The 69,669-nt window shown below is 41.9% G+C and overlaps 4 protein-coding genes across 5 annotated transcripts; 3 read left to right on the top strand and 1 right to left on the bottom strand.

Annotated features, from left to right (window-relative positions):
- The first annotated feature begins 3,971 nt into the window (after positions 1 to 3,971).
- On the top strand, positions 3,972 to 9,415 carry CCNG1 (cyclin G1). Its single transcript, XM_030957665.1, has 7 exons — positions 3,972 to 4,052; positions 4,430 to 4,693; positions 5,713 to 5,966; positions 6,541 to 6,619; positions 6,703 to 6,801; positions 7,050 to 7,244; positions 7,868 to 9,415. Exons 2-6 carry the CDS (start codon positions 4,430 to 4,432, stop codon positions 7,239 to 7,241), a joined length of 888 nt encoding a protein of 295 aa, XP_030813525.1. The 5' UTR covers positions 3,972 to 4,052; the 3' UTR covers positions 7,242 to 7,244; positions 7,868 to 9,415.
- Positions 9,416 to 12,198: 2,783 nt separating this feature from the next.
- NUDCD2 (NudC domain containing 2) lies at positions 12,199 to 16,481 on the bottom strand. The gene is made up of 4 exons (XM_030957613.1): positions 16,150 to 16,481; positions 14,746 to 14,794; positions 13,383 to 13,534; positions 12,199 to 12,536 (listed from the first exon to the last, which is right to left on the bottom strand). Exons 1-4 carry the CDS (start codon positions 16,336 to 16,338, stop codon positions 12,453 to 12,455), a joined length of 474 nt encoding a protein of 157 aa, XP_030813473.1. The 5' UTR covers positions 16,339 to 16,481; the 3' UTR covers positions 12,199 to 12,452.
- A 104-nt stretch (positions 16,482 to 16,585) lies between these two features.
- On the top strand, positions 16,586 to 29,164 carry HMMR (hyaluronan mediated motility receptor). Of its 2 annotated transcripts, XM_030957611.1 has the most exons (18): positions 16,586 to 16,687; positions 17,138 to 17,236; positions 17,821 to 17,897; positions 18,707 to 18,787; positions 19,482 to 19,670; positions 19,905 to 19,991; positions 20,266 to 20,366; positions 21,487 to 21,561; positions 21,695 to 21,873; positions 22,665 to 22,813; positions 23,105 to 23,319; positions 23,931 to 24,047; positions 24,841 to 24,999; positions 26,155 to 26,307; positions 26,417 to 26,516; positions 26,765 to 26,941; positions 27,434 to 27,596; positions 28,222 to 29,164. In XM_030957611.1, exons 1-18 carry the CDS (start codon positions 16,633 to 16,635, stop codon positions 28,239 to 28,241), a joined length of 2,196 nt encoding a protein of 731 aa, XP_030813471.1. In that variant the 5' UTR covers positions 16,586 to 16,632; the 3' UTR covers positions 28,242 to 29,164. The 2 variants fall into 2 exon arrangements, with proteins under 2 accessions (XP_030813471.1, XP_030813472.1); XM_030957612.1 differs by lacking the exon at positions 17,138 to 17,236 and having other exon boundaries at positions 16,587 to 16,687.
- A 3,239-nt stretch (positions 29,165 to 32,403) lies between these two features.
- MAT2B (methionine adenosyltransferase 2B) lies at positions 32,404 to 43,587 on the top strand. Its single transcript, XM_030957641.1, has 7 exons — positions 32,404 to 32,557; positions 35,506 to 35,700; positions 36,538 to 36,652; positions 36,942 to 37,094; positions 39,735 to 39,928; positions 40,856 to 40,969; positions 41,985 to 43,587. The coding sequence occupies exons 1-7, from the start codon at positions 32,495 to 32,497 to the stop codon at positions 42,153 to 42,155; spliced, it is 1,005 nt and encodes a 334-aa protein (XP_030813501.1). The 5' UTR covers positions 32,404 to 32,494; the 3' UTR covers positions 42,156 to 43,587.
- Positions 43,588 to 69,669: the final 26,082 nt, after the last annotated feature.

Raw genomic sequence — 69,669 nt, 5'->3', positions numbered from 1 at the left:
TTTTTTTCTTAACAAAAAAAGACAAACCATGTATTTCCATCATGCCAAGTCTCAGCTTAGAGGGCTCACCAACTGTTATTCCAGAGTAGTCAGGAACAATGAGCCCATTATCACTAAGCCTAAAGCAAATGTGCAGCACCCACACAACCATTGGAAACATTTAGTCCATAAGCAAAAAAAATTAAAATATTGAAACATGAAGCAGGACTTTGTACTGTCTTGTAATGACTCAAGTATTTCTAACAGTTCTCTCTGAAGGGAACTGACACTTTCCCCAGGCTGCTCCTCCCAGGGTGATTAACAAAAACACACACACTTTTGCAGGCCTATTAATCATCACAAGTGCCCAGTCTCAGCTTTCCCTGTCTGTTCAACAAATTACCCTTTGTTCCAAATCCAGCTGACATGATTCTTCCCAAAAAAGCACTCCTGAATCTCCTCAAAGTGGGAGAAAATACCTGGCTGAAAATTTTCAGGGGAGAAGATGTAACCATGAAGAGCACAGGACTGCTGCTAGTTTTTAAGTTTACACTGTCGATCCATGATTCCATACCCCATCCACACTCTCTTCTTCTTCCAGGACAGCTAACTACACACCAGTCATATTCATAATGCTTGCTGATGCTTTTAACAAGGGCTGGGGGAAAGGAGTGTGAAGCAGCAAAGGATTTTCCTGAATGGTGTCAACAGAAACACCATGTCAACATGGGGGCATGTCTGGCCAAGCAGGAGAGCACGTCAGCCACAGTCCTTCCTGGACCCTGAATTTACTGAGGCTCCTGGATCCTCGGGCGTATGGGTGTGTGAGAGTATGGGTGTGTGAGAAATGACTGCTCACTTTTAAAATTTCAAAGGTTTATTAAATCTTAACAAAAAAATACAACAAAAGACTAAATACGGAAAAATAACAGCACTGGGAACCCCTGTGACTCTCAGCCATGTGCTTGTCTTCAAAGCAGATGCTCTGCCTTTTATACCTCTAGTCTCTCCTAAAGTCTTGTCAGCCGACTTCTTCCGTGCTGTCCAGTGGTGGAGATCACTTTCTTACACCTTGAATGGAGGTCAGGTGTTACTACAGGAACAAGCCAACCCTCCCCAAATGGCCCAACTACCAAGGCCCCCCAGATAACAATGCAAGGGGGAGGACATATTACAGTAACATAAATATACATTTACAAAACTTCTCTTAGCATACATATAATCTTCACCTCTCAATTGTGAGAGCCAACCATGTCATTACTCATCCATAACAGGCGGAAATCTCAGGTGGGCCCAGTGAACCTATTTACACCCAGCAGGTACTGACTGCGGCAGTGAGGATCAAACAGACATATGTTTCTGAAAGACATCTGAAACAGGTTAAATAGAAAAGAGGTGAAGATACAACTCCTGCAAGTATCCACTCTGCTTCTGTGGCAGGCTCACCACCCAGCTCTGCAGCACTGCCAGCACTCCTCAGCTTGGAACAGCCACTGGGAGCAGTGGGTGCCCTCAGCTACCAGACCAATGCAGAAGAAATGTGTGTGTCCTTGTCTCAGGCATGACAACCATGGAAGAGGCAGAACAGACATCTAGGAGAGAAGATGGAGCATCTTTGCTATCCAGTCTGAATCCTCCATCTCATCTCTGCCCTCTCTTGAAGCACCTTCCATCCACACACAGCAGCCTGCAGAGCAGAGTATGAGCACTCGCTGCAGCCACTCCAGTGTGAAGTCTGGCAACTCACAGCAAGACACTTCTCAAGCTGCTGTCCAAGTGGCTGCAGTAGCCCCATGAAGGTGTTTTGGACTTCTGTTTGCCAAATATCTAATCCCAAAGAACATTTGAAAATCATAATTTATATGTTATATTTAATCAACATGAACTGCTTCTCCATGCCACCACCTCAGTCCAGAATCCTTCTGAAAGAACAATAAACAGGGCAGTGATTTTGCCTGCTGTCAGTGGCTTCAAACCAGATCAATGGCCCACTGCTTTTTACAGCACTCCCTTAGTCTATTTTTAAGAGCAGTTTGAGAAATAAAAGCTATTTAAAACAAGCAGTATGAAAAGAAGTATCATTTGCTTCACATGATTATTATGTGCATAGTAATGACAGGAAGAATACTGCAAATGTTTTCCAACTCTTAAAAAAAAAAAGAAGAACACTTCCTTTGCAATATATAATTTTGAATTTTAATTTAGATAACTCAGACTATTTACTGGCAACATAAATATCCATATTCATGACATCTGATTTGCTATAATCTTTATTTCTGATGTGCTGCATCTGTGAATACTTGAAGTACTTGAGCTTGCATTCATGGGCAATTATATGGGAATGTCATCCAATAGCAACAGATTGATTTACAGTTTAGACTTCGTAGCACCAAAAGACAATTCATTTTCTCTCAGATGGGCTGCGGCATGAGACCTGGGATTGATGCTTCCACTCTCATTTTTTTAACAAATTACTTTTTCTTGTCCAATAGACATGCAAATCAAGGGCATTATGATGAAGGTCAAACCAGTGCCTTTTAGATGCATTCTCTCAGTGTATCTCAGTGGTTTGCAAAGGTCAGAGGAAGGAAAGGAAATGGACAGCAAGTAGAAACTTAGATTTATTGTATTTTGGACAGGTATGGTATTTGGTCATTTCACCTTCACACCCAAGGACTTCTTCATTCTGACTTCCAGTGAGTCTTCCAGAAATCCAAGATCTTGCTATGAAAAACACATTTTTCTTAAAAACTTCTGCATCTCTAACTATATTTCCTTCGAGTCCTGCCTGCTGGAAGTTATTCTGAAGTAGAAAGGTTTTTCCAATAAAACAAATTTTAATTAATTTTCACAGGTGATAGGAAGAATTAAAAAAGCCCACAATAAACCCACAGTAAATACAATAGGAGAAAGTAGTATGAATATCACTTTTGATGCATATATTGTCAGAGGGGCTGGAAAGTGTTAAAGACATGAACTCTTTAATGCCTTGTACTGGAGAGGTCTCAGTCATGCTGGAGGTGGGAGCAGTAAAGCACGGAACCCCTCCAGCCTTCAGCCCTGGGGGACAGCATCTGCCTTGGGCTGGAAACCCAGCCAGGAGCCATCCCAGGGCTTAGAAGCCATTTATCCTTTTGTACTGATGCCTTATCAAGGCTGGCCTACAACAGAGGCTACACAGACTTAAAGAATAAAGTAGGGATTTTTTAGTAGGCCTCAATGGACCCACCTTGGGCAGTGCTAGAGCCCGGCCAGGGCTACACCCAAGATGAACCCAATATAGTCACAAAAAAATGGACAACCAGCCACAAGGTCTCTCACTTTTATAAGTTCTGGTCCATTTGGAGTTAATTGGAGTTAATTGTCCCATTACAGCTTTAGGTTATGAAGTCCCGTCATCCTTGGTTTTTTTCTCGTCAGTCCACGCTGTTTGGCCACGTTGTTGTCCATGCTCTTGGGCCCGAAATCTGGGTGGCCGCCCTTAGTCCCAAGCTAGAGAAGGAATTGTTTTGTCGCCCTACTCTGTGAAGAAAGCTTACCAACACTTAAAATGAAGCTCAGAACTACACACTAAAGCAGCACAGAACCTGAAAAATACAAAAGTTAAAACCTAAGAGTTTTAAGTTAATACTAGGGCTGGGTGCGCGCTCGGGGAGCTCCAAGTGCCCCAACGAGCAGGACTATCAGAGCGGTCGGGCCGGGCTGGGCCGGGCCGGTCCAGTCCGGTCCCTCAACGGCCATGCCAGGCCGATCCCTCAATGGCCGGGACACACCGGGCCAGTCCCTCCCGGCCGACGTGAGGTGGAAGCGCGGGCGCCCGACACCCTCAGGGCGGGAGGGGGCGGGGCCGGTTGGCGAGGGCGGGGCTTGGCGCGGCGGGGCCGCCAGAGGGCGCCACTGCGCGGGCGGGGCGGCGGCGGCTCGCGGGCTCGGGGTGCGCGCCGGTGCCGCGGCGCCGGACGGAGCCCGGCCCGACCGCCCGGCCCCGCTGCGGACACCCGGGCCCCGCTCCGGACACTCCGGCGCGCCCGGCCTCTCCCCTCCCGGGCAGGGAGCGGGGCCGCACAGACAAGGTAAGGGCGCGCGGCCGGCTCCCGTCCCGCCCGCTGCGCGTTTGGTGTCCCTGTGTCGTGTCCGTCCCGTCCCCTCCCGTGCGGTGGGCGTTGTCCCTCTGTCCCTCTGTCCCTCTGTCCTTCCATCCCCCGGCGGAGCGCGCAGGTCGCCCGTCCGCCTGCAGAGCCCCGCGGCAGCGAGGGGCAGGCCCGGGCATGTCCCGGGAGGCGCGGCCGGCGCGGCCCCGCCGTGCCCCTCACACCCCTGGGCTGCGGGTGCCCCGGGGCGCTCCGAGTGTGTGCCCGGGCTGCCGCTTATCGGCCGCAGAGTTTGTGAGGGTTTGGTGAGTTTGCCGCGTTCCAGCTGTTTGACTGGCCGGCGCTGTTTCTCTGGGCAGATGATCGATACCCCGGCGAGCGGCGGCGCTCGGGACCCGGTGCTGGAGCTGCCCGCGATGCTGGAGCAGGAGCTGCGGGCCCAGCCCCGCGCCGCCGGGCTCCGGCTGCTCGAGGCTGCCCACGACAATGGGCTGCGAATGACCGCACGGCTGCGAGACTTCGAGGTGAAGGATCTCCTCAGCTTGACTCAGTTCTTTGGCTTCCACACCGAGACGTTCTCTCTAGCTGTGAATTTCTTAGATAGATTCTTGTCGAAAATGAAGGTAAGGCTTTTTAAAGGATAAGCTCTCAGCCTAATTGCTATTCGAAACTGGAATGTCTTGGGTTTAGATAAAGGTTAAGCTCCTTCCAGAGATTCATAATTGTGCGGAGCTAAAAAATTCTGTTCGCCGGTCAGATTTTGGAGTTGTTAAGAAAGGTTTCCTCTGGAAAAGGAAAAACTAAAGGATGTCCATGGGCTGGGAAACAGGATGTGTTAATGGCTTAGACCAAGACAGACTGCCTGCCCTGCTGCATAGATACAAAAAAGTTAAGTTACTTCTTATTTAACTGCCTTTTCAACCTATCAATTTACCCTGTGTGTATGAAGATGCTGTTGAACACTTAAAATCTGGTCAGACATCAGTTAGCACTGCATTCTCCCGTGCAGAGTTGAGATGCTGACCTGAGTTGTTTTGAATTGTCTTAACAAGACAGGATTACCATTGTACAATCTGGACAAGAACAAAAGCTTGTTTTGCTTGTGTGTTCAAACAAAAATGAGAAAGCTAGATGGAATGGATGGGAAAATTATGATTTCAAAGACTTGTGAATACAGAATAAGCAGTAAAAATCAGGACTGCATTGTCTAGGGAATAAAATAAGACCATTTGTATATACATGTACGTATATATTTGTATATATAGTTAAAATAAAGTTGTAATCCCCCAATATATTACTATCACTCAACATGTAGAACACTGTATGTCCTAAAACCTTCCTATTAGGCTATTTTAGAACTTTATTAACAAGTCAATTCTACCTCAATCAAAATTGCTCTGCAGTCTTTGCTTTTTAGAAGAATGAGATGCAATTTACAGTGCATAACTGTTTCCTTGTTTGCTTAAATTAAGATAATAATGTACAGTAAAAGACTTAGTTTTCAATCTCCAAAGAACAAAACGACCCCTCATCCTCCATAATTTTTGATGAAATAGATTGGTGCCTACAGTTTGATATTTGCCTGTTGTAATAGCTGATCAGAGGCTTTCTTCTTTGAAAATAACAATTCACTTTTCTTTAGGTACAGCCTAAACACTTGGGCTGTGTTGGACTCAGCTGCTTCTACTTGGCTGTGAAGGCGTCAGAAGAAGAGAGGAATGTGCCCTTGGCCACTGACTTAATCCGAATAAGCCAGTATAGGTTCACTGTTTCTGATTTGATGAGAATGGAGAAAATCATACTGGAGAAATTGTGTTGGAAAGTCAAAGCTATAACTGCCTTCCAATTTCTACAGCTCTATCATTCATTCATTCATGAGAATTTAAGCTGTGAAAGGTACAATAACTAATCCTGATTTTGCTGTAACTGCCTAAGACCAAAAAATGTGGAACAATAACCAGGGAAATTGCTTGAGTAATTTCTATACTTTAAAAATTCTACAAACTTTTCTCCCTACTCGTAGTTGTCATAAATGTGAGCATCTGTGGTTTAATATTATTGTAGTTGTAAATATTGTTTGCATAAATGGAGTACTGCTCTCTGAGCTGAAAACCAAACTTGCTCAATAATGATGGTATAATAAATCTCTGCTTATGCTGCAGTGAAGTATTACCTCATTGTAAAGATTGCAAAATCTGGTTTAAAAAGATTCCTTTTGCTAGTAAGCACTGAAATTCCTTGTTAAGCCTGCTTTGGTAATGCAGCTCTTCCCTGTGTCACACAAGATTTATTTTTGGCATTGGGACTGCCAAAACTGAACACCTGTTTGAATGTAACCCCAGAAGTTCTGGGACAAATGAGGCCTTTGTTTAGATAATGAACATCCTTGCTGCTTCTCTGAGTTCCCAGAGTGATGTTGCCTTGATCAAGCTTGCATTCCTCTAGATTCACTCATCTGTTCTTATTACAGGAGAAAATACCTTAATTTTGAGAGACTTGAGACCCAGCTTAAGGCCTGTCACTGCAGAATCATGTTTTCTAAAGCTAAGGTAAACATCTTGAAAGTTCAGAGAAAATTAAACTGCTGGAAACTTAGCAAAGCAGTGTCTAAAAACATCTTTTCTCTCTCCAGCCTTCTGTCTTGGCACTGTCTGTTTTGGCACTAGAGATAGAAGAACAAAAACTGCTGGAGTTGACAGAGCCATTGGAATTTCTACAGTTACATTCCAAGGTATGTGCAGATAAAATTTCAGGGGAGGGTGGAAGGAAAATGCATGGGAAGGTCTACACAGTGGGGAAGGAACAGGTGCATTGGCATATTGGTTTCTTTTGTGGCTTTCTTGTGATGTTTTGTTGGTTTTTTTTTTTCATTTGGCCTGGAATATTTGGCTACCTATCTTGTTGAAGAAGCTGAAAGTTCATGTACCAAGTAAAGATTTAGCTAGTTGTTAACATAGGACATTCTGTCATGTTATGTAGATAAGCAACAGAGAACTGACCTTCTGGAAGGAGCTGGTGTTGAAGTGCCTTATGGAATATTCCTCAAGCAAGTGTTCCAAACCAAATGTGCAGAAATTAAAATGGATTGTGTCTGGACGTACAGCTCGGCAGCTTAAACACAGCTACTACAGAATAACACACCTTCCTACCATTCCAGAGACCACCTCCTAATAGGTAAGTCCATGTAAAATCAACTTCTGATAATGTAGAAGTAAAATTAGCTGGTAACTACCTCCAGGGTCCTTACAGGTTACATCCTGGAATCATGGAACAGAAGTGTAGTTGGCCTGTTCTCATGTTCATGCTTAAACCATGCTGTACCTAAGGAAGTGACAACCTAATTAATAATGTATGAACACTGGAGAAAGAACTGATGTGTGTTGTGGTAGTAGAGACATGTTCTACAGACATTGGGACCACATTCACACTACAATGTGAAGTAAAGCTTGGAAAAGGGGAAAAAAACCCCTTTGCCTTGCTCTTACCCAAAAAGAAAACCAGCCTGTTAGAATGAGTTTCTTGTAATTGTTCACTTAAGTCACTTAAAACAGACAGTTTTATACAGTTTTACTTGTATAACTGCTTAGTGAAGGCTAAAATCTGTAATTCAGTTATTCCTGCTAGTGTTGTTTTACTCGAAAAATGGTAAACTTCCTTACCTAGACTTTACTTCCAGAGGCTACACATTTTTCTATAACAGCTGTCTTGCTATTGCCTAGCTATTTTAAGATCTCATGCTTTGTTTGACTCTTGTAGAAAGCACTTCAGTTGACTGGTTTGTTTGGGTTTTTTTACAGGAGTGCAATAAAATGGGAAGACCATCTTGTGACCTTGTCAACAGGCACACAGATATTTGAGAAACAGTCTGAACCGTGATCTTAATAATGAAGAGCTCAACTCATGGAAAGAACATGTAACATTTCAGACTAAAGATCCTTCCAGCAAATATCAGTTCTTTTTATGGTGAATTCAGTACGTGGTCAGTTTTCATTCTTACTTGGTAGACTGTTCACTAGTCAGTGGAATAACACAATCCCAATACAAGGAATTTTAACACCTTAGAGCTTGTAGAGCAGTTTGTGTAATCTAACCTCAGTTTACAGTAACTGCAGGTGCTGAATTAGGTATTAATTTTTAAAACCTGGTTCACTTTCTGAGGATTATGCAATACTAGGAAAATCTGATGTGCAGTAGTGCAGTGCTGCAGTGTGTTAAGAAAAGAAAAACTAATCCAACTCAGTCTTGATGACAACAGCAAATGCCTGCCAGCTCACCTGGTGTGCTGTTTGGGCAGTACTTTGTGTCCACATGTTCCTGCCAGGATGGGCACTGGCCTCCTACCACAGACACATTAAACAGCAGCCTGTGATACCCACTGAATGTGTCAAGTAGGTAGAGCAGGAGAACAGAGGAACTTTACTGTGTTCCTTTAGGAAAGACAGTCACTAGCACAGCATCAGTAACTGCAGGATTTTGTAAGAGCTGTAGTTTGCTGATGCCACACTCATTGAGTGTAAAAACTTGGTGATACCTAATGAAGGACTAAGGCAAAGAACTGGGTCACATGTAACCCTTTCATGCCCTAAATCTGACATTAGTTTTCTAGAGTTTTGCTGTACTAGCGGTAAACGCTGATACTGAACAGGCACATTGTTACAGGTACAGTAGGAGCAGGGCTAGTTCCTTCCATGGCCTCTGTGTAGGAGTAATCCAGATGAGAAACACTGAAGATTGCTTCAACTCTGATCTCTTTAATGGTAAGCTTTGTAAAACACAACTGTTTATTCTGAAGACCAGGTCAATATTTGAGGCATTCATGCTTCTAGTGCTAGCAAGGAAGTGAATAATAAGAATGTATTATTGTATGTTAGATGAAAAGAGATTCTGGGAGAGTTGCTAATGTCCTCTTGAATTCTGCATCACTGTGGGACAGAGGCTGTTGGCAACAGGCTGTTAAACCTGATTGTTATATGGACTGCTGGAGTGGAGAAGGAAAGATCAGAGTGTGGGATGAGGTGTTGGCCAGCCAACCCTTCCTTGTAATGATACCAGCTGAGGTGGAAACCATTCTTTGCATATCTCAAACTAGTTGAAGCTTTCACAGAAGACTCCATACCAAAGCTCTCTACTGGACAAATCAAATCCTCTCATGAGCTCATGGGAGTGATTGCACTGCAAAACATGTAACTGGCTCTCACACCTGTCAGTGCTGCCTGGGCATCGTGCTGACCTGTGCAAAGTGATTCAAAGGTGTGGTCAGCCTACTGGGAGAGGATGCAGTGTGCAATTCTAATGGTCCTGTCTCAAGATATGTACCTTTAAATTAAACATTGAAATGTGCTTAAGTAGCTTTTTTCCTGTAATGTGTGTTATGAAACATATTAGTAGGAAGCCTATAAATGTGACTTGCACCTGAACAGTACCTGGAGAAAAAATTTTCAGGCAGGAAGTAAGACAATGCAGATTTTTTTCCTCCCAGTTTTATTTTTATAAGAGGTTGAGGCTGCATGGGATGAACCACATGAGAAAATGCTAAATATCTTAAATATCTGTTCTTCATCAGTGAATCACAGAATGGGTCAGTTCAAAGGGACCATGGGTGGGATCAGCTGGTCCCACCTCCTTGCTTGAGCAGGGTCATCCCAGAGCACATGACACTGGGTTTCATCCAGATATTTATTAACTCCAGGCAGACCCCATACCATCTTAGGGAAACCTGTTGCTGTGCAGGAAAGAATTTGTTCCTCATGTCCAGGTGGAACACAGGCATCACAGAATGACTAGGTTGGAAGAGACCTTCAAGATAACATTGAGTCCAACCCATGCCCTGACACCTCAATTAAGGCATGGCGCTGAGTGCCACGTCCAGTCTGTTTTTAAACACATTTGGGGATGGTGACTCCACCACCTCTGCAGGCAGGCCATTTTAATACTTCATCACTCTTTCCATAAATAACTTTTTCCTAATGTCCAACCTAGATTTCCTTTGGTACAGCTTAAGGCTATGTCCTCTCATTCTGTCAGTTGCTGCCTGGAGAAAGAGACCACCTCCCACCTGACTACAGCCACCTTTCAGGAAGTTGTAGGGTGTATTGAGGTCACCTCTGAGTCTCCTTTTCTCCAGGCTGAGCACCCCCAGCTCCCTCAGTGGTTCCTCACAGGGTTTGTATTCCCAGCCCCTCTCCAGCCTCGTTGCCTCCTCTGGATGCATCCTCTCGAGCATCTCAACGTCCTTCCCAAACTGAGGGGCCAGAATTCGACACAGCACTCAAGGTTTGCCCTCACCAGGGCCAGGTACAGGGGCAGAATGACCTCCCTGCTCCTGCTGGCCACACCATTCCTGATCCAGGCCAGGAGCCATTTGCCTTGGCCACCAGGGCACTCTGCTGGCTCATGTTCAGCCAGCTGTCAGCCAGTACCCCCAGGTCCCTTTGTGCCTGGCGCTGCCCAGCCACACTGTCCCCAGCCCAGAGCATTGCAGGGGTTATTGTGGCCAAAATGCAGGACTTGGCACTCAGGTTTATTAAACTTCATCCCATTGGACTCTGCCCATCCATCCAACCGTTCCAGGTCTCCCTGCAGAGCCCTCCTGCCTTCCAACAGATCAACACATGTTCCCAGGTGAGTGTCATCTACAAATTTACTAATGAAGGACTCAATCCCCTCATCCATGCCATCAGTAAAGATATTGAACAGAGCTGGCCCCAGCACAGAGCCCTGAGGGACACCACTGGTGCCTGGCTGCCAGCTGGATGCAGCACTGCTCACCACCACTCTCTGGGCCTGGCCATCCAGCCAGTTCTGAACCAGCACAGAGTGCTCCTGTCCCAGCCCTGGGCTGCAGCTTTTCCAGGGAATGCTGTGGGAGACAGTGTCAAAGGCCTTGCTGGAGTCCAAACAGATACATCCACAGCCTTTCCTGCACCCACCAGGAGGGTCACCTGGTCATAAAAGGAGATCAGGTTGGTCAAACATGACCAACCCCTCCTAAACCCCTGCTGGCTGGGTCTGATACCGTGGCCATCCTGTAAGTGCTGTGTGATGGCACTCAATATTAAGTGTTCCATTACCTTACTAGGTACTGAGGTCAGGCTAACTGGCCTATAATCACCAGGATCCTCTGTCCCACCCTTGTTGTGAATGAGTGTCACATTGGCCAGCTTCCTGGAAACTGGAACCTCACCAGTGAGCCAGGACTGCTGGTAAATGATGGAGAGCAGCTTTGCAAGCTCATCTGCCAGCTCCCTCATCACTCTGGGATGGATCCCATCTGGCCCCATGGATTTATGAACATCCAAGAGGCTCAGCAGTTCTCTGACTGCCTTCTCCTGGATAACAGGGGGACCATTGTGCTCTGCTCCCTGACACCATCTACCAAACCAGGAGGACAGTTGTCCTGAGGACAAGGCGTCTTCCTACTAAAGACTGAGGCAAAGAAGGTGTTAAGCACTTGCTCCTTCTCATCTAAGGGTACTGAGTTCTCTCCCACGTGCAATAGGTTGGTCTTAACAAAGGTTGGTTGGTTTGTGCCTGTTGTCTCTTGTCCTGTTGCTGGGTACCATGGAGCAGAGTCTGGTCACTGCTCTGAGCCCTCCCTGCAGACAGGGATGAGGTCCCTTCTCAGCTTCAGCTTTTTCTCCTCTGGAGGCTGAAGAGCCCCAGCTCCTAAAGGATATGCCCCAGCCTTTCCTTGTAGGGATATCCTTCAATGCCTTCCACAGCCTCTGCTGGACTCCCTCCAGGAGCTTCATGTCCCTCTCATCTGGAGCAGCCCAGCTGGACACAGCACTCCAGATCTGGCCTCACCATGGCTGAGCAGAGGGGCAGGATGACCTCCCTGGCCTTCTGGCAATGTTCTTCCTGATTCACCCCAGGATATAACTGGCCTTGTCCCCCAGGGCACTGCTGGCTCAGGGACAGCTCGTTGTCCACCAGGACCCCAAGGTCCTTCTCCACAGAGCTGCTCTCCAGCACATCAGCCCCAGCCTGGTGCATGGGGAGATTCCTTCCCAAGTGCACATAAGCAAGAATAAGAAGATATCCTTGCATTAAGACAAGTTGTAGATTTATAACTGATTTGTTTAGTAGTGTGTTTCTAAAAAGAAAAAACTACACACACCAAACATTCTGCTTAAAGACGTTACTTTTTTATGTACACCTTTCTCTATAGGTTGTGCCTTGGTATCATAAAGTTATCACAGCTTATAAATCAGCTGGTAACATTTTGTCTTCAGTCTGCTGGAAAAGATCTTCTTTCTCTTCACTGAAGTGATTACTTTTGACAACAATCCATTGAAGAGATCACTGAAGTCTTCAACAGTTACATGATTCCAGTCCTTAACTGTAACATGTAATTTGTCTAAAGGGTCACATATAAAAAGTTCACTTTTCAAGACTAGAAAAGTCTGGTCCTCCTTTGCTGTAGTTTCCAGAAATTTCTGCCCCACTGAAGTCAAACCCAGGGTTCTGATGGAAGTAAAATTAAAAATTGGTTAGTAAGCAAATTATTTAAAATAAAAATGCTTTAAAAAATCCCAGACACCCACAAAGAAAAAAAAAATTGCTTTTTGTTAATATTCTGCCATTGTAATAAGAACATGTAACAATCAACTTGCCATACATTTATCACAGCACTGAAATTCTTGGAACATGCATCAACAAACTGAATTGTCATAGTTTGGTTGCCTACTGCTGAAGTGACTTTATAATGCTGTTCTTGACTTAGCAAGTAGTCAAATCTGCCAGAAAAAAAAAATTAAGGAAAGTTTAAGAAAGAGATCTGGCTTTTGGTATCCTTTGAAACTGCCTTTTGAAAATCTAAGGATGGATAACAAGGTTCTGCTTGGTCTCTGCTGCAGGACATAGCCTGCTGATTCAGCTGGTTCATAAAATGTTGTAATTCTACACCTCTGCAGACATGTACAGGAATGGTTGTGTGCCAAAGGTACAGCAAAACAATTTAGGCAATTTTAGTAAAAGTGCAAGGAATGTCTTTTCCAGTGAACTATTGCACTCCATCTTACATTATAAACAATTCTAGATAATAACAGAAGTTGTGTGTAGCCTAACAAGTGAAAAGTTGTTAGGAAGATGCAATTACTAAAACAGCAACAGCACCTCCAAACTCACCTGAACTTATCACAAACCCTGCAGACAGAATAACCTCTTCAAAGCACAGTGATAAAACCTTGTAAGCATTTTATAGATATTGAACTAAAGCATATATTTCCATGGCATTTGCTCAACTTTCCTGGCCATAACCTCTGTGTGCTAACAAAACATATAAGGAGTGATTATGGTGCTTTAACTTACTTCTCTTTGGAATCGCTCCAGTGTAAGTTTCCTTTGCATCTGGTCCTGTACCCAAGGATCAGCAGCATATTCATTTTCTAACAGAGATGTCCAACAATTTCCAGCATCTCTATTTGTCTTCATCAGAACAATTCGTATCAGCTGCCTGTCTTCTGTTGAATGAAAACACATAGAGTAACCTTTAAACTCAGTCCTATGTGCTGGTTCTTTTCTTGGTTTGGTGAATTCAACATAAACAAGCACAAGCTATGAAGTAATTTAAATTCTTAATGCCAATGCCAACCTAGTTCTTGATAAATAAACATTAACAAGAAAAAAAAGGCTGAGGCAAAGACAGCCTGTACTGTCATCTCTCCCCTTCTGGCCTGTAAGATGCTGAAGCTGTTTTAAGGGATTAAACACAGTTCATAAGTACTTCTATTGCAAACATAAAGTAACCCCTTGGAGATCTTCACAACAAAGATTTAATCTACTCATATAGACAACTCTGCTAAGGCAATAATGAAAAATTTAAGGTCAGGCTTTACAGAGAGTTATTACCAACAAAAGCCAGAATAAAGTTTTAGCAACATATGAACAGATGGTGTGTATGGCCACAGAGAATATACTGAAAGTATGTTTCAAAATAAATTTGCAGTGCAGGGTGTTGAGTTCTACTGAAGTGAATAAATACAGCGTTAGCAGTGTATTTTGAAGATTATTTGTGTACTGATAAAGACTGGGCTTCACTTCACAATGTGTATTAACACTGTACATTTTAATGGCTTAAATTCCTAAATTATCAATAAATATTTAATATAAATATTGAATGGAAAAGAAAACCCTTCATAGGAAAACACTCAGCGGGCACAGTCCACAAATATGATTGCCAAACCCCAAAATATTCAGAATACTTTACAGTATTTATGATATATGGCCCAATATGCTTTTCTTCCTCATTATATGTAGGAACCTTAGTGTGATTTTAAAATTTCTTTCTGACTCTCTTGGACTGTAGATTTTGTCATTCATTCAAAAAATGTAATGCATAAAAAGTACTAATTATGGAGAGTCATAGACCACACAGCTGTACCATAACTGTTTACCTTTAAGTGAAGGTTTGCAAAAAACTTCTCACTATATGGAAATGTTTGCAATCCATTGATCAGCACCTTCCAGGATGTGGCATTTTCTCATTAACCTTAGTCTCAAGTGTTTTTGTAAAACCTCAGTTCCTTAATGCAGCAATAATGACTTTGCCTTTTTACAAAGCTATGGGAAGAAAGTAATCTTTCCCATTAATAAAGAGAGGGTAAATTATTCTGCAGTGTCTACTGGAAAGTTTTACTGTCTCTATATTGTCACTTCAGATGTAGATTATTACCTAAGGTCCACGTTCCTTCATCAGTTACTGTAGAGTCAAAAAGTTTACCCTGCAAAAGACAGGTACAATATTACAAATCAGTAAAATCTTTTCAGCATCCAGTTCACATTGAGTTATGAAGTTTTACTCACAACTTAACCACCTTGTATTCTGCTGAAAATAAATAGGGTGATCTGGCCCTACAAGTATACACTTGCATGTAGCCTGTCAAAGAATTATTGCTTATTACACAATTATTTTTTAATTGAAGCATTAAATACCTTGTTTTAGTATCTGGACTCATTGCAAAGGCTTGTGTTTCTTGGCAGGAAATGCTGTTTTTAATAATCTTGTCATGAAAATGCAAGGGTTTTTGTCAGGAGTAACATCTAGCTCTGGCACAGGATACAGATAGCATAAGCAGTTCATTATCAATATGAAAGTAAATCTGTCTTTAGGTTGGTTTTTTGCTGTTGGTTGGTTTTTTTGGTTGTGGGTTTTTTGTTTTTGGGGTTTTTTTTGTTTGGTTGGTTGGGGGTTTTTTGGGGGTTTTTTTTGGCCTTCTGGAGCAATTGAAGCTGCACACTGAAATGCTGTCCACAGTCACATCAAAATCCATGTGAATTTGTATTGTTATTTTCATAGAATCACAGAATGGATTGGAGTGAAAGGGACCTTAAAGTTTATCTGATTCCAGCTCCCTGCCATGGGCTGGGACACTTTCCACTATCCCAGATTGCTCCAAGCCCTGTCCAACCTGGCCTTGAACACTTCCAGGGATGGGGCATCATCCACAGTTCCTCTGGGCACCCTGTGCCAGGGCCTCCTCACCCTCACAGGAAACTATTTCTTCCTAATATCCAATATAACACCGTCTTCTGACAGTTTAAAGCCCTTCCCCCTTGTCCCATCACTATATGGCTTGTAAGAAGCCCCTCTCCAGCTCTTTCCATGTACTGGAGGACAGGCACCATCTGTAAAACCGCGTGCAAGTGAACAAAACTGTTTCCAATGAATGTCATTTTTAATGTATCAAACCTGTGATAAAGAACAGAGAGGCGGCACGGGTGTGCCACCCTTCTCCCAGGCGACAGCACATGAGGACACAGTCTGGGCTGTGCCAGGGCAGGGCTGGGTTGGACATCAGGAAGAAATTTCACAGAAAATGTAACTAGACAAGCATCGGATATGAGGAAGGCATTTCACAGAGAGTGTGAGTAGACCTCGGCTCCCAGAGAGGTGGCACAGGCACAGTCACAGTCCCGGGAGGTGTTTAAGGAAAGCCCGGCTGACACAGTGCTGGGTCTCAGGCTGTACTCGGTGATCTCAGGTATTTTATAACCCAGCTGAGCCCGTGCTCCCCCGGCGCCCCGCGGCCTACGCGTCGGGCGGGCCGCAGCGCGCTGCCCGGGCTGCCCGCGGTACCTGCAGCAGCTCCTGCCCGCCCACGGCCAGGGCGATGTGCCGGCTCCGCAGGCTGCAGCGCACGTCCTTGGCGCGGGTGCCCGGCGGGACGCGCACCTCGATGAACACCTCCTCCAGCGTCTGGTACCAGCGGCCCCAGGGCGTCGCGCAGGGCACCACCCCGCTGCGCTCCTCGAACGGAGCCGACATGGGACACCGGCGGCAGCGCTCGGCTCCGCGATCCGCACCGATCCGCACCGAGCCCCACACACACACTGAGTGAGTGAGCTCCGCACCGCTCCGCGCTCTCGGCCCGCTGCCCGTGCCCGCCCCGCGCACGCGCACCGCCGGCCACGCCCCTCGGCAGGCCCGCAGCGCGCGTGCCCAACGCCGGGCGCTCCGATTGGCCGAGGCGGGCGGGGCGGCGGCAGCTGATTGGCTGGCCGGGGCGCGCCGCGGCCGTTGGCCCCTTTGAACGCCGGGCTGCGGGGTCCCAGCGCCTTCATGGCCTCCGCGCGCGCGCCGCTCCGCCGCCCCCTGCCCCGCGATGGCAGCGCCGGTACGTGAGGAGGGGGCACGGGGGGAGCGGGGAGCCCTTCGGCGGGGACCGAGGGCCGGGGCCGGCCTCAGGGTGTCCCTTCCTGTGAGCAGCAACCCAGAGCGCGGTGCCTGGGGGCTCTCTTAGTTCTCGCAGGGGTCCCCTTCTAAGGTAGAAGGTCCCGACTTCGTGTCTAGCCCTGGCTGCCGAATACAGCCATGAACGTGTATAATGTCCGTAGTAACTAAAGCGGTGCCAAGCCTTGCTGGCTTCTGGCTCCGTAGTACAGCGCTGTAAGAGGAGCATGCAGAGCTTGTCACGGCTGAGGCATTGCTAGCGAAAGCGTTTGGTGATGGACGAGTCTCCCACAGTGAGATTTTGGCCGTAGGTTTACCCTAGATGTGTTATCAGTCTCGTCGAATCTGAAAACCCTGTCATTTGCCTTCATTGTTCTGGAAATCTCATTTTTAGCACGTACTCCCCTGCAAGGATCCTGTAACGTTAAGCCATCAGGTGGAGTGGGAAGTTTGCTGTCCTCTGAAGCATGCCAAGGGGTTAGGAAACAGAAGAGTAAGTAAAATTCGCACAGAACACAACGATAAGATATCTTTAGATGCTGCAATTGTTAATGCTGTTACTGCTCTGCTGCTCAGAATTTGGTTTCTCTTGCAGAGACTCATTGCCTACCTTCCAGCTCAAAGGAGCAGCTGTAAAAACATCTATTGGAATCTTCCAAAAATAGCTTTGTATGGGACTTCTACTAATTTGGGGGGGGCTCTGGAGGTCTAATAAACTACTTATTAACCTAGAGTTTAGAGATATTTTAATGCATTTTTAATATCTTAAGCATCCCTCAGTTCAAAACTGACATTATGGATCTGGATCATGGCAGGGAAACTTGGCAGAAGTGGAAATATCAAAGCTGTCACCTGGTAGTCTCTCTCTAAACTTTGTCAAGTACCCAGATGAGCAATATTGAACTGGCTGATTGCAATAAAAAAGTAGCTGGTGTTGAGTTGTGAAGTTGATACTCTAACAAACAGGTGGAATGTTGTCTTTTGTACACAATTAACCTCGTGTAGTTTTGTTGCATTTGTCTCACTGTGTGCATGCACACCCTCTTCTTCACCATTCCCTTCTACTTCCTTCTGCAGGTGAGACCAATCTGAGCAGTGAGAAGAGTGCACCCACCCCAGTAACTGCGAGGAGACTCTCATCTCTTGGATCAACAGTAAGACTCTGCTGTGGTGTCTGTAGCTGTTAAATCCCAGCTAAATCTCTCTGACTGCTTGAATAATGCAGCCTCTCCATACAATTGTCATTAATCTACCCAAGTGAACTATGGAACATATTGTTTTATCTGTGCTCCTTAAGACCTAAGCAGGAAAAATGAAACTGCTGCATCCTTGGGAGTCATGTGATAATTAAATTGGGACTGCAGAGCAGCTTGTTATTTTTGGTGCTACACTCTTGTTCTTTTCCTCTTGCTCACCATGTAAGTATGGTGTGACTCCTTTTTAAGGAGATGGTGTTCCTGCTCTCAGGGGCTGGGCAAGGCACAATGGAAACCTGGTGGTGAATGAAACAGGGAGGGGATGGTACTGCATGTGCAGGTTCCCAATGTCCTATGTAAGGATATGGATTTCAAGATTAATAGCTTAACAGGCTGAAATATTACAGCCCTGATGTCCTAATTAGGTTCATGAGTATTGATGATGTAGGATGAAATCCTGCAAAGAAACCTGAGGTGAAGATATTAAAATGTTTTTATGGCGCTTAGGGGTGCTAAAGTCTCTAGCTTTGTTAATCTTCCTGTCCCTGTGGTTATGAACTGTCCCTTCAGAGTAATGCTGATGAGAAAGTACAAGGGTAAGCCCCATCCCAACCTGATATTTTTCTGCCCTGTCTGGGAGAGACAAAGGTTTACTCTTTATTTGGTGTGTGACTTTGTAGTATTGTCTCTATGTAGCACCACTCTTGTATTTAATTGTGTTCAGCTGCTATGAAGTTAGAGATTTCTAACATGTCTCTCTTCCAAAGCCAGCTAATGGGATTGTGAAGACTAAAAAAGATGTTCTGCTTCTGAAAGAGAAAAAGAAACAGAAGGCACTGGAGAAGGAGGTATGAATCCATGGTGTGAGTGAAATCCTGTCATGTCTCCTCCCACTTACAATAATAAAAAATACCAGCTGATAGAATTGGCCTCTTTTGCATCAGACAATGCACAAGCAGTTTACAAACAGCTCTGCAAAAGAAGGATTGATATCAGATATTATGGATGTACAAAGCTCATGGAATTGCATTATTTCCTGCTGATTGTGAATGACTATTCTGTCAGTCTTTTCAAAAACAGAATTCTGTTGGCTACCTCAAAAAGGTTCTGTTTTATTGAACAATCTCTAGCTAAAATTTTTGCTCACTAATTGTCATACTTTTAATGCTTAAGAGGCACTCTAGACTGTATCAATAGACTTCAGTGTGGTAATTGGTGCCTCGTGTCTCAATGTCACATTCTGCCTTTTTGTCTCTCACAGCCAAAAAACAGAGTTGGCTTCTGTTGCCCATTAAACCTAAGACTATTTTAATTTTAACATTTTGTACTGGCTTGGAAGCATAAAATAAGTCAGATGAAATGTTCCTATTGTATGGTGTGTGATAATGGGGAATTGTGGTAATTCTGTGATTTCTTTCCTGTGAATAAGAGTTGCAGATACATGTTCTGAATGAAAGTAAATACAGTTTGGATACCTATGCCTGTGGTTTACTTGCCTAAACTAATGTTAGTAGGAAATAAAGAAAATACCTCATGTTTTAGATTCGTGCATTAGTGAGAGAACGTGGAGAGCAGGACAAAAAACTTCATGCTCTGGATGAAGATCTTGTAAAGATGGAAGCAAAGCTGAGTGCTGCAGTTCAGGAGAAAACCTCTCTTTCAGCAAATGTTGCATGCCTGAAGAAACAACTTCTGGAGCTAACAAGAAGCAATGAGCTACTAAAGTCAAAGGTATTCAGACAAATAAATGCATCTTGGCTTTGTCTTTGCTGTTATTGAGCTTCCTGTGCAAGAGGAAGATTTACTTGCTGATCAGCAGGTGTTCTAATGTAAAGCATGTCTGGTTTGGGATCTTGTGCCCTCCTGTCTAAACAGAGTAGGAGGGGAACACTTGGAAAGGGTTGTGTGAACAGCAATTCATAGAAAGGACTTACACTTAGTGGTTTTATCTTCTTTTCTAACCAGCTGTCTGAAGATGGTGTGCAGAAGAAAATGAGCAGCTTGTGCATGGAATTGATGAAGCTCAGAAACATGAGGGATGCTAAGGAAAAGGTATGACCATTTGTACAGGACATTAATTCTGAGCCGCTCAGGAATAAAGCCAGTGATCCTCAGTATAGTTTGAAGCTCTTGGTGGTGGTTGTTGTTCAACAAGTGGCTGATATCTTTACAGAGGGATACTTGCAATCACATTTAGCATAACAGCTGGTGCTATCATTAAACAGGAGTGATGATTAAATTTTATTTCACCACTGTCTCCCACAATGCCTTTTTATTTACTAAGTCTCATTTTAATGTTAATATGGTGCATTTTGGTTTTTTTCAGAGTGCACTGGCAAAGCAGGAAAACATGGAAATGAAGCTGCAGGAAGTGCAAAGGAATCTAGAGCATTCAAAAGGAAAAGTAGCACAGTTAGAAGAAAAATTGTAAGTGCTAGGAAGATAATTACATGATATGATATGACCTGGCTGTGTTTCCATGCTTATCCTTTGTAGTAACCAAAATCAAGGCTGTCTCCCTACTGAGAAGAAACAGACATTATCAGTGTTTGGAATAAATACAGTGGAATGAAGTTCTAACAACTGCTGTGGTTTGATAAAACAACCACTAGAAACATTGTTTCTCTAGTGTATCTAGAGAAACACTAGATACACTAGTGTTTCTCTAGTGTACCTATTGTATCAATTTTCAAAATACAAACTGTATCATGTCAAGCTTTTGTCTTCCAGTGTGGTGGGTGGGGTTTTCTTGGGTATGGGCTGGGGAGGGCAGACATAGGTCATTAGAAAAGAATTGTTGTTCAGGTTGGAGGAGGACATTTGTATGGATGGGATATTTCTGGCCCTTTAGACTACTAAGTCAGGAATAAGCAAGAATAGAAAAGCATTAGAGCAGGAGCTGAAGTCCTAATTCAGCAGGCATTTGGCTTGGATTTGATGAACACATTCATGTTCTCCAGAGAAGTGCACTAAAGAGCCATTGTGGTGCCTTCAGAGCTGCTTTGGTGCAGACACGTGCTCTGAAGAAAGGCAACTGCAGAGTCTTAGTTTCAGCAGCTCTAAGTAGATAGAGAGTGGGTTCTAACTCAGCACTTTCTATTCTGCCCAAAAAATGTCATGTGCTGCACAGGAACAGTGCACTAACGTGCAGCCTGTTGCTGAGGATAGTGACCTGAGATGAACTTCCAGCCATGTTCAATGTCAGAATTGGCACAACTGGCACTGCAGAACAAACTTGGCTGTGAAAATACACAAAGGTAATAATGCAGGTAGTGCAGGTCATAAAGGGAGGAGATGCTGATTTGCTAAAAAAACTGCCTTATGTTAATGCATTATTGTGTTTGTGGTGTATTGCTTGTGGCAAAATGTGGCTTAGCATCTTTACTACAATGAGAAGACTATGTGGAACAGGGATGAAAAAGGGGTAGAATCACCTCTTAGAGCCAATATCAGTTTTTCAGCCAACCTGGGAGATGAAAAGTATGTGTTACTACTGAACTCTGGATTTTTTTAAAATACATCTGTCATAAAAACTGTCTGATTTTAGGTCTGCTACTGAGAGAGAGAAAGTTGAAGAAAAGTCTGACACTGAAAAACTCTTGGAATATATTACAGAGCTCAGGTAACAACAAATTATTGTCAAGAAGGCAGTTTTCCTCTTGAAAACCAACAGTCCTAAGCATTTTCCTTTGTGTTGATGTGTAAGCTTACATACAAAACTTAGTGGTAACAAGTGCCTGAATTTTCTTCTACAGTAGTGTTGCAGAAACAGCAGAGAAATACAAACTAGAAGTTGCTCAGATGGAGGAGACACTGAGTAAGAAAGACCAAGATATTGAGATCCTGAGGAATACCCTCAAAGCAAAAGAGGAAGAGTCATGTAAACTGATGAAAGAACTTAATGAGAGGTGTCAGTTGCTTCAACAAGAGAAAGGTAGTTGTAAGTTCTTGTACACTGTTCCGTATGTGGGATCACTCCCAGGTATTAAAGCACCTCAAATAGGTGTTTTCTGAACTGTCAATTCAGACTGTTTTCTTCTAAATGAGAAGTCAAGTCTCTGAGCTCCAGCTGGAAACACCAAGGCATGTTTTTAACAACAGGGAAATCACATCTGACATCTTTTAAGTCTGAATTGGTGTTTCCATGGAGGGTGACTTGGGTGCATAGTATACAATGAAAATTGTAGGAGTGGCTTTAATCTGAAAAAGTGAACACTAAGAAGTTCTTGCTCCTTACTCTTCACTGAGAAGCAGTATAACATTGTGTGAATTCACTGTTAGCAGCTTGTTCACAGATTCACTGAGGTGCTGGGAATGTGGCAAGGATCCTTCTTCACCTCCTTACTCCTCCTCTCCCAACTCTAGCAACTGCCATCTGAGACATGTACTCACTTTTCTGTACCAGCTGCCTTCTGTGTGCTAGCTTGTGGAAGAAGCTTTGGGGAACTTGTGTAGTTGCTTTTCCCTGCTCTTCTGGTGAAGGCCAATTGCTTGGTCCAAACACTCCTACTGTTAAAATGATTTTAAAGTGGTTACCCTGAGCCAATTTTGAGGAGTTTCCAGATGGGTTGTAGGTATGGATTTGTTCTGTGGGGGGTTTTCTTTGTGTTTTTGGTAGTTAGGCAAGGAAATAATGAAGATAGAATGGAAGTATTATGATTAATATGTTGTAGCTATTTGAATATAGAAAAGGGAATTTGTTATATTGGAAATTTTTCTATGCAGAGAAAGAGGTGTCTGAGGCCAAAGGACAGCTCCTGAGTATGAATGCTGAAATAGAAGCCCTGAAAAAAAAAATTGATTTGGTGGAAAAAGAACACCAAAAACTCCTTCAGAAACATGAGGAGGTCATCTCTCAGCTGCAGCAAGAGAAGGTAAATACAGGCTACGAATTAGTCTAAAAATAAATTGCAATCCGAAGGACTGGCACTAAAAATTGTTGTTTGCACATTAGATATGCATTCCACAGATTAAGTTATCATTAATATGGCAGAGTGGATACAGGCCTGCAGAAGCTTATGTAATCTAATAGGTCTAAGAACCATTCCTGGTGGGATGGGGGTTTTGGTTCTTCCCATAGATTCGAAACTTAAACACTGCAAATTAGCTCTTAACTACCTAGGAAGTACTGGTAGTTTTAAAATCTGTGGTACTCTGGCATGCAGGAGTCATCTGCATCAATGCAGCAGAAGTTACTGGAGTTTGAAGATGAAGTAACAAATGAGAGACATCTTCTGGAAGAAGAGCTGAATGGTACCATGAAGGAGCTGAATAAATTGCATGCAAAGGAGAAGAAAGCTGAAAAGTTGGTGAAGCGACTGGAACAAGAAATCAAATCTCAAGGTCTTGAACTCGCACAGATGGAAGAAGAGTTGAAAGGGTTTGTGAAAGAAACTTTCTGATTCAAGCTTTGAAAGGAAAAATATTAAATTAGTAGTGTAAGCAGAGCTTCTGAGCCCAATTCAGGTTTTAGAGACCTGAGCAGATCTGAAGTTATTTCTTGTGGATTGTTGATTATTGATAGTGATGAGATCTAATCTCTAGCACTAGTAACTTGAGTCAGTATCAATAGTAATTTGAGTCAGTTTTACATTGCTGTAATTTAAAACAAAAAAAGCCAGTTGGGATTTGCTTGAAAGGCTGGTATTGTAGTGCTCTGACTTTGCTGTGCTGGATAAGATCTGTGCATGTTGTACTGGCTATTTCTGTCCTGGAGAAGGCTATGACAAAAATATTTTCAAGCCAGTTGTTTCTTGTTTAAGTTTACTATTAGGTCTTCAGTCTATTCTATAGCTCCCTTGGAAAATAAGGGGCGGGGCCAATCCTTAGTAACACCTGTTATGAAGATTGTGCTTTAGTATGTAAGAAATTACTAGTTTGTCACAATTAATTTATTGCTGCTGCTTCAAGCTTTCTGTAACTGATAGCAGCATTTGGTGATGCGTTCACACATGCTTCTCTCCAGAGTGCAATGCAGATTTTTTATTTCAGGAAGAATGCAGAGTTGGAGCAAATCAAGGCAGTGCATAGCAGTGCTGTATTGAAAATCCAAGAAGAGCACAGCAATACGCTGCAGGAACTTGCAAAGATTATAGCTGACTTTGAAAGGTATTTAGGTTTTATTAATGTATAGGACAGGCATTATCTCTAAGATGACAATAAAATCTACTGTTCATTTATGTGCCACGTGTGAGTGTTGGCATGGCATTTGAGCAGAGGATTTTGTGATGGTGTTTGGTGGCATTAAGAATTTATTTCTTGAGTACTAGGCTAGTATAGTGACACAGTATCACTATCTAGTTCAAGAAGTTGGATATTTCTTCTTCCAAAATGTAACCAGTTGGAGGAGTTCAGTGGTCTTGAATCACAAAGAGATTTGTAACTAGTGATGGTGTTCTTGACAATGCAATATCTTGCCACAAGACCTATATAGACTCAAAATTTGCATTGAAAGTAGTTTCCTACAGTTACGTAATTCTTTTACCTTTACATATTCAGGTGTAGAAAGTATATAAAAATACTGTTATTACTAGGTATGTGTGTCACCCATGAAGGATCCTGTAGGATATTTGCCAATGCTAACTACAGACAGTAGGTGCTTTACTGTTTAAAATAAGTTTCAGAGGGAGTAAGTCCTTTATGTTTTAAAATACCTACAAAATATAGTAATAGCTGTATCCCAGAGTTTGTCATAGTGTTACTGCTTATGGCTCTATGGAGCTGTTGTGGAGTTGTGGTTTCTTTCTTACCTTTTGTATGCCTGTACACTGCCATATCTTCAGGTTATAAAATCTTTGATACTTGCTAGCACAAGCTTGTATTGCTCTTGTAAGGTGTGAACATTTCCATCTGTATTTTGCCTGAAGTAACAAGGTTTTTCTTATTTGTACTGTAATACCAGCTACAAGAAAGCATCAGCTGAAGAAATTTGCAGTTTTAAACTGGAGAATTCCTCTCTGCGAGAAGAAGTTGCCAGCCTGAAAAAAGTAGGCCAAGAGAATCTGCAGTTGCTTCAAGAAGCAGAATGCACTAAAAACAAAGCAAATGAAGAATATGCAAGGTACTACACAGACAGACTTTTTCTTAAGCTAAAGAATGCAAACTGAGGCTTGCCTTTCTAACTAGAACCTCATGTGATGTTCTAAAGGTCAGATCAGTATTTGGTGTAAGCTGAAGTTTCTTTTTTTTTCCCAGTCCAGAAAGTTGAAAATAATGCTAGACAAGAATCATTAAGTTTATATGCATTAGAAAACTGGTCTGTCCAATCAGTTATTTTGACTTTTGTTTATATGTGGAACATAGAGGAAAAGGAAAATACTTGACTGAAATATCTAGGAATATTGTCTCTTCCAGAAATATCAGTTACAGTGGTTGTTCTGCAAATGAGATCCCCAGGGGTGACAAAGAAATACTTAATGCAGAACTCACTCTCTGCCACTCCAGTCTGAATGATGTCACCTCAAATTCTGCTCACAAGCAGATGCCAGTTAATCATCCATGAGTTGCCACACTGTGATGGTATAAACTGAGGTCCTCTCTCTGCCTAATATGAGGCACCACAGTGCAGCTGATGAGAAACAACACCCAAGAAGCTGGATTAGGCCAGTAGCTGAGAACATGCTGCTGACTGTCTAACAGCAGTTTAGTGATCCATGTTCTCTATGGTTCTGTGCTGGTTAAGATGCTGCCCTTTCTTTCCTCCCACCTGTTTAATGTCTCCAGTTTTCATTAGAGCTGGTAAAAGAAAAACTGAAGAGCTGTTTCCTGGCTGAGGTGGCAGGGAAGGGATGGAGCAAACAGCTGGGGCTGTAGAGGGCGTCAGTGCTTTTGGGTGTAGGGTTTTTGAAGTCTTGCATACATCCACACTGAACAGTCTTGATTAGTTCCTGCTTGAGCAAATCTCTCCATGTAAAGCTTAACTACTAAACCATCCCTGCTGAAAGCTGTTGACTTGAACAACCTTAAATGAGCAACATAATCTTTCTTTGCTTCAAAAGGACTGCTTGCATCCTTATAGGAAAAGGTAAAAATGTTGTTCATCTTAAACTTAATTGCCTTCTGTACTTCTGTTTTCTTTGTAGCACTTTTTATGTAAACCTTTATTCAGTTCTACTAACTTTTCAACTGTGGTTACTTGTGGGTTTTAGATTCAGTGTAGTGGAAAAAAGAAGTAAAAAATCAAGGGCTCATTAAGAAATTATGGTATCTTCCTCAGGATGCTTTTAGAAGTCCAGACCAAGCTTGCACTAAAAGAAGCAGAAACAGAGAGAACAAAAGAGTCTTGCCTTGCACAAATGACTAAACTTCAGGAGAAACTCGAGGAGCAAACTGAAGATCTGAAAAGAGAACTTGAAGCAGAAAGATCAAGGTGACTTTCTCAAACTTAAACTGCATATGATGACATAGCCAAGTTTTATTGGGAAGAAGTGCTGAGAGCTAACAAGGAACATAACAAAGCTCTGCTCCTTGCTTTTTAGGAAAACCATAAGTGAAGATGTGACCTCTACCTTAAAGAAAGAGATCCAGACCTGGCGTAAACTGTATGAAGATTTACATAACAAAGTTAAGCCTTTTCAGGTGTGTTGTGAAGTAGGTGTTTGTTAGTATCTGTTGACATAAGACTTTTGCTCTTGGCTCAGGTTCTACTCTTGAGAAGTAAATATGCTGCTTCCCATTCTAAGGCATTTATTCTGCAGTGGTTTCCTAAGTTGCTATCCAATGAGCCAGCTATTCCCTTTCCCAAACTAATCTTCCTTAGTAGATTTCAGTTCAGTAAAAAGTTGTGCTTAGTTGAAAGATTTCTAAGATGTTGACATTTATTTCAGCAACAACTAGATGCTTTTGAAGCAGAGAAGAATGCTCTCCTAGAGGAGCATGGGGCAGCCCAAGAACAACTGAATAAACTGAGTGATGCATATGCTAAACTACTTGGCCACCAGAACATGAAGCAAAAAATCAAGCATGTTATGAAGCTGAAGGAAGACAATGTCCACCTGAAGCAGGTTTGTGAAATGAAAAACTATAAATCTGCACATTACTAATGTTTGTTAGTTACTCTAAATATTTACATATTAGTCCTGCAAGCTACTTATTTCTTAGTTTTTAAATTCTCTGCATGAAGCAGATTACAATAAACCACCAGACTCCAGAAATGCCAAGCGTTTTATTTTTGACTGAATTTACAACATACAGAGGGATCAGCAGTACAAATAAATACCTTTAGTCTTAGCTTGGTTGGCTTTCCTTACCATTTTGGGGGGTCCTAGACTTAATAAATCATCTGCTGAAAGTTTCAGACTGCCATACCGCTTAGTGATGTTACACAGTACCTGCACGTGCTGCTGGTTTCTCTACACCTGTGTGTTTGGGTTGTGTTTTAATGCCACCAATAATTGTCTCTATGTTTAGCATTAGGCAAAATGGCTCTCTCAGTAAATGATGAAGCAGACTCTTCTCCTGTTCTTCATCTAATATCCAAGTCTGGTTTTGCCTAGGATGTGTCAAAGCTGCGTGCATTGTTAGCCAAGGAGAAGCAAACCAACAGGCAGCTGCAGGAGCAGCTGTGTGCAGTACAGGGCATCAAACGCTTTGATCCTTCCAAAGCTTTCCAGCATGATAGCAAGGAAAACATTCCTCCAAAAACACCTTTAAAAGAAGGTAAGTGTGAGATTGATGTAGCTTTTGTCCCTCTTAAGCTTAACCAAGGAAGGTATGAGAGTCTTGCACAGTCTGCTGCATCTGAGGGAGGTGAATGACGTCTCTTGTTCCACAGCAGATGTTGGAGGCTGCCATCAATAGGGCATTCCCAGGGTACTTTCCAGGCCAGATCCCTACAGCCTGGCAGGAATAGGTGGTATGCCAGGTCAGACAGCAGAGCCATTTTCCTTCTGTCACCAGCTCACGTGTTCTTGCTGATGAGGTGACAGGAAGTGTCTCCTGCACAGGGCATAGGGTACAAGTGGCTCAGCCAGACCCCTTTGCACCCTGGTTCTTTAGCTGCTACCTGGCAGGACCTTACACCACTGAAGGTGCCAAGGAAAGGTGCAAAAGGCCTGCAGATAAATGGGGAGTGGAGGAACAGATGGAGAGAACATGGGGGCACACTAAGGGAAGCAGGGTGGGGGAGAGAGTTTCATTGTAGTGTCTGTTCCAGGGTTTGAAATCCTGGCTTGCCTGCAAGGTTCATTGTAGGGCTTTCTGCTCCCCAGGAGACAAGAAATTACTTAATGTGGTAGGAGCAATAAATGGAAAACTCACTCTTATTAACATTTTTCCATTGCAGGTAATAAAAACAAAATTTGAAGTCTTCTTGGTATCAAGAAATTAAATCACCCATAAACTCGTGTGCTCAAGACTTCAACAGACTGCCTCTTCAAGGTGACTTTGGATGCTGTATATAATACAAATCAGTAGGAGCCCTAGAGAAATTATCTAAAATTATATATTTTTAGAAAAACTATGTTTTACTGAGAAGCAACAGGTGACAGCACGTTCCTGACTCCTGGTAACATCCTTACAGGCATGAACTCTGAAAAGTGTTCACTGTTGCACATTTTGGATATGCTGAGGCTGCTTAGTTAGGTTTTGAACAGAGCATTTTGAGTTTGGAAAAGGAGAATAAGCACTGGAGATTATGATTACAAATGAAATTTGATTTCATGTGAGTTTTTTGATTTTTATGTTTTTAATTTTTTTTTCGCATCTATCCAGTGTATACAATTCTATGTTAAATTAATTTTGCTGTTTATAGCTGCTTTGGTACCAATGGCAGCAATACTGCCAAGAGATCTTTTTACTTCTGGGGCCTACACACTATAGAACCTGAGTAGAAATGGGACTATACACTTAATTTTGATATTTTACAGGATCTATATTCAGTATATGTGAATTTCAATCCTGGGGCTAGGTGTTGCAGCTGTTCAGGTCAAAGTCAAATCGACTGCATTTCTCTAAATGTTTGTGTACTGTGACTAAGATTAGTGTCTTAAGAGCAATGCTGTGTCCACTGGACTCTTAAACTGCCATAAAATCTTTGTAGCCATCTGTTGTGTGTGATCAGTGCCACAGTGACAGGGAATAACAACAGAACCTCTCTCACTTGGGTGGGAGGGCACCACAGAACTCACATGCTTTGTACAGACTGGAACTTTGGCAATGGGGAAAGAATCTGTTAAACTGCATTGAAATTTAGGAACATTTTGGCGCAATAAAAATTTTAAATTAAAGAATTTGTCTATTTCCTTTGCAAACCAGGTATAAAACACAAAATTACATTACAGTGGGATTCATCTAATGTTCTTTTTTTCTACTCTTGTCTTCAAAACAAAGCCCAATGTCAGTCTTGCCTCAAAAACTACATATTCTCTAGTCTTAGGGAAATTATTTAGCTGAACTGTACAAAACATGCAGCCTGCAATTCTCTTATTTCTCTTAACACAAAAGCAAATACTGAATTTAAGTCAAAGGTGGAACTGTGTTTTTGTTATTTTATGTCTATGCAGCTATCTTACACAGAGGTGCTGCAGAGGCAGTACCCAAAGCTTAGCTGGTAGAATTTATTTGCATTTATGCTGACAACTTGAACTTAGAGATTTCATAATTCCTAGGAAATGATATACAAAAAATGCACATTAAATCCAAGGAAAGAAGTTGCTCGATGTTTTCTTTTAATGTCATCTTTGTGTATTTGCTGGATTACTTGATCCTTTGAAGATTGAGGATGAGGATTAATTTCAGTGCTTTAATTAAGAGAGTAGTTGGTATTCAGCCTGAAGTGTTGAGAGATTTTGATAAAGCTGCTAGAAGTAGGTTTATACTGGAGTTCTCTCCTTGTGGAGAAAAAAAATTAAGGTTTTCTTGTCTGAAGAGTGTAAATGGAGTAAAAAAATTGTAGAGGAAACAGGCATTTGTCTGAATGTTAATGGAAGGTTCCACCAAACTCAAAAACTCAAGACATAAAAGTGGGGACACTGATTTAAGGTACTTTTTTTTTGTTGACTGAAGGTACAAATATGCCAAGGGAAGCCAAGAATGGCAGGTGTCACAGGACTGGGCTTTTAGGGATCATACATCCTTGTTTGATATAGCTGACATGAGCAGGCTTATACTGACAGAAAAAAAGACAAACTCCAGCAAATAATTCTGCTAGTCTTACAGCAAGGGTGATCCTTGAGCTGTAAAACATTGATAAGTCATAGACAGAGCAGAGTGGGGGGAGAAGCAAAGAATGGAAGTCAAGGGGAAGTTGAGGGCTTTTAGTCAACTTCAGCCTAGGAGGCTTTTTTGCTTTCATGCACTATGAAATATTAAAAACTGAAACCTTGACATTTGTAGCTCAACTGACATGAGTATTCACTGCAGGAATCCATTATTGTCATGTTGTAGAAGATTTTTTTTAATTGAAAAATCCATGATTTAACATAAATCTCTGATCATTTGTTTGGCTGTATTGTAGCAAGAGCTGGGCTGTGCTCAGTTGAAATGTAACATGAAGAGCTCCTGGAATTCTCAACCTGCCTGACCTAATTAGAGCCCTCCTCCTGTTTGCCATAAAAGACAAACTGTCTAACACTCAGTGCCAGTGCTTTGAATGCATCTCATGCACACAATGGCTGTGCTTGCTCATGTTGGCTGTTATGAGGTAAAAATCTAAGCTCATACTGAGCTGCTTAAATGGTACCACTGGGACCAGACCAAAAGCTTAACAGGAATCAGAGCCACACGTGATGCAGGGCTTGGATGTGTGTTTTGGTTCCAAAGGTCAGCAGAGCCAGTGCTGCTCTCAGTCCATGTGCTCTCTGCAGGCACAGCAGACAAAGGGACAAGTGCACAGTTGAGCTGCAATGATTTCCCAGGCTGCTAATTCCCCCTGTGCCTTGGCAGTGCCTGAAATGCTGCTGGAAATGGAGCAGGTAAGGCTCTGCATATTTGCATTAACAGGTTGTTACCACACTTTGGTTATAAAATCAAGGGAAAAACAGACGGGGAGGGGAGAGGGAGACTTAATTATGCTGTAGTCTCTGTGAATTACAGTCTGAAATGCTAATTTAATGAGTGGTCCATTTAATCACCCAGGGATGCATAATGCTTAAGTGACTGTGATCTAGACAACAATCCAATTCTTATTGTAAAGTCAGTGTTTTGCAAAGTGAATGTAACAATAATAAAGAAATTGAAAGTATAGGTAGAACACTACAGAACATGAGGTAAATATTTGAGGAAAAAATAGATTATATTATATAATGAAGATACAAAAACTGCATGTAATTTAACTTAATCTGGTGACAAAGATGGTAAGATGTTTTAAGGCTGATTGATGATTGTAGCATGAGATTTCAGTGTTCATGTTTTTACTGTTGTTCTCTTGCTCTGAGCCCAGAAGACAAAATTTTTATTTCTCTATCATGGTTTTTGTTAAAATGCACAGGGAGCTCTTCCAAGCTGTGTTGGGAGGAGATGGTGTGACATCAGGTGTACTGGGAGTTCTTGCCTCCATGCTGCTAAACAGTTTGGTATTTGTAGTTTCTTCTTCTTGATTTCAAGGTTAATGGAAGGTAATCAAATGTCAATAGCCTGTTACAGGGGAAAAAAGGGCATCTGTATTCCATGAAGGCAGACACTGACTGATGTGGTTTAATTTTTTTTTACATATATACACATTTTTATCCTTTAAACGTTAGTTGTTTGTCATAAAGGTAATTTACAATATTCTGTAAAATTTTAGTACGATTTGATTAAATTTTGGTAGAGTTTTCTGGTTTTCTTCCTTGAGTACTACCAATTAAAACTACTTTATTCAAGTTGAAATAAACCCATTGGCCTAGATACAAGTGTGAAGTAACTACAGTGAGTTTTGGCCAATAATTGTTATGCATCTACCGATCTTCAGTTCTCTTGCTAAAAAAAATCTTGCTAGGCACAGTCTCTGCCTTTGTGGGTAAGAAATGGTACAGTAACACTGTATACAGTATCCTGTTACCTTCAAAACTTTGTATTGAAAAAGAAATCAAATCTGTCACCTTGTAAGCATGCAGTGATACATTCAGGATCAGTACTGTAAGTGGGATTGCTCTCTCAAAGACAACCCCCCCTTCTCTGTGGGATTTAACCAGTTACTTTTGCATCAAACTCTGGGTAAAGGCAATTGAAAATGCTTCTTTTTCTCCACTCTAAAACGAGGAATTAAGTAATTTATAGTGAACATATAAATGCACTACAAATGACTGAGCTATATGCAGGATCATATGGTATTTTGGTCTGATTCTGAAGTTTGTTTTTTACAAATGAGAACTCCCAATAAAAAGTTCACAGTTTCGACAGGGAAGTGCGGCCCCTCCCTGTCCCGCGGGGCCGCGCCTGCTCCTTTAAATACCCGTGCTGGCCCCGCCCCCTCCAGCGCGCCCCGGCCAATCACCGCGCGGCGGCGGGAGGCGCGTGCGTGGGGCGCGCGGCGCGGCGAGGGCGCCCCCTGTGGCTCAGGCCGGGCGCGGAGCCGCCGTCGCGCAGCGCCGGGAGCCGCGGGCGCGGAGCGGCACCAGGCCCGGCCCGGCCCCGCCATGGTGGGCCGGGAGAAGGAGCTCCGGATCCGCTTCGCGCCGGGACGCTGCGAGCTCGTGGAGGTGAGAGCGGAGGGGCCGGCAGGCCGCCACGGGGCGGCCGTGCCGCTGTGCAGCGCGGGGCTGGGCGGGCAGGCCCGGAGCGCTGACGCGTTCGCGGCGGGGCCGGGGCTGCGGCCGGAGGGGCCGCGGGTACCTGAGAGCCGCGGCTGGGAGCGGCCGCGGGCTCCGGGGGTTGGGTCCGTTTGTATCCGCACGGCCCCGCGGAATGGCCAGCGGGACGCTGCGCTCGGCAGCCCGCGGCGCTCGGGGGTCGCGGCGCCGCTCTGGGCGGGCCCGAGGCGCGGGGAGGGCTCGGAGATAGAGACCGAGTGCGGTGGTTCCACAGAGGGTTCGTTCCTCGGGGAGGCGCCTCCGTGCCCGCTGTCCCGGGCGGGGCCGGTGGTGAGCCACAGGTGAACGTGAGCTGCCGCAGCAATGAGGGTTGGGCGTGGAGGGAGCGGCACAACTTCTGGCAGTACCAATGTAGGCTCTCCTGTCATTGCGAGCCTTCGGAAAGCCCCAGGCTTTGCCTTTTGCTTTCTGTGGCTGCAGGACATGTCAGAGCTGAGAGAGCTCAGTCTCACCTTCCTTTCCCTGTAGTGACTTGGATCTCATCGGATTATATTGCAAATCTTTTACACCAGTGGCTTCCGGGTTTTGGTGCCCATTCCTTAAAATTGGTGTTTCCAGTTCATCATGATTTTCTAAATAAAAATATAAAGTTTGAAAAGCTTTATGAAAAACTCTGAAAGTACTTGTTTCTGGTTTTCAACTTGAAATGCATCCTGTTTTGTTCTTTTTATAAATTATACTGTTATTTTATATTTTGGTAGTGTCTGCAAAGTGATCTGGTGTCTCATAAATGCTGTTTTAAAGTCTGATAATGCTGTGACTTGTTTATCTGAATTGAGACTTCTAAACACAATACTTTTTTGTTCTTGGTTAATATCAGATTACAATAAATGGGATGGTTCATTATAAACCTTAAAATTGCCTGTTTTGGTAGTGGCAGAGGACTATAGAAATGCTGCTGCAGCTAGGTGATGTCCTGTGGAGGAGCAAGGCAGCATACAGGGAAAGAGTTCATCCCTTCAGGTTCTGTATCACTAGAATGTTAAAATTTCTGGCAAGAAGAGGTTCAAACTGGTTATTAGTTGGTGTTGGATATATGAGAACCATCTATCATTTGTCTTGCTCTTTCAGAAACAAGTGATTGGAATCAATTAGTCTTGCAGACAGCAGCAGTAGCATGCAGGCTGTGCTTGGTGAAAGCTGTGTTTGTGTCCAGTTCAAGCTGTGCTGCTGATGTAACATCCTCTTCACGATATGTAAAATAAACAAGCATAGATGAATGAAGTTCTAAAACATCAGGTTTTGCAAAATGACACTTGGTTTTGGGTTGGTCACTTCCTACTTACAGAAGATGTTCAGTGATCTTTTGATGTTTTTAGAGAACCTTTTGACTTCGTTCTGCAGCAAATGTTGGATATTTTTTAGTGGGCACCTCTGGCTGTGGAACTCTGATCATAGGTTCTGTGACACTTTATGTGCAGACTTTGCTAAGAGAAGCAGTACAGAAGAAAATAGTAGTTGCATGTTCTTGCTCGTGCTGTTCACAGAAGCCCGGGTAGCTTTAAAAATGGTAAACCACCTTGTGTTCTCAGGTAATGTTTAAGGATAAAAGTAACTTTTTGAAATGTCACTTGCTGTAGTCTGTTGTTTTCAGACAACTGTCCAGATGTAAATTATTAATTTTCATCTAGTACTAATGGGAATAAGTCAGACTTCATCTGGAGATTTAGAGTTGAAAAAAATTCCTGCACTGTGCCAGGGACTTGGAACAATTGTTTTGGATAGGCTGTTTCCTTCATGCCCTCTGTATATGCCCTTATGGAACAAAAGCTTTGTAACTTCACGGGTGAAAGACAGTGAGTGGGAGTGATTGCTGTGGCTTCCTGTGCTGCAGTCAAAAAGTGCCAGTCTGGTACAATGCTTAGAAATTACAGGGCTATTGAGATTGCATAGCAGAAAGCATTCTATCACGTACAGAATTATAGTAATTTGTCACAAATTGTCCTTTGGTCAGGAAATACAAGATCTGTGGGTTCTGCACACAAAGTTTTTTCTGCACAGGCATGGTAAAGATATGCTTTCATTTTTGTATTCAGCAGGTGGTTTTTGGGTTTATTCATGGCAGATACCAAAGGAAAGCATTAAAGGAAAATAAAGATTGCAGAAACAGACTTGGATCTTGTGTTTGCTGTCTTGAAAACCTGATGTTCTAGTGAGAGGTGGGATGAAGTTCATGTGTGCTGATGCTCACAGCTGTTCTAAGTACCAAAGTGTGCAGGAGCTGAAGTACAGCTTTAGTCTGTTGTATAGACTGAGAGCTGAAATTGTCAAATCCCTTTCAGATGCATTTTCTAAAATTGACAAGAGATCCTTATCTTGGTTTTACTTACTATTAGACTATTGTGTTGAATAACAATGAATTACTCTTCTATTTGATAATAAAAGTCAAGATTTTTAATTACTACAGTAAGTTACATTGCATTGCTGCAGCTTTTAACAGGCACAGTCTATGCAGAGTTATTTGTTGTAGGATTTGGACCCTTTATGTTACATCTTCTGGGTCTGTTTTCTAAAGAAGTTAGTTCTCTCAGATTGCACAAAGTTATCAGTTTTTGATTAACTTAAAATTCTGTCTTCACTAGTGGTTTGGATTGTTGTAGAAGTAAATGAGTTTCTCACTGAAATTTTGTTTTCATTACCTTTGAATATGTGGTTAAATAGTTGAGTGGCTGCAGTGTTGGTCCTCCCAGATGTTGGTGTTGAATGAGGCACTCCAAAAGATTCAGGAGAAGCTTTTTTAATACAGTAGCCTTTGACTGTAGTTTTGCACACTTTTAAAGAAAAGCCTGTACAAAATTACGGTAGAAACAAAACTTTTCCTGTTGTCATTTCCCTAGGAAGATGTTGACGTTCCCAGTAGGCGAGTTTTGATCACCGGTGCTACGGGACTTCTTGGCAGAGCTGTGTTTAAAGAATTCAATGAAAACAATTGGAACACAGTTGGCTGTGGATACAGGAGAGCTCAGCCCAGATTTGAACATATTAATCTTCTGGATTCTATTGCAGTTCATGACATTATCCATGATTTTCAGGTAAGTTCCTGGAGTATAAAGTGGATGGGAGGGGTACTTTGTGTGTGCAGTGGTCAGCTGATGGTGCTGCTGAGTTCTGGGCTGAGTGGGGCTGGTGCTTTGGCAGAGCTCTGACAAAGGTGTGTGCTCTGCCCCACCCAGAGCAGAGGTTTGCTCTGTGGGTACAGACTGCTCTGGCCTTTGCTGTGCTCACCACAGGCAGGCTGCAGGCACAGCTGTACCTGCAGCACACTGCAGAGGAAAAGATACTTTTGAGTTGTTGACACAGTAATGTGTCACTATGCAGTTCTGGGGAAGTGGAGGAGTATTTAAATACAACAGCAGTAACTCTGTGTAGTGTGCAGTGTTCACTGTTTTTTCAGTCTGAGTGCCAAGAGGAATATATAAAGCCTGAAATACATGATCCAGGGTGCAATTCTATAAAATACTAAATATCATCTTAATAATCTGCTAAAATCAAGTAAGCCATGTGTAAATAGCTTACCTAAAATTTTTTAGTAGTCTTGTGTGTATGAGAAATCTATCTTATGTTAATATATATTTTACTATACAGAGTTAAAAAGAAAAGAAATCCCCACAACTTCAAAGTTGCTGCAAGATTGAGGCCACTAAAGACCATAATTTCACAATTATTGACAAATGTTTTTCTCATCTTGAAACCCCATGTCTTTATTGTGAAGAGATACAAAGGAAAAGGTGTTCCTCAGAATGCCAGAATTAAAAAAACAATCCTATTTTTATTACTTACTTTTGCCTGAGGGGTGTCATCACTAGAGTTAGGGTGCAACTGCCATCTCTTGACATGTTGGTTGTTTAAAATTAGTCTTTAATTTCCAGCCTCATGTTATAGTGCACTGTGCTGCTGAGAGAAGGCCAGATGTTGTAGAAGGTCAACCAGATGCTGCTTCTCAGCTCAATGTGGCTGCTTCAGCAAACTTAGCAAAGGAGGCAGGTAAGGAGATCATCTCATGGATTTGGTGTCTGGTTCAAATCCTGCATCTGTTTATACAGGGCCATCAATACAAATAGTGCAAGTGTTAATGTCACTTCTGCCATCACTGTGCTGTTGATCTGTTTTCTGTAAAAGTAGTGTGCACAGCTCTGTGAAGGATCAGGGAACAGACAAAGCAGCAGGAATGAATGTGCATGGAAGATGAGATCCATGGGAGATTTAAGGGTCTATTAGGATTTCAAAGAAGGCATGAGTTAATATAAATTATCTGTGAACATTTTCTTCCTAGCTGGAGTTAGAGCATTTCTGATCTACATTAGCACAGACTATGTATTTGATGGAACAAGCCCTCCATATAAAGAGACTGATGTGCCAAATCCCCTGAATTTGTATGGTAAAACCAAACTGGAGGGTGAAAAGGCAGTTCTGGAAAACAATGAAGGTAAGACACTCAACCATTTTTAATACAGGCTTTCTATTTTTACTCAGTTATATATTAGCTTAGTAGACTCTTAAGTCATCGATGAAGTTGCAAAACCATGGAAACAAGTTTCAGAGAAGAATGTGATTAGGGGTTGGTCTCCTTGCTCATGAGCAATTCCTCTTGCTTATACCTTGACTAAAGCTTTTATTTCTTACCTGTGCCAATCTTCAGTCATGTTATTTGTCTCTTCCTGATGGACATTCATAAGCTTTTGTCTATTGTGAATCTGCTGTTCCTAAGGAGAGATAAAATACTCCATTCAATATATAACTGCAGTTATTTATGGGGATGCATTGCAAGTGTTGTCAATGTATGTTTACTTAAAGGGAAACCCAGACTTGTGATTCAGTAATAATACAGCTCAAATCAACATGGAGCCTTATTATTCTTTGGGTTTTGCTCTATTATGTATATCATCAGGCCTCCCATTTTGGTTTTACTCTCTTACACACATCATATTCCTGCTTGTAACAAAAGGTTTAATAACATATTTATGGTTTTAGACAACCAGATTTTTGAAATTTGTTTACATCTTTTCTTAATGAAAATTTGGCTCATGAGATATACAGACATAATTTTTAAAGTTCTACTTAAGGGAAAAGAGCATGTTCTCTTTCATTTAAGATTTAATTCTTGTATAAAAGAGAGATGTGGCTGTTTCTAGGTAGTGGACTGTCAATGTCCAGTTACAGATTATAAGGAAAGAAGCACTTGTATTTTATCAAAAAATCTGAAGAAAGTAATCTCAGTTCACATGCAGAAGAGGCTTCTGATACTCACACTGTGGTTCTGTGCTTCCCAACCAGAGAATCAAGCTATTGATAAATTAGTAAGATCGTCTTCCAGTAAGTAAATATAGGCTGTGTATGATGGATTTGGCATTATTAGTAAGAAAGAAACTTTGTAAAAAAAGAATACTTTTGATAGTAAAAGTCTCATTTAAGTAAAAATAAATTTAAATGACAAGTTATTCACTCCACCTCTAGATTAAATACCATCCCTGACTTTGACTGTGATGCTGTTTGCTGCCTGTTCTACACTGGCAATGAAGATGAGACTTTACCAAATCCAGGGATGTGTGGGTATCCTGCTAGAGCCTTCCCCCAGCTCAGCAATGCAGTTTGGTTTGGTAACCTTTTGGAGCAGGATCTGTCAGGCAGCAGTGGGTTGCAGCAGTGGAGTGTTGAGGTGCTGATGAGTAAAGGGTTTGAAAAGATGAGTTCTCTTGATTCATACAAATACAAGTATTTCCATGTTCTGGTGTTCCAGCCACTAATTTACTGATACAGAGTAGGTGGAATTCCATTGGTCAAATCTGTAACTGTGTGAAGAACTGCCCTGTCCATTTCTGTTGTAAAATGCAAAAATCTCCTGTAAATGGTTTTAACATTTTTTAAAAGATACTTTACTTTGGTTAGAAGAGGATACATACTTATAAATATATATGTATATGTATAAAGTCATGCTTATAGAACTACAAAGTGTCAGGAGGTGCTCAGAGCTGTTCATCATGAGGCTGATCCTCTCCACATCCCAGAGAGCTGAGAACAACAGGAAGGCAGTTGTGTTCTCAAAAAATGAATATTTTTAAAGCAACTTAAAAATAGATGTTTCAACCAGTATTTAAAGAGAAGAGCATATCTGCTTAGTGACCAAAAAGCTGCATCTAGAGCAGCAGGAAATCAGTGTCGTGTTGGGTTTTCTATTTGTTTTTCTTGTCTAAGTACTTGTTCTGGTTTACTTCTCTGTGAGAATAATTTCTGTGTTAGCTTTTTCTGTTTGTCTCTCCCATAGCTATAGCATTTTCCTTCAAGTATATTAAGAATGGCAATGTTTTGATGACTTCAGCTTCTAATTTCAGGTCAAATTTTTTTGTTTTCTCTTTCAGCAAAACTATTACTTTTAAGTAATTTGTCATAGCATTGGATTTCTCGTGAGAGGCTTTTTGAGTCTTCATGACAGAGATAGACTAGTATGATGTATTCCATCATAAAATATGCTTCTCTTTGCATTTTGTTAATTTTTCGAATCACTGTCCTGGAATCTAACATTGTTTACTATTGTGTTCTGTGAACCTGTTCCCTATTTGTCAAGCTTTTCATTTATTTCAAGATTCATGGAGTTTTTTTTCTGGGTAAATAATATCCTCCTTTTTACAGGAGGCTTCTGCTTGATGGGTGAAAAATCTTCGTAATTTATGCCTAAATATGATGACCTGGGATTGGTGGGAATTTTTCTCCTTGCTCTCACCCAGAGGGGAGTGCTGGAGAAACTGCACAGAGTAGTCGGGTTTTTAATTTTTAATTTTTGTTCTAACCCACGCAGGCATCTTTATGTAATTAATGAAAACTTGTTAACTTTCTGGAAATCAATGGCATAAATTAAAATAAATAATAATAATACAATAATTTCTATAATCTTAGTGTTTATAAACTGGTTTGGATATAAATTAAAATTATATTCTGTGAGCTAACATACTGCTTGCATTTTATTTGTGATTTGTAGATGCTTAATCAGCATATTTCTTAACACTTCCACTTTCCAGATTGTGCTGCAACATTGGTACCCACCCATGATCTAAAATATTCTTTCTTGTAGACACTGCAGTACTTAGGATTCCTGTCTTGTATGGAGAGGTGGAAAGACTGGAGGAAAGTGCTGTGACAGTCATGTTTGATAAAGTTCAGTTCAGTAATAAATCTGCCAACATGGACCACTGGCAACAGAGATTTCCTACCAATGTCAAGGATGTAGCAGCTGTTTGCAGACAACTAGCAGAGAAGAGAATGTTGGTAAGAATGGCAAGAAATGAGCCTCTGCAAGGTGAAAACAGTTGGAGTTCTCAGCTTTGCTTTTGAACAACTGAGAACTGCACATCACCTGGATTATTTGCATTTCTGGAATGCTGGGAGGGAGGAAGGAACTGGCTGTAATATTACAGGACCTGTGCATGACTATGAGGGTATTGTGGTCTTTGGAACAAGAGTGGTTAAATAGATCGGACAGAACCTTCTGAAAACTGTCTTGTGTCTCCTGGTATAGAGGAGAGAATTAGAAATGCCGACTTATTCTGATATGCTTTTTACAAATTGCTAGTTTGAACTAAAAAAACCCCTGTTGTTGAATGTAATTCTCAAAGATGCCCTTGTTTATTGTATTAATTACACTGAAGTGGCCAAACAATGTCTCCGGACTGAAGTACTTCCTCGTATTTGTTCACCACAGCACCTTCAGATTACAATCTTTGCAAGGTAACAGAACAAAACAACAAACAGCCACCTTCATGTTTTTCACAGAGTAACTTTGAAAACATGGACTGGACTTGTACAGGGTTTGCAGTTTAACATTCAGAATGTGTGTGATGCCTTTTGCCTTTGTTTTTGAGTAAGTGAACATCACAGAACAGCTGAATTCCTCCTCCACAACTCTTTGACCTTGCTTGGTTGGTGGGCAGCTCCTTTCCCTCCTGTTCATTCTACAGGACATAAACCATCTGTGAAGTCAGGTCAGATAGAAGTAACACCATTTTCCAGTCTCAGGTCCTGGTCAGCTGTTCTCTGAAAGGGTACAGATGTTTCTAGAACACCACTGAGGTGCTGTAAGATGCCTTTTGAGATAGGGTCCTGCTGGATGCTAATTCTGCACAGTTCTTGCACAGGAATTAGCCTGAAGGCCAGCTGACTGCTTCCTTTCATCTGTCTTTCCTCTTTCTTCCCTAGGACCCATCAATAAAAGGAACCTTTCACTGGTCTGGCAATGAGCAGATGACTAAGTATGAGATGGCCTGTGCAATTGCTGATGCTTTCAACCTTCCCAGCAGCCACTTGAGACCAGTAAGTGATGTGTTGTTGGACCTGTAGGCAGACAGATGTGCCTGATCTTTGCAAGCAGCAGGTCTCCCACTGGCTGTACAAGTGAGCTTCCCCTTCAGGACAGGCTGTGCATGTCCAGCACAGCAGCTCTGTAGCTGAGGGGACTGGCTGGTATCAAGCTCAGGAAAAAAACAGCTGCTTTGACCTGCTGAATTAGGAAAGTTAGGCAGTCAGTCACCAGTTTCTTAGTCTACAGTGTAATGGTATTTCTGCAGAACAGTTCCCATTAGTCACAAGCAAATCTGTACTTTTATGTTAGATTGATAGGACCTTAACTTGAAGATAGGGCTCTGTAAAAGCTGTGCAATGTCCAGATTTATTTCTGAGTACATGCACTTAAGAACTGCAAATTATTTTTGCTTTGCTTAAACCACTTGTCCTGCAGTTTTATTGACATTTGAGACTACTCTTACAGACATACTGACAATGTGATGGGCATATGACATGTCAAGAAGATTTTACCTATGTACAAAAAAAATTTTAAGTGTTCTGAATTGGTGAACACTAGAACTGAAATGTGACTTGGAGGATGGAAGAAAAGCAATGGAGAACACTTTGTCTTAATTTTTCCTGCCCAACTCTATTTCTCTTCAAGACATGGTTGTCTTCATATTGATCGAGACATGGTTCTGTTTACATTCTGGAATATTCCTTACCTTGTGATGATAATCACAGAATGAAAATAGGAATAAAATGTTGAAAAACACAAATAGTAGCAGTAAAGAGGGTGAGAGAAAGTTGCCTTAAGACAGTTCACATGGCCTGATGGGTTGAAATAAAGTTAACTATGTAACAAGCAAATAGCAAAAACAATCCAAACAATAGAAACCCCCAGAAAACAGAAGGGAGGAGGCAACCATACCTATATAGAAAGCTGTGAAGAAAAAAGTTCTATTGTACATGTACAGGTATTTTTCTGTCACTTCTGTTTACTTATTGGTGTGGGGGGTTTTTTGTCTTCTGTTTCTGTTTTTAGATTACTGACAGTCCAGTTGTGGGTGCTCTTCGTCCCAAGAACGCTCAGCTGGACTGCTCCAAGTTGGAGATGCTGGGGATAGGTCAGAGAACTCCATTTCGAGCTGGGATCAGAGAATCACTTTGGCCTTTCCTTGTTGACAAGAGATGGAGACAGACAGTCTTCCATTAGTTTGTAACTTTTTTAGTAAAAGTATGGTATGTGGCACTTTTTTAAAAGAAAAAAAAAATAGTTTTGTATGAGTGTTCTTAAATTGTGACATTTATGAGCTTTCATTTAATTGGGTAAACAAATGGTCTTGCACTAGTGAAAATTAGCCTAAAAAAAGTTCAGTGACAAAAACTGAGCCTATTTGATGTCATGGATTTTTTCCTTCCATTTATACCAGTCTAACTTGGTATCTGTTCTTGGTGGGTTGAGGTTCTTAGTAATGAGTACTGTGTGATGCTAAGAATGACTCAGATCACTTGCTGACTTACTTTTGGCTGAAATGTTGTTGATGCTTAAGGTCTGTGCCATTGTTGTATATACCATTTCTCTTCATTAAAAGACATGGTCAGTTACTTTATTGCCGAAAATCTGAGCTTTTTGTTTTTAATTTCTGAAGATGGTGTTCTTACAGAATTAAGCTGAAGTAGGAATCCTTAAATGTTTGTTTTGCTTGAGCTCTGATCAAAATGTTTTTTAAAAAAGTGAAACTTTATTTTTGCAATTATCAAGTGTACTTTTTATGCTTGAAATATTTTCAGAATGTTCTGTACATTGAATGCCTGCAGCTTTGTATTTGTACAGTAAGTTGTATGCATTTGTTTTCATGGTGACTTATAAAAGCTAGGGGAGGGTGGGGACAGTGGGCAACCAGTAGTTTTGAACTGGGCTTTTTTTGGGTGGGGGATTGGAGTTGAAGGTTTTTTTTCTTTTCTGGGTGGTTGTTTGTTTTTTGTATGAAAGCACAAAATATCTTGATCCTTCCCTTCCCTTTTTGGGGACAGCATTTGCAACTTGTTAAATTAATGGAAGATGTTTGTTAGTCAGTACATGGGAGATGGAGAGGAAAGTGTTCAATAATTTGTAGCACTGCAGCAGCTTTTGCACAGACTGTCTGACCTGGCACTGCTGCAGCTTGTTGTGGAACAGCAATGTGTGTGTGGTGAAGGTTTGCAGCATAATAAAACTGCAGTAGTCTGATATAAGACAGTCTTTAAAGCTAACCTCAATAGCCAGATAATGTGGAGGAAGAACATAGTAAAGCTTTGCTTTGTTTTGAAGTTGTAGAATCAACAATATTCATGTTCTGATCTTGCTAGCTGATTATTAGTAAAGCTAGTAAAAGGCCCAGTTGGATGGTCATTTGTTTTTCTGAGGCGGAAATGAAGGGGGAGGGAAAGATGTTCAGATTTGTGTTTTTCTTTAAGTGTGTGGGGGAGACACATGCAAAAATAGACCAATGAAGGTCTTGTAAGGGTGAGCTTTACATTCAGTCATTTCATTTCAACTGGCATATGCTAAGCAATCATAATCCCAATCTGTTTTACTCTGAAGTCCTGATACACACATGGTAACCTATCTCCAAAATGACAATAAATATATATTGCCAGCATGAGAAACAGTTGTTGATTCTTTCTTTACAATCAGGATTTGTTTATCTGAATCAGAAGTGTTTGCAATTCTTCTTGAAATCTGTGTGCCCTTTCAATGCTGGGGATTTTTTCCTTCTTTGATTCAGTAATTATTTCTGGACTTGGATTAGATTGGATCATTTTCTCTGTCAGTGTCACTGCCTTGGAGATGTGATTAATGTACACACCAAAGGTGCAAAAGGTGTTGAAAATATGAGCCCTGAAACGTCTTGTGCCTCAGGGCTGGATCAGGAAGATTCTATGTCCCTTCCCCTTGCAGAGAGCAGTTTGACCAGGAATGAGAAAAGGATGACTTCTCTCCCAAAGATAAAGGACCTAAGTGAGATGAGTTGGACGTTTTACTGGGAGGACAAAATTGAAATATTTCAACTTCTTTTTCCACACTGAGCAAGTAAGTCTCACTGTCCAGTTGTAGCCTGTCAGAGGGGATCCATGTCCTCAGCATCCTCCTTGGAGACTGCAGTCTTGAGGCATTTTGCTATCGGACAGACACCTTGGATGACATTTCCCTCCTTCGGTTATAGAAGTGTAAGACAGCACCAATAAATATTGCAAGAGGCAGTGGAACTAACACTGTCATTTTCCAGTCACTTTAAAGATATGTTGCTGTTGAAATAAGTTGTTATACTCTTCCCTTTTTGTTTCTGGCTCCATGACACTGGGGGTGTTTGTGTTCATCCACAAGGGCCCAGGAACCTTTTAGGGTCAAAACTGTTGTGCTTGCATGAGACACAGTCTTGGTTTTGGGAGGAAACCATGGCCTCTTTTTACAGAAGCAGTGCCAATTTCTGCCAGGTTGGTGATTGTGAAGTGTGGCAATACAGAGTCCTGCTCCAGTCCCCATTTGAGGGTTGTTGGAGGTTCACATTCATTTATTCATTGCTGTCTGTCAGCAGTGGGCATAAAGGAAGAAAAGTCACTGGTTGTAAAGTCTCATTTTCTGTTCAGGCTGGCTATGCTGTGGAAGCCCAGCAGAGCAGGAGCTGATGTGTGTCTCAAACACCGATAGCAGGATGGCTGCAGAGCCAGCCAAGGGCCACACAGGGGTTGAGCAGCACTTTCCTGGGACAAATGTCCTTGTTCTGGCTGCTGGACATCAGCACAACACATAGAGCACAAGCACAGGAGTGTGGCCCAGATGTGGGTGTATATTTTTCAAAAAGACTCCAAAGCTCTCTGACTCATTTCCAGAAAGGTTTAGGAAAAGGGACTGCAGGGTATAGGAAGTGATAAACTTGTCCCTAGGGCAGGGAAAACTTACCTAGAGAAAGTATCCCCACCAGGCCCAGGACTCAGGGCACATCAGCTGGATCAGCACTGCAGCCAGGACTGGTGATCTCTTGCTTTTTTTCCTCTCTGCCCCTCTTTAATTCTTCTCTTTCCTTTCACCCTACTCCTTATGGAAAACCCCCTGCCAATGTGCTTACATAGGAGGTCAGGGCCTAACTGGTATCAATTTCCATGCCAAGTGTGTAATTCAGTAATAAAACTTGGTAAGCTTTTGCAGGCCTTCTGACTTTTGTCATGCTTTACAACCACGAGTAAGTCATTTGCGGAAATTTCTTGGTTGTTTGTGTCTGAAGGGACTGCATGTCTCTCCAGGAGGCTCAGGAAGCACCTGCTTGTGGAGAGCAGGATGGCAGCAGGGGAACAACTGCTCCAGAGCCCCTGGATGTACCTGCACAGCTGTGACCTGTGCCTGGGGGGCAGCTGGCAGAGCAGGTAACACAATCTCCCATGATATCAGTCATTTCTGCCCTAATGTACACAAGGCTGTTTTACATTAACTCACTAATGACATAAATTATCCAAGTTTTAACTATTCTGATCCCACACACTTTGTAATTAAATTGAAACTGGATGTTCTTTTAAGTGGCACATCTTCATTTAAGCTATTTGCTTCATGTGTTTACTTTACAACAGTCCCTCACATACAAAACTGCTTGTGCACCTAGCAATTACAGTATAGCAGGAACTTAAATGAACTTGAAAATATATAGCCTCTTACAATATCCACTGGTTTTGATAAGGTTTTGGACTTCAGAGATGCATTGGATGGTAAGCTTAGTGCTGTCTTGAGGGCCCCTGAGTTGCAGCTTTGAGTTCAGAGAACTTGTGGCTTTGCAGTGTTGCTTGTTTACCTTATAACAGCTTTATTCAGTTACTTGCCGGAGCTAGTATTTAATTAAAACCTTAGAGAAGTGAGACTTCTGTCTGAAATGGCTTCTTTATAACCTGAAAGAGGTCTCCTGAGTAGAGACTGCTCAGTGACACTGACTTCCAAAATAATGACTGCTGTGTAATGTCATAGGGCAGTTGCCAGCATGAAAAAAATGTCATTAATAGGTATGGAAAAAGTAGAAATGTGTAGGCAGCAGGGATTAGGAATTACATTAAGAAAACTATTACGGAAAAGATTTCTCTCTGTGCTTAATGTTTCACTGATTTCAGTAGGGTTCCTTACCATGCTTACATTTAAGTACAGGATAAAACTTCTAAGCATCAGTGCTTGGGAGTACCTTGATGAGAGGTGAATAAGGATACAGATTATGGACTTCCATGTATTTTTAAGTTTTGATAGTACTCTGTTGGGGATACTGTAATTCAAATTGGTTATCAAAGAGTGCAGCAGTTAAGTTCCAAATCTTTTCACTGCAGTCAGGCAGTTAGTGCAATCACAGGGGATGGACCTGATGAGATCCCCAAAGCCACTGCTCCTACCCCAGCCCAGTGACCCTCACGCTGAGAACTGTTCTCCTTTGTTCATCAGGAGAAAAGTCCAGCTTCTTCAGCTTCCAGAAGCCTGATTCACCCAGCTGTGACCCGGGGCCACTCCTGTAAGTGCCTGCATACCCCACAGATCTAGAGGATTCACTTCTGGAGGATAATGTTAAACTAATGTAGAGGAAAAGAAGAGAAAGATTTATTAACAGCAAGTCCAGACAAAAGGAAGGGGACTATGAAAACACTGGCTCTGAGCCTTTCCCAAAACACAGCAAAGGACTCTTATTTCTTCCTTTCTTTGGGACAATACAGGTGGAGTTGAATGGAAGTTCAGCAAAATACCTTTGTACCCAGGCTTTCTTTTATTTCTATTTTAGTTACAGATGCCATGTTATGATTGGTCTCCTTCTTGTTTGATTTTTGAAGAGAACTTCCAGTAGGAAGAGATAAAACACAGAAATCTGAGAGTATGGAAATGAATGACTGCAAGGGGCGATGCAGGAAACAGAACAAATACTGAACTGCTGTGAGAAACACAAGCTCATGTTCTTAACAGTGGAGTGAAGAGCTCAGAGACATGATTTAGATCAGCAGGGTACACTGCAGACACATGTCAGGGCCTTGAGGGAGCCACTGGCCCTGCAGCCCCTTGCCCTGGCCCTGGGCTTGCCTGCAGTGTGGGGTCAGCTCTAGGATGGGGTTCAGGGGGGAACAGCTGTGGGCAAACTCCCTGGGCCTTTTCCCCAGTGCCTGTGGTCACTGTCCCTCCCCTGTCAGCTGGGCACAGGCTGTGGCCAGAGGAGCTCAGCCTTCCTGCCCCTCTGGCTTCTCCCTGGCCAGGCAAGTAAGAAAGCCTAGAGGAAAGAAAAGGCCTCTAGGCTGGGTGAGATCACTGAACCAACTTAGAATGTTTCCCTTCTTGAGTCTTAATGGTGGCTATTTTGACTTTTTCTTTCTAAAGTGTGTATTTTACTGATAATTTATTAAAGGACAAAGCACAGCATTAGGCACCAGTGAGCATCTAATAGAAGCAGAAGGAGTAGAAGAAGATTGAGAACACTGTGGGCTTGTAAATCTGATCTCAGCAGCAGAAAATGCATGGAGAGAAATTATGCACACAGAACATTTAGATGTATGTAATTGCTTAAGGGGAGTCAGCATGGATCCTGGAAAAGAAGATTAGGCAAGATAAATGTGTTTGGCAGCTCTGAGTAGGCAGGACAGCTAGAGTGGATATCATTTATCTGGATTATGGGGAAGGAGGGGAAAATTTCTTAATTCTGCATAAACTGAAAGATGACTCATTTTCCAAGTCCATAAACATAGCTTGAGAAAAGAAAGCTGGTGGCCTGGGTTATGGCAGGTAGAGACAACAGGCATAAATATCATGTACCACTTTTACAAAAATTCCCCATCTGATTTTCAGAGACTGCTTAGTGAACCCCTGAGGCTTTGTGTTTCTCTCAATTGCATTTCAGTAACCCCCACTGGCTCTAGGACTGTCCCAATATAACCCGAGCCAGGGCAGCAGTTTGTGTGGCAGGGGCTGGAGCCTGTATTCACCTGTGAATATCCACTGCCACAGAAGTTGGGGATGCAGGAAGGGGTCCAGCCTGGCATCAAGGCAGTTAATAAGTTACCCATTTTAAGATGTGGTGAAACCTCTTTTAATACCACATGTTGCATTAACTCAGGTGGAAAGCACTGGATCTAGGACAACTCTCAGGGCCTCCATTTTCATTTCCATCTCCAGTAGCCATTTTTATGATTTTGCTTTTATTCTACATGAAACATTTCAGAACTTAGAGCAGAGCGAGGACATTTTCACTTTAGAATATACAGCTGAGCTGAAAAACTCTTCACAGGCTGGACTCTAGTGTGTTTCTCATGTCTCCGGCTGGAGTGATCACAGTCCATGGCACATTTATGGCCTTACTGCTGCTGTGCCACCACTCCAGTGTACGTATCCATCACTCCTCAGGAATCAAAACCAGCTGGAGCTTTAAAACTCAAGTCACTGCAAAAGCTCATTTTCATTCTGCACTGACGGCTTCACCCAGTTTACTCAGAGGAATTAAGTTGATCAGAGTACCTTTCACAGGGGACAGCCTCATTTCTGGCTCTCAAGGGACCTTTGGGTTTCTTGGATGCTTCTGGCACAGGGATAAAATATTTGCATACACTGACTACCTGCTTTGTGGGTCCCAGACTGTAACATGGTGAGCACTTCTGTTCCAGCTCTGCTTTACAACCATTTCCCTACACAAAGCTACATCTTTTGTACAAACCAACCCTCAGTCCTGAGGCACCTCTGCTCCTCAAACCATACTGCAGCTTTGAGTTAAAATAGAGCAACTTTGCAAGACAGTTTTCCCCATTTTTCCCTTCTGGAAATGAACCCCTGGGATGTGCACCACAACCACCAGCTGAGGAGAGAGCTGAGGGTGAAATGGAGAGCTCAGATCCCTCACAGGGGAGCAGCCTGTGAGCTACAGCGGGGTGGAATCTGTGTAAAGCTAGTGAGCCCCAGACGCTGGCTGGGGAAGAGCCCCACTCTAGTGCCTAGCCCCAGCGCAAGAACAGGCACAGCCATTCCTGGAGGAATTCCCCAAGCCTGTTCTTGAGACCAGCTTATCCTGGAAAATGTGTTATCTCCATGAATATCTGTAACACTTCTCTCGAAAAAGCTGAATATTTTATGTGTGTTGGGGTGGGTGGGTTTTTTTGGTTGCTGTTGTTTGTTAGTTTTGGGGGAAGGCATGTTCCTGATTCTGTTACTTTCTTTTTCTGTTTGTTTCTCTTAGTTTCTGGGGTTTTGTCTTGTTTTGTTTGGGTCGTCATCTTGTTTAATTAAAGCTCTCTGTGCACTGCAAAAGAGACAGAATAGACTGAATCTGAAGCACGGTAGCAAAGATGGTTTGCAACAACCTTTCCTTTTCGAGCTGCCCACTTGCTCAAGAATCAGTGTTTGAGAGCTGGGGCGGTGTTTGCTTTGACTTCAGAACCTGTCTGAGGCTGAGAGCCCCTGCCTGTGACCAGAGCTGGCTGCGCTGCGGCAGCCACAGCGCTCGGGGATGGGGAGAGCGTGCGGGACAAGCGCCGTGCCCACGGCCATGAGCCAAACGCAGCAGGGATCAGGGATAAGGACGGGCTGCGGGAACACTCCCCTGTTTGTAGCGTAATCAAACACAAAACTAGCCAGGGACAAGAACGGGATATTGGGGAATGCCCGTGTTTGCCTCAATTAGCCAGACACGAGGGCGGTCAGTGCCGGGGTGGGATGGCGGGGCTGAATTCCCTGTTTGGGACAATTATCCGCACCCGCGGTGCCGGGCTGCGTTCCCCGTTTGGGACAATTATCCGCACCCGCGGTGCCGGGCTGCGTTCCCCGTTTGGGTCGGGTTTCCGCACCCGCGGTGCCGGGCTGCGTTCCCCGTTTGGGCCGGGTTTCCGCACCCGCGGTGCCGGGCTGCGTTCCCCGCTGGCCGCGGTTCCCGGGCGCGGGTGCAGTTGCGCAGCGCGGCCGCCGGAGGGCGCTGCTGCCCGCGCGGCCCCGCGTGTCTCGGGCTGTCGAAGGCAGAGGGAGTCCGCGGATAAACATTTCTATTGTTTATTATTTCTTTATTATTTCTTCCTGTGTTTACATTGATGCAAGCGGCCAAGCAGATGATTTATCTTCATTTGTCAGTTTGATGGACTCGTGCTAATTGCGTGAGTAGGGCGCTCGTTTCCCCGCCGATGCACGGCTTGTACAACAGGTGGTGTTTAGTTGCTAGTGGACATCACCTGCTGGATGCTACCTGCCAAACCTGTCATTAAGATTTCAGGTGTGTTTTTATATAGGCAGAGTAAAATGGCTGGAGGCAATAGGATCAGTTTTGGGGGGTGTGTAGTAATGAGTTTACTTGCTCCTTTTCTGCTGGATGGCTGAGAAGCAATAACAATGCCCAAAGTCTGAAAGCTTGTGTGCCATCAAGCATGATGTTACACTGTAGCTTTCTCAACTGGCAAGAAAATCCTGAACACAATTGGTTTGGGAGTTTTCTTGTAAAATATACTGTGAGAAAAACTCTACAAGATTTAGTTTTGTTTATCTAGCTTAAATATAAACAATCTCATTTTCATAATGTGTGAAATTTCTCTGTTTTAAATGGAGTGTTCATCTGCTTCGTCTGGAAGTGTCAGTTACTCATACATGATGACAGAAGTGCATTAATAAGGCAGTCAGGAACAAAATGCCAGGGCCTTCACGTTCTGTCTCTTGACACCCTGAAATCCTGGTGTTTAGTTTTCACTTACTATGGCAGATTGCACAAGCATCAAAAAGAAATGCACCTAATCCTGCAATGCACTTTTGACCCCCTGTCTTTGACCCTGACACATGTTGACATTGGAAATTAAATTTTGGCAGTTTTGCTGCGTTCAGTAAAGGGAAGTTTGCAGAGGCAGACAGGAAATCCATTCCTACTCTGTAGATTTATCACAAAAATGCCGAAAGCAAACAACAAAGCAAGTTTGCTTTACTAGAAACAAACTCGCACCTTTGCTTGTTCAAAGATCCCGTTTACAAGTTAAAGCCATGGCTCAGACTGTCTTTCTTCTTCAACTACCAATCTATAGGTGCTGCCTGAAGGCACTTGCAAAGGAAGAGATCAGGAGATATCCTGCTGCTATCATGGTCTAACAGAAGCACTTGATGTTCTGAATACTGGATGATTGTGTTTCAGTAGTCTGAGAGCCTGGAGAGCTGGAGCTGAAATGGAGGCACAGGTGTGCTGTCACCAGCAAAATGATTGCTCTGTGTAGAAAATCTCCAGCTGATGTTACCCAGACCAATACAAATCTTTCTGGCTCAAAGTATGTTCTCAATAAGCCTATTAATGGGTTATATAATAAAAAGATTCTAAAAAGGTCTGTTGAAAGGACTCTTGATGTTACCTTGCTCAAAGGCTCTGCCCATGCTTGGAATAAAGCTGTGTTGAAAGTGGTGCTGAGGGTTCAGCTCTGGCTGTTCCATTAGCAGCCTGGCAAGAGCTTGCATGAGATGTTAGGAACTCTATTTTCTTCTTGGAGGAGGAGGGGAAAGTTTTGAATTTTGTTAGAATTAAACAAGGTGCTGTGAGGCATAAGTAGCTTTATTTTTAAAAAATATTTATTTATTTTTAGTTCCTTAATGTGATTGGATTTGTGCTGAACATTTTTCTATGTTACAGGTCATGCATGACACAAAATTCATCGTAGATTGCTTCTAAGACTGTGGTCAGAATGGAATTCCTTCTCAGAATGGACCCAATCTGTATTTGGAGAGAATTAAATAAAATCATTAGAGATTGTGAAACAGACCTAGCAACGAAAGTGTTATGAGAACATGACAAGAAATTGCTCCTGTCACATGTTGGTTGTGAAAGTTAATGCACAGAAAGAAAAAGCGATGGAGTAAAAGTGTAGATTTGTTATGCTGGCTAGAAAACAAGTGCAATAAATTTGTAGTATAATTGGGAATAAAACCCAAGTATTTTGGTGCCCAGTTCTGCTCTGTGTTTGCTGGCAATGACTAATTTGCATTTTGGCACCCTAAGAAAGGTGTACATGGAGGTGATTTGTTATGATTGCTGATAACTTGTCAGGTGTCCACTGGGCACTGTTGTTGGTACAGTTTCTGGTGTGAAACTCCATTTTAAATATAGAAACAGATATGTTAAAAAGAAGCAAAAATTTCTCTTTTTCCTTTCTGTCCAGGAAATTGCTGTTAACATTTTTCCAAACTGTCTCCTCTTTCCAGAAGATTTTTTTAAGACAGTAAAGTAGGCACTGTGGTGTCAGGATACCAAACAGAAGAGAAGCTCCAAACTTTATATCCATGGAAGCTGCTGAGGGCTGCTTTTTACTTTGCATTGCCTCTTGCTGGCTGCTTCTGCACCATCACTCCCTCACGTGGGTGTGTTTATACCATTCTCAGTTAGGACATGGCTTTTCTTACTGGCATTGAAAGATCACCTACAAATACAATGGAAATGTAAGGGTATTGTTACAATGCCTCACCTAAACGTTTGCTCAAGAACAGGTGCCTTATATTTAAAATCCTCTGGATGGCACTGAAGCCTTAGATATATATACTGAGAGTCTTCTTTTGGGTACCAAATCCTATTATCTAGGTTAGCTCATCTGTATTCAAAAGATCAATGTTGCATTATTACAAAGATCCTTTCAAGTGTAAAAAGGATGGCACTTCATTACAGAAAGTAAAAGAAACTAATCAAACTTTCTTGGTGAAATCATTGACTTTTTATAGTAAAGGGCAAATTTAAGAATTTGAAAGTCCGAAATGTAAGAGTCTTACAGTTGAGGCTCTGTGCTGCTCTAACTTAAATCTTCTGTAGCCCAGTCCTTGGATTTTCACATAATCTGGAGAAGAAAGTGGTGTGATGTAACTCTCCTGATGGGTTCTGGCTAAGCCAAGCTGCCATTTGCCCTGCTGCAATCTGATATTCTGTGTTGCTTAGGAAGTGTCCAGCATGCAAAGAGGGTCTTTATATGAGATAATCGCTTTGCTGAGGACAGTTAGTTTTGCCTTAGCAGATATTCAGTTAACCTGAAACCATAATGTGTTTGAATCCTTACCTAAGATGTCTTTTAGCTTTGTGCAACTTGTCATAACAAATACTCGGCTATTTTTTCCCTTTCTGTTATGTTTCATTTGTGAAAGGACAGCACAGAGTTATACAGTTTCCTGGTTTGTTTCTGATAGCCAGATCTCCTGTCTCATGTCTCTTCCCTTTGCTACAGAAATGGTTATTGCTGCCTTACATTGCCTGAGGATAGATCCAGGACAGAACTCAGACCACGGAACTTCCACTCCTCAGAGAACTGGTGCTGATTAGCAGCTCCTCTATAAACACCTCACTGTCAGTGTTGGTAACCACTTTTTTTTTTTTTCCTTTTGCTTATTTCCTTGCCTGATTAGGTGACTTGTGTAGCTCACCAGCCATTGGTAGGCCTTGCCATTGAAAATTTTGCTCAGAATTCCCTTTTGTTGACTGAGTACTCAGTTCATTTTCATGAATAAATCTCCAGCATCTGATCATCCACAGAAATGAATATAAATGGATTATGAATGCAGCCAAATCAAAATTCAGCTTTAGTTTGCATGCATATTCATGAATGTTTCTTCTCACCAGCTCCCTTCTCACTGACAACAGGCACGAGTGGAGCTGCCGAAGGTCAGTGCAATAGCAGATCTCAGCAGCACTTGAAGCAGATCAGTCCAACCAGCTTGTACCAGTTTGCACTTTGGACTCTGTTCCTGCTTCTCCATCACTTCTCAAACAGTTTTACACTTCCTTTGTGCAGGGAACACGGGACTGGCTGTTTTGTGGTCAAGGCGAGGTGTTGGAGACTGCAGCCCTGAAATAAATTGTAATTAACATGATAACCCAACCACTCCATCCTCAGTACTTGAAGGTGGTTGCTGGAGAAAACTGAGCATAAAGTAGTATTTACCTCAAGGAGAGAGGGAAACATCCTTCCTTTTGTGTTAGGATGGGTTCACCTGGGGATTTCTTGAGATGAGCTCAGTTGGTTGGAGCCTGGTGTTGATAATGCTGAGATCCTGGCCTGGATCCCCCTATGGGCCATTCACCTGAGCTGAACTCAGTGATCCTTGTGGGTCCCTCAAACTCAGAATATCCTGTGATTTCCTGTATTCCTGGAAGCAGCTGGTATTGTTTGCTATCACAGATGAGATGCTGGATTAGATGAGCACTTCATAGTTGTGAGGTTGGTCTGGAAATACTGGCAACAAATGAACTGCATAGGTTGTGCAAGGCTATCAAGGGGTAGAAATGTGTCTTGGGCTGAGGTTTCACATTATTAGCGATGCCATTGGGGAAGATTTGTAAGAACACATACAAACCTAGTTAGTAATTATTAGGTTGTTTCTGGTAAATAATGGAAGACCACAAAAAAACTAATTTATTTTCTTTAGAGCTGATTGTATTTACAGATTGTAATGTGATTTCTAAGTTATGTTAGATGTGCTTTTTTCCTCTACTCTTTTTTTTATTATTATTTTTGGTGGGTGTTTATATTTTACCTAGTTTGCTGAGGTCATTTAACGTTGTGTTACAAGTGTCCTTGGCACTGCTGCCCCAGAACAGAATGTACTAAAAAAAAAAAATGGAAATATCTTACTTTTTCCCCTCATGGCTTCTGTTTGCCATTTCTGTCACTGATATTGCAGCTTTAGAGAATGCAGAACTGAAATCCTCTGCCATTTCACCATGATTCAGGAAGGCTAAAGTAGACTGCACAAAGCTATCAAGCTGGATTGCAAGCCTTTTTATAGGGCTGTTTCCCTTACATTTCAGCATTTTATTTGCTCACCAAATGTCTTGACTGATCCATCATCTTCAGGTGTTGATTTCAATGGAAACACTGTGCTTGATCTAAAGAACAACAGAAATAAATGTGGATTGTATCAGTAGATTTTTTTTAAGGCTCAAAGTAGTCTTACTATTTTTCTGCAAGAATTAGAGCAAAACAAATTGTTTGTTTTTTTTTTTTTTCTATAAATGTATGATATTGTTATCCATCCTTTGTAGAATATGGCTCTACTAAGAAGGGATTAAAAATATTTTTTGTGTTTTTAGACATCTTTTTCTGGCTTAGACAAATGACTTTTACAAAACCTAATGAAAACCAAGATAGGCACAGCTGGCAAGTGAATTCATTTTATTTCATAGTAAATAAAGCTATGATTTTTGACTATTTGTATTTTAATATACGAAATGAATATTCTACCTAGGTTTATACTTCTTAGGTTTATTGTTGACAGCTTAAAATTTGTCCTGGAACTGCATGACTTTTCTTCCTGTGTCTTGATATTTCTGGTGCTGTATCCCATGTGGATTGGAAGAGCTCACTTCTGCCAGTGGTACATGGCACTAGGGCACTCCATCATCAGAGGATTTTGTTTGAAAATAGCAGGATTCTGTATCTCAAATTCTTAATATTAGCTTTACTGTTGGGAAGCACTATATTTTAATAAAAGAGTTCAAAAAGTTCACTCCTTGGGTTCAAAAGTCGCTGCTTGGAGTGTTTGTGGCATTATAAAAACTCTGTGCCTGATAGGTTTTGAAAACACTAAGAGCATGTGAATAGTTCATTATTAGATCTTCATTTTGTTCAGCCATGCCCTTTCCTTGGGGTAGCAGCCCTGAGTCAGGGACCAGCCACCCTGGCACGCACAGCCAGCACAGGCCAATCCCTAACACCCATTTTCTATTCCCTATGCATTCGTGAGGGAGTTTGAGAGTAGAGTCCTTAAAATACCTTTAATTCTGGTTAAGACCTGTGTCTGACTACAGTTAATTTTCTTCTTCATTATGATTTTGACTCAGGTGGCCCTGAGTGCATCTGGGTTTCCTGTTAATCCCTACCAAAAAGTCACACTGATGCATCCTCATATTCCATTAAGCCTGTCTTCCCATCACTTTATCTCATTAACTGCTTGATCAATGTCAAAAAACGAATAATCTTTCATTAGCTCTCAACTTCAAAAGACTCAGATTTTCAGATCAAACAGTTTCTCAACAGCTGTATAAAAGTCTATAAATCCAAGAGGTTAACTTCAAAGAACACCTTGTGGGTGTTCTGAAACCAGTTGACAAGTAAACAGTAATTTATGACCAAAGATATGCTCTAATGAAATGCCTTTAACACCGTGGGTAATCTCCTAGTCTTTCCCTTTCTATTCTAGTGGGTGGTTCCTGGACTGACAGCAATACAAATGGATGGCTCAATTAGCCATGGAGCAAGCAGTGATGCTCTGGGGTTTTTACTGTACCATTCTACCAACAAGCTTAAAATATGCTTCATTAGGAGAGGGAAGCTACTCCCAGAAAAAAAGGAAAAGCCAGGACTTTATTTGCACTTGCTTGTAGGCCCTTCTGTTAAGGCAAGTCCTGCCTCTTTCCAAATGCTTGACTGAGAGCATCAAAGGAAAATTGGTGCTTTGGAGTATGGTCTGAATAATTTATTCATTTACTCTGAGGAGTATTATATTAGGGAAAAGGAATTCCTTTACCCTAATACAAGGTTGGGAATTCTGGATGTTTTAAAGAGATTAGAAATCCAGGCCTAAGGAAAGAAAAACAGTAAAAGCCATATCAGGTCATTGCTTCTGACATTTGTGATTATATGACTCTAAATGGAAACATCTGAATTGTATTCTTCTAGAAGACAGATAGTAGTGTGACACTCTATGTGGATGGAAGAGGAAAATACTTTTAGTTAGGACTGTTTCAAGTTTCTGCAAGTATTTATTCTATTGCATTAGTAGTATTCTTCACACCTTATTGTTATTACTATATAATATTAATTATATACAAAATATATGATTATATTAATTATTATTTCAGTTCTTCAGGCTTTGCCTTAACATCTCAATCTTGTGTAACAGTGAAGGAGGGGAAAAATTTCTTCTGTGATAAATGCATATTCAAAAGGGATTGTGAAGTGAGATACCAACTGAGCTGGTTTGGGCTGGGTAGAGTTAATTTTCTTCACTTTGGCTAGTATGTGCTGTGGTTTGGATTTGTGGGAATATCCCTGTGTTATCAGTGGGAAAGGCACTGATAACACAGGGATATTTTATTTCTTACTGAGCAGTGTTTGCACAGAGTCAGGAGCTTTGCTGCTTCTCACATCACCCCACCAGTGAGGAACTTGGCTGCACAAGGAGCTGGGAGGGGACACAGCCTGACCCCAAATGACCTAAAGGATATCCCAGACCATACAATGTTATGTTCAGCATATAAAGCCAGGGGAAAGGGAGGAAGGAGACATTTGTCTTTGGTGACATTTGTCTTTAAAATTGCTGTTACACTGGTTGGAGCCCTGCTTTCCTGGGGAAGGCTGAATTCCTGTCTGGCCATAGAAAGTGGTGAATAAATTCCTTGCTTTGCCTTGCTTGTGTGCATGGCTTCTGCTTTGCCTGCTAAAGTTTCTTTATTTCAATGCCCAAGTTTCCTGAGAGTTCCTGCTCTGGCTCTCTCCCCCATCCCACCAGTGAGGGGGGGCTGTGGGTGACTGCTGGGGCTGAGGTGCCAGCTGGGGTTAAACCACAGCCCTGCCTGACATCAACTGGAACCATAATGATGCCACTGCTGGAACAGAGTGAGAACAGATTTAATCTAAAACAGTTCTGCTCAAGAAAACCTTAGGCAATTTTACCCCTAGGAATATTTCTGAGATGGGGATCATGGAAAAAACATACTGAAGTCTTTCTCTCTTCTTTGGTCTTTCAGACCTATAATATTCTGAGCAGAAGTAACCCATTGTGCTCCATGGTAGCACAGTAAAAATTATTTCAAGCAGTGGTAAGTCAAATATCCTCATTTGTGGAATGATTTCCATGCTTGAGGCTGACCATGATGAGCAGGGAAAGGTGATCCTACATAAAGGATTCTGTAACCTTGGGTCCCACCCCTACAGCTGCCTGCTGATGTAGAGGCTCTTAATTGGGTCTATAACTAAATAATTAAGTAAATGGTAAAACCCAATTCTAACATAAACTGAATCCAAACACCCCTTAGCTGAACAGTACATCAGAGATTGTACCTTCTTCAGATTCATCCCTAGAGTTATGTAGTCCTAACTATGTAAAACAAAGCTCCTGGTATGTAGCATGTGCCAATAAAACAAACATCTGGGTTTGGGTTTTTTAATAATATTGATTTTGAATTGAGTTGAAGAGGCAGCATGTGAACTGTCTGTGAATAAATTATAATTCAATGTGCTTGTTTTCTGTTCTGAGAGCTGGGCTTGGCCAGCTTGAAGTATTTAATCAGTCTGAACAAAGAAACAGACAAATCAAAGACACGATTTAGGTGGCTCAGCTGGACAGTGCTTTCATAAAAATATGAAACTGTGGATTATTGATTATTTTTAGCAGTTAATATGTATGGCATAGTGGAGAGGGTTGTGTGGTTTTTTGTTGTTGCTGTTTTCTTTTTTCCTTCTGAATGATACTGGAACTTAAGGATTTTCGCACGAATGGCTGCCATCTGCAGAGTGGTTCTCATTGCTTTTAGAGGTATTTATACATCGAGTTTCTTTTAAATAATAAGAAAAATAATTACATTATCCATTGAGATTTGTAAAATTCCTACTAGTGTCAAAAATATTGGACCTTTCAAAGATTTCCAGATCATTTATCTGTCCTTCCAGGTGGCCACTTCATTATCTAAAGTATGTGTACCTTTTGGGAAAAAGAATAAACCTCTTACACAGTCTTGTTACTCTTGAAGAAGCATCTCTTTGGCTATTGAAGAGTTGATGCCAGGCTATGGAGGCAAAGTAAAAGCTTAATGATCTGATTATAGCAAAACTTGCCTATGTGAATTTGTTCTGCTCCTGTGTACTGATCAGCTTCAGAGTGGTGTTTGTAGCAGTTTTGGGGCTGTTAGGCTATTTGAAAAGGAGAATTTTGAAGCTTTAGCTGACAAATAAATATTGCTCTAATCTTTGTCCCTACACCCTTGCTATCAGCAGAACCACCCATGTGCTTCTTGACTGTTGGAGTTGCCCTCATGAGTGCCTTTGTGTTAGAAAGGTGCAGACACAAGTGCCATGTGAAATCAGGCTGGGTGTCTCTCCCTTACTGCAGAGCCCTTGAAGTGCCCTTTCTGTGCCCTGTAGCCTCACAAACCATTTCTCTCCTGGCCCCCTTTTGTAGCTGGCCATGTGTGTTTTGTGTCCTTCAATGAAAAGCCAAATCCTTACCAAGTGTTTGTGATGGACCAGCATTATTTACGCGTTGTGTAAAAGAGGCAGTGGGCAGGCAAACAACACTAACGTGTCAAGCTTCTTGATCTGTGGGCCGTTAAGCCTCCAGATTGTTTTTAGTTAGCAACATTTTACAGTGTAAATGATGACACTGCTGAGGCAGGGAGGTGGGAGAGAGATAAGGTGTCTCAAGTGATTAATTGGTGTCCTAGTGACCATGCTCATTTTGTGTGGCGTTGGACTCCTATGTACATTTCCTTGTCTGATGCAAACAAATGCAGACTCATCCTCCTCCCTCTGCCTTTCATTTAATTATGGTCCATAACAACTAATCCCTTTTCCTAGCTGAGAGCAGCCTCTTCTGAAAGGGAGGTTCCTCTCCTCTTCTTTTTCTCAGGTGCTTTGTGAAACTTGGTGGCCCTTCAGTTAGGGCATGAAGGCCACGCACGCATCACTGCTTGTTCAGAAAAGCACAAAAGCCTCAAGGCAGACAATTGGAAATACTGATCAAGTTCTTTCAAGGTGGGTGTCAGTGTTATGACCAGATAAAATTGCCTGTCCTACTGCTCTTCAGCTGCACAAGAAAGGTACATTCAGTTCAAAGCCAACACTGGATCCACACCATATAGAGCTGTCAGCAGGCTCAGCAGAGAGCTCAAACTGCTGGTGTTCAGATGCTCAAGCAGCCTCTGCTCCTTGGGAGGTGGCCCATCCATTGGTCATCCAGGCAGGTTGAGGGGGCAGCGTTTGAAGGGTGACACCATCCTTGCCTGTGCTGCATCAATCTCTCGGATTGCTGGAGAACTTTCATATTCTCTCTCTGCTGCCTTTTTCCAACACTTAAAAACCAAAAATCTTTTAGAGTGCACTTTTAGAGTCTCACAGCTCCCATGATTGGGCATGTCCAGTGCTATCCTGCTGCTCAGTGAAGGTGTGATGACCCTGTAGGACTGTAGTGTTGTTCAAATGAAGGAAAAGATCATGTCAGGGAGCACAAGGGGAACTTGTAAAAATGGTACCCACAGAAGAAGGGAGGGATGTTAAGGGTAAGCCTGGGCTAAGCATTAGTAAGCAGATATTCAACTGCAGAAGTACTCAAAGGCAGCTGAGAGCAGAATGAATCAACAGATGGATCAGTGAAAGTTATTCAGAGGTTAATTCTGCAAATGGATTTGTATGGAAGCTTATTCATATTTTCTCATCTTCATGGGGAGTTTTACCTGAATAAGAAAGATTGATTGGGCCTGCAGTTGTTGCATTACTATTAGAATTGTTTGGACTATGTGAACTGGACATTCAGATCCCTCAGGCAGCTGAGAAAATGTCAGCCCTACCCATGCAATAAATACCATCCATATTGACCTGCTGCAGGACATTGTTTCCCTTGTTCCTGGAGTGCTGAAATACACTGTTACTGCCTTCCAGGATAACTCTTCTGATCTCTTAGTTCAGGCAAAAAAGTAATGTATTTATGTATAAAAGTAATAGATTCACTATGTCCAGACATCCTTTGTGTATCGATGCCCAGAAATAAGTTAAATCAATCAATTTTCTAATGAATGAGCCACACAGACAATATCTAGCTAAAGGAAGAAATCTCTTCCTGCTGTATCCTGCTGCAATTTATGACATGCTTATGTAAATTTAAATGTCTTTATGCTGATGCACAGGAGATCACCGAAATTAAAAAATAAAAGAGGTAGGCAATGGATGGCCAGAAAGTCTGGAAAGGTTCAGTACTTGGGCTGAGCTCAAGAAAATAGTCTGAAAATATATCCAAAGTTTGTTAGGCATACCTTCAGCATTTTGGGGAGTGAAAAAGCTGAGAAATGTCCTGTTGTTGCCTACATTTGCCTTTGAAGAGCCAAGAACTTGACACTTCAATGTTTTTGTCTGTGTATGTGCATGTCTTCTTGTCTGTATTTTGAAAAGACATGTATTGTTTTGTATGGCTGCAATAAGAGAGAGAGAAAACATAGGCCACAGCTTGAGAGCCACCTGTGAGTAACTTGCTCTTTCATTTTTAGCTCATTTTGTTTTGTGATGTCTTGGCATGTATTGATTACATGGGTAGATCTTCAAGATGATGAGCTAAAGAAATTGAGCAGCACATGCAGTGAGAATAAAACAGTTTGATGAAGAATGATATTTTTAATTTCAACTTAGATGCCACTTTGCCGCTTGCTTTGTGCCATACTCTGTCTTTACCTGTTCACTGTTTAGTTGCTCTGTTGTAACCTAGAGTCTACACAAATCTGAACTTAGGACCATAAAACCACATTTTTCTTGACTTTATTGTTGTTTTTACTTTTTTGTTTGTTTGTTTGTTTGTTTTTTGTGGGTTTTTTTTGTTTGTTTGGGTTTTTTTTGTTTGTTTTTTACTTTCTTACTTTGCTATAATTTTAAATTTAACCTGTCTCCTGCACATCTTTCGTGAATTTTGATTGTGAAGGTTGATGTCTATTAATTCCAGTTAAATAATGTGGAACAGGATGGTAGGATAGTCAAACTCTCTTGGTTTGGGGATTGGGGGCGGGGGGAGGAGTGAAGGACAGAAATTACAGGAATACTTAATAGTGCAGTATAATACAATCATAAATAATTCATGGAAAAACAGCATTTTTTTCCTCACTGCATTTTCTCCTGTCACTGAAAAATCTAATTGAATATGAAGAGAAGAACAGCACTAAAGTATGTCAATGGGATAATTTGCAAAAGACAGAACATACCTTTTCTCAGGGGTATAGTGAACTTCAGGAAAAATACCCACCAAAGTGAAGATTGCTGCCTATCTTTAGGTTGTTTAGTTTTGTGCTATGTTTTACGTCTTATCTTTTTTTTTTTAATTCTTCCCATTTACTTTTCTGTTGTTATTGTTCCAAAACGAATGAAGTAACTAAAATAGTTTAGACTATCAGACGATTTACAGGGAGTGTACCTGAAAAGGTTGTGAAGGGTGATAATGTTAAATATGATTGTCTCCTCCCTGATTTGGACATTTAGGCTTGCTGTTTGACAAGGCTGATGTCTGGCGCCAGGGACCACAAACAATAAATCAGATTTTTTTTCCCCTACCATTTTTCTTTCTTGCCAATTTTCATAGTTAAAGGCTGTGGCTTATGGGATGGGGGATTTCAATCTTTGTGGCTCCATTTGCTCTGGAATGCCTTCTTGCTTATATAGAATTGATTGAAGTAAAATGAAGTTGAAGGAAGCGGAGGAGAAAAACACATTAAGTGCTGTGTGTTATACCCTGCATGAGAGGGAAGGGGGTTACAATAACTCGCACAGCCATAAGAGTTTTAGAAACCACATCTATGAGAGAATGTCCTGGATTGACAAAGTCATTTGGTAAATGAATTTCGTTCCCTGAATTTCGTTCAACCCTGCAGTTGACTTTGCTCAACTTTGCATAAACTACTGAATGTTCTACGGAGCTGTGACTGGAGTCCCTGGTACATCTTCTAGTTGCAAGGGGACAGTACTGATTTTAAGCGCTCTGATATTTTGTATACAGTGCTCCAGCATGTTCTGCTAGTGCTGTACGTGATTCTGGGGAGCTTTAGCAAAAGGATAAAACACTGGAGCTGGCTGAATTTCTGCCTTGTGAAGCACAGCAATTTGGTGATTTCTACCACCAACCTCTGACTTGTTTCCCTTAGCTGCTCCTTCTGTGCCAGGGCTCTGTGCCAGCCTTTTAGGGAGGAGAAATGACTGTGATGAAACCAAAACAGAGGCTGGGTCCGTTCTGCATGGTCAGAGGAAATATGTGTGCTAAGGTCTTTCCAAGCAATTCAGTGGGTGAAGGTGTGGGTGCTAAATAAAATGTGAAATGGCTCTGAAGGTCTCCACTGACTTTGGGCAGCAGGTTTGTTCCTGGGCCCAGACAAGGCTCTGCACAAGGCTGAACTTTGGGGTAAGACAGGGGGTTCCAGGGGGGATATGGGGTAGGCAGTTGGGGAAAGCTGTACCTCCCTAGTGCCTCAGCAATGGGGAAAGGCAGTGGGCGCCTTGGGCAGGAGTTTGGGATAAAAGGAGGTTGCACTGACTGAAACCCCAAGAGAGAGAGAGAAAACCCTGTGGCTGTGTGCCTCAGTGGGCTCTCTCCCTTTATTTGAATATTGAAGGACTCCTCTGTCTCCTTTTTGGACATAAACCTCTGGCATCTGTGGATTTTTCCTAACAATGGTGAGTCTGAATGTTTGAGGGGTGTTTTGAAGAAAATGTTGCTAAGTCTGAAGATGAGTTCTGCAAAGGATAACTAACACAGTATAAGCTAGTTGATGGGATTAGAATCTGGAGGAGCTGTGCTACTGTGTGTGAGCACTTGAAGTGCTCTTGCAAGCTTCTGGAAGCACTACAGGTGCTCCAGCAAAGCCCTGTGCTGAGAATGGCACATACTCATTCCCCAGGTAGCTGCACATTGCAGATTACCCAAACCAAAAAAGAGCTCCTCTCTGTCAGATTAGTTGTTTTCTCCCCCTAGACTTGCCATAGTGGAGATTTTAATGAGGTGACAGGAATTTTTGAAATCTCGATTTGCAATGTGAAAGGTGGAATGCCAAATCTGGTTTGGCTTTAAAAGTAGTCCGAGTTGTTTTTTGTGAAACTACCTCTAGTGCTCTGTAGTTCAGTGCAGTAATGCAGCTCTGCTAGCCTTGCTTCAGCTCTGTGCCATGAAGAAAAAACCTGAAAATAATGAAGACAATGACTGTAGGCATAGCACTTATACTGCAGCTCTGCCATGTGGTATTAGTGTCTGCAGCAGGAATTCTACAGCTTTTTACAGTTACAACTAGATGTAGACAAGACCACACTGAGTTCTCTCCCATTTCTTCTGCCTTGCAATTTTTATTTTCTTCTATGCTTAGACACCCTTGGCAGACTTGCATTTTGTGAAGCTGGGCTCTGTGGCAGCCCATCCCTCGCTGGGCAGGACGAGCAGGGGGCACAGAGGCACAACGCCCACCCTCCAACAGCCCTCTGCTGCCCATTGCTGCCCTGCTCTGTAACCAGGAGCTCAGCCATTGTAAGCATCCCCGAGCTTGCTGGAGCTGCCCTTTGTTTCCGTCCAGGCCCTGGTCATTGCTCCTGTGGGCCAAGCCTTTTAGCTTTGTAGTTTGATTGAAACCAGTTATTTATTGCAGTAAAATCGTCAGACTTTCTGCAGTGTTTACAGGTAAGCTTTCTGTGTGACAGTCATTTAGTCTATCCAACCATCCATATATTAAAGATATTGCACATTTTCCCTTTCTATGTTCAGACAAATCAGCTGCTGATTTCTGTTTGATTAAATGTCAATTTATAGAGATCATCTATGAGTTCACTCTCTTAACTTCTGCTTGGAGCAAGAGCACTTTTTGGTGTGCCTGTGCTAGTGTGGCTTTTTGTGGGCTGTTGCAAACTACTGGTGTAAAAATCACTAATAAAGTGAACTAAATACCTTTATGTGTACTTTATTATGAATCCCTTTTTCTTATCACTGCATAAAAGTAAATACCACTGCCTCATGAGGTTTTTCAAATATTAGTGGTGTGGAACCTACTAATATTTGCTTTATCAGTTATTCACAAAGTATTAGCTAGAGTTCATTTACAAAAATACAAATATTTTGTTTATTGCCAAGTTTTCCTAGTAACTAAATCTCTGAAGCCTAAGAATGTTTTAGTGTTTATGAAAGGAACCAAACAACTAGAAGAAAGCTGGGATGGAATTCCTGTGAGCAATCTCCCATAGTGAAATAGTTGTTATGTGTCAGGGGTTAACTGAATCAATTCTGGGATGGGCAGTCTGGGTAATCGAGAGCATTTGGGTGATTTTGTGTCCTAAGAAATTGAAATGGATGTTTTTGATGTTGCTCATTTAAAATTGGATGAAAGCTAACCATTGATAAGAGTCTTGCTGTTACTTAGAAGTAAAAAATGTGCAAGGAGAATTCAATGAGTGGAGATCTTTGGGAACTGTTTTGCTCATCTTGGTGAGCTTTGTGCAGGGCATTACCTATTATCACTCCCTCTGCCATCTAGGGTTCTTGCTCCCTTTAAAGAGAGTGCATTCAAAAGACTTTATATCTTTTCAGACTTTCTTTTGTGAAAGAAACAGGCAGTAGTTCAGATTTTGACATTTCAGAACCCTATCCTTTATTATTCAAATAACTCCAAATGATTTGTAGGAGTATGAGTCTTTGTACCTCATGGCAGTCAGATAATGGGTGGCTCTGAGGGTTATGGGTCTGACTATTTTGCTTGAGCAATCAAGACTTCTTTTGGACTATGTGTCATCTTCTAGGTTTACCTGGATTAGAATTGCTTAAATCCATAGTTTAAATTCTGTAAGTTATGAGTCAAGTAAGTTAAGATCATGTGATATATGACACAAAGACACTGAAGCTCCAGGGTGTTAATGGTACTTTATGAGCAAGTTAACTTTTTGGAGCAGTTTCTTTGACCTTTGCACAGCATTTTCCTTAGCAGCATGTTTGGTAGATAGCTGAGACACGGTGCTTCTGCTGGTAGGGCTGGTCTTGAGGGTCATAAGTTTGAGAACACTTCACAAACTGGGGAGTTACATTGACTTAAATTGGCAGTAATTGTTCTTGATATATCTCACTAAGACTCAAATCTTTTGAATTCTTGATACTTCAGAATCAAGTTTTGTACAGTCCTTGGCAGATGCTTTTTGCTTTTATTGCTGTTGTGCCAGCAGTTGTGTAATGCCCTTCCATGTTTCATCATCCTGCTGGATCCTTGTGGGGATTCTTATTGCTGCAGCCCCAGGTCTGAAATCTGTGTGGTGATACACAGTTGCACACGGAGAATCATTTCTGTGACCAGTTTAAAGACGTTTTAATCTGTCTTTGCCATTGTCTTTATTGTAACTAAAACACTCCTGGCTTTTTCGCTACCTTGGCTCCTATAGGTTTGATTTAGAACAATAACTAAGTTGTTGGGGTTAGGTGACAGCTCCTAAGCAAATAGATTACTTCTTGAATCCTAGCTGCAGTGATCAGCCCTCCTTTGCTGTGCTATTGAAAGTTAAAAACTAAGAATTAGCAAAAGGACATGACATGAGGTGCAGTGAGAATTTGAACTACAGGCTGCTACCTTTTGCCATTAGATGTGTCTACTTTGTTTTGGTTGGTGTGGTTTTGTTTGCCCAGTGCTTATTGTGTATGATTGCAGGGGATTCCTAAACCCTGATCCCTCCCAGTCAAAACTGACCCTTTCTCTGGTAAGGACTTTGCCTATGAAACTGTTGGTTTGACAGAATTTTCAATTATCAAACCAATTTTTTAAGAGTGGAATTTTTTTTCAGGTGGCATTCAACATTGAAGATAACTCAAAAACCAATATCAAGCTGTAAATTTTACGGCAACATTTTAAAAACCAACCAAGCCCACCAAACCACCTATTTATCTTAGACTTTGAGGGTTATCTTTGTTAAAGCTGACAGATTTGTGTGTTCTTTTGTACACTGACTTTACATGGAATGAAGTGGGGATTAATAGCATAATTCTGCACCAGAGAGTAGGCTTGGAGCAGAACTGAGGAGGGAAGGGTGTTTGGAACAAAAAAAATCAATATGTAGTTTATATACATTTAGATTAATAGATAATCCCAACTCAATATGTGGAAATTCAGGGCATTAAAATGAACAGCATCTGGTCTTGAGGAAAAAATGAAATAAAATGAACTAGGGACATGGTGAACCTTAAATTATTTAAGCTCCTCCAGTGGTAGTACTCCGTAATTGCTTTCCTTTTCTGTAAATGTTTCACAGCTGTGAAGTTTCCAAGTGAAGAGCTAAAGTGCTGGCTATTGTACAAAAATTAGGGCCAATTTCTACCTGCCTTGATCTCTGGTAAAATCTCATCGTGTCCCTATCTTGTGCTCTCTGCAGTCAATTACACCTGTGCCAAGTGGTTGTGAATTGCTACTATTTATGAGCTGATGGAGTTCTATCTTGCATTGTGCCCAGTATACAAGACCACAAAAAGCAGCACATAGTCCAGGATTGAGGACTTTTCTTACAGACTAAGGACGTGCACTTGAAAACAACAACTTGTCAAAAAATACAAGAAAACAGCAAGAACTTCAGGCAGCTGTCTGGAATATCAACAGTAGCTTTCTCCTGCATTGTTTGGGAGTGGGATTTCTTTCAGCCAGCATTCACAGTGAAGATAACTCAAAAAGCACTTTAATTCTGATTGTGTGTGGGCAGCCACCATTTTGAGAAATGAAAGGTAATTTGGAGCCTTAATGAAATTAGAAGAAAGGTATGACCTGTCTGATTTCCTTTATGCCTCTCTAGGTTTTCCAGCATTTCATCTAAGCATGGAAAAGTTCCAGGATTTCTGCTTGCCCCTACCTGTGCACCCTCAGGCCCACATTTGAAACCAGCCTGACCCAAGCAGCGTCCAGTGTCCCCTGTGGGATGGCAGCAGTGCTTACAGCAGTTACATCAGGTGTGGTAAGCTTGCCATGGAGGTGACTGATGTAGAGAGAAGTTCCAGATGTTGTGAGAGGGATGGAAAAGTACATCACTTAGAGAAGGCAAGATAGGAGGAAGAGACACTTTTCTTTCATATGATTCCTCGCCTCAAGAACATAAAATTGTGTCTGCTTTTGGGACAGGCATGTTGTAGTACTCACATGAGGATTTTTTTAGTTTTACTCTTTCAGCTAATATAGATTTACATTTCTCTGAGGGAAGGACTCTAGAGGATGTGTGTCACTAGAGGCTGGTTACACTTCAGCAGTAAGCAGCATGGATTTTGTTGGAATTACTCAAATGTGTATGTAAATATATGTAAAACTGTGCTGATCAAAGCAGGATCTGCCACAAAATGTGACATAAAGATTGGCTTTGCATAACTCATACCACTGTAGTGATAACGTGGCATTTGACTACTTGTGCTGTGTGTTCTTTTAACTTGCCCTCATAATTTCTTTACCTTTGTGGGTTTTTTTTTGATTTTTGGGGGTTTTATTAATTTGTTTTAGGGGTTTTTGCTTTTAGGTGTTTAGGGGTTTTGTTTTAGGTGCTGTTGTTCATGATTTTAAATGTTTTGAGTTGCTTGTCCATTTGATTTTTGAAATACTGCTTTTGCTCTAGTGCCAGGTTAGACTGAGTAAGCTGTAGAAAAATCCAACCTAACAACTGCATGGAGAACTTAAAATACTATTGAATTGTTTAAGTTCTTTAAACAGTTTTTATTTCTTTAAATGCATCTCACTGGTGCTACAAATAAAATTGAATTAGTTGTAATTTACCACCTCTGCCCTATGGTAGAATGAGCTAAAAAGCTTTACATAATCAAGCAATTTGGAATTTAACTAACTTGTTTATTTAAACAGAGTGTATTTTTCAGAGAAATCCATAGTCTACTTTGTAAATTCTTTTCAGATCTTTTTAATTTTATTGACTTTGATTAGCCAGCTAATTTGTACTAAATCAATAAGTGTGATTCTGATAGCTCATTTTGAACCCTTAGCATGGAAGGCTGAAACAAAGAAGGGATTAGTGAAGTGTTTTGCTGACATTCCAATCTATTTTAAGTGAATGCAAGCTTTCTAATAAATATTTAATGGATAGTTGTTTGTGGTTTAATAGAATTAGATAATTCTATTAGAATCCTGTTTGGAGATTTACATGTACCATACATCACTGCTGAGGACACGGTTAATAATTTAGGCTAAGTGACTAGTAATTAGAAACACAGAGTAAGCAGGGGTGTTTTTTCTGTCATCCAAGGATTTAGGTGGGTGTTTGCTGTGCAACTGCAACCCAATCCTTAGGTTCTCTTTCATACAGGAGAACTCATTTGGGGAGTTTGGGACAAGCCTCAAATGTGATAACAAAGCATGAGGCCCCTGGGTTTATTTAATATCTTACCCTCTGAGTTAATGAGTTGGAAAATAGTTCACTGTTTATCTACAGTAGATTGAGCAGATGTTGCCAATTCAATTTTATGGAACGTAATCTCTGAGAGATTGTCTTCTGCCCATTGCTTTTTCATGGTTTGAATCTCTGCTGTCCTCAGCTCCAAGAGAACATTTCCCACACTGGTCATGGTGTTGTCAGATTAGTGCAGCAGGACTTGGTAAAAGCCAGTTACTATGGGGAGGCTTTGCAAAGCCAGGCTTTGGAAATTTCTATGAGAATGCACGACATTTAAGTTGTAAACAGAATAGCAAGGAAAAAGCATTTGAGAAAACACAGAGGAAAGTTAAAATTAAATATTAAATACTGCCACTTACAGCAGCTTAGGTTTTCAGGTGGAGCTTTAGAAATGGTTATACAGGAATCTCTATGGACCCTTAATTTAGGGTTAGTATGAACAGCTGTTCTCAGCTGCAGCAGGAGACTGCTTGTTGTTTAGACCTGAGTCAGGGAGCGGGGTTTGACAGGAAAGATGTTCTCACCTCCTGCAGCAGTCTTGGCGTGTGAGGACAATTGGAATGCATAGCTGAGTGAAGGGACCATGCCCAGCAAGATCTGCATCTCAGCCATCCCTTGGTCAGTGAGATGAGGAG

Source organism: Camarhynchus parvulus, chromosome 13, assembly GCF_901933205.1.
Source record: "Camarhynchus parvulus chromosome 13, STF_HiC, whole genome shotgun sequence".
Lineage (NCBI taxonomy): Eukaryota > Metazoa > Chordata > Aves > Passeriformes > Thraupidae > Camarhynchus > Camarhynchus parvulus.
The sequence above is the reverse complement of the archived record's forward strand: the minus strand, read 5'-3'. Positions and strand labels throughout refer to the sequence as shown.

Bases quoted from the DNA above. Each gene is read 5' to 3' on its own strand.
- CCNG1 (XM_030957665.1), top strand. From the start codon at position 4,430: ATGATCGATACCCCGGCGAGCGGCGGCGCTCGGGACCCGGTGCTGGAG. The intron at 4,694-5,712 runs GTAAGGCTTTTT...ACTTTTCTTTAG, and splicing joins GATTCTTGTCGAAAATGAAG to GTACAGCCTAAACACTTGGG. The intron at 5,967-6,540 runs GTACAATAACTA...TTCTTATTACAG, and splicing joins GAGAATTTAAGCTGTGAAAG to GAGAAAATACCTTAATTTTG.
- NUDCD2 (XM_030957613.1), bottom strand. From the start codon at position 16,338: ATGTCGGCTCCGTTCGAGGAGCGCAGCGGGGTGGTGCCCTGCGCGACG. The intron at 13,535-14,745 runs GTAATAATCTAC...TTCATTCAACAG, and splicing joins TGAAGGAACGTGGACCTTAG to AAGACAGGCAGCTGATACGA. The intron at 12,537-13,382 runs GTAAGTTAAAGC...TACTTCCATCAG, and splicing joins TGGAGCGATTCCAAAGAGAA to AACCCTGGGTTTGACTTCAG.
- HMMR (XM_030957611.1), top strand. From the start codon at position 16,633: ATGGCCTCCGCGCGCGCGCCGCTCCGCCGCCCCCTGCCCCGCGATGGC. The intron at 22,814-23,104 runs GTAAATACAGGC...TCTGGCATGCAG, and splicing joins CTCAGCTGCAGCAAGAGAAG to GAGTCATCTGCATCAATGCA. The intron at 26,942-27,433 runs GTTTGTGAAATG...GGTTTTGCCTAG, and splicing joins ACAATGTCCACCTGAAGCAG to GATGTGTCAAAGCTGCGTGC.
- MAT2B (XM_030957641.1), top strand. From the start codon at position 32,495: ATGGTGGGCCGGGAGAAGGAGCTCCGGATCCGCTTCGCGCCGGGACGC. The intron at 36,653-36,941 runs GTAAGGAGATCA...TTTTCTTCCTAG, and splicing joins AAACTTAGCAAAGGAGGCAG to CTGGAGTTAGAGCATTTCTG. The intron at 37,095-39,734 runs GTAAGACACTCA...TCTTTCTTGTAG, and splicing joins AGTTCTGGAAAACAATGAAG to ACACTGCAGTACTTAGGATT.